The sequence below is a fragment of the Tauraco erythrolophus genome, chromosome 10, assembly GCF_009769465.1.
Source record: "Tauraco erythrolophus isolate bTauEry1 chromosome 10, bTauEry1.pri, whole genome shotgun sequence".
NCBI lineage: Eukaryota > Metazoa > Chordata > Aves > Musophagiformes > Musophagidae > Tauraco > Tauraco erythrolophus.
In genome coordinates, this window is record NC_141474.1 from 28,459,534 (window position 1) to 28,520,481 (window position 60,948).

General features: G+C 41.1%; 1 protein-coding gene across 2 annotated transcripts; it reads left to right on the forward strand.

The window, feature by feature from the left end:
• The first annotated feature begins 28,724 nt into the window (after window positions 1-28,724).
• RNF11 (ring finger protein 11) lies at window positions 28,725-60,468 on the forward strand. Of its 2 annotated transcripts, none has more exons than XM_086617287.1 (3): window positions 28,725-28,895; window positions 58,469-58,638; window positions 59,245-60,468. In XM_086617287.1, exons 1-3 carry the CDS (start codon window positions 28,773-28,775, stop codon window positions 59,414-59,416), a joined length of 465 nt encoding a protein of 154 aa, XP_086473413.1. In that variant the 5' UTR covers window positions 28,725-28,772; the 3' UTR covers window positions 59,417-60,468. The 2 variants fall into 2 exon arrangements, with proteins under 2 accessions (XP_086473413.1, XP_086473412.1); XM_086617286.1 differs by lacking the exon at window positions 28,725-28,895 and adding an exon at window positions 46,138-46,420.
• The last annotated feature ends 480 nt before the right edge of the window (window positions 60,469-60,948 follow it).

The window sequence follows — 60,948 nt, forward strand, 5'->3', positions numbered from 1 at the left end:
CTCTTGTCATATCTAACTTTTCTGTAAGCTATGTTTCATTCAGCCATTTGTGAATATTTCTGAGTTTATTGGATATATTCACTTATTTTTTAAATGAGATTTGCTGTACCTGAGTTTGATATTCAAGGTCAACATTTTGAATATAATTGTAAATAAAAGCTTCTATTTGGGCTGAATTTAAAATCTCAAATCTTTTCTGTCCCTAAACAAACTTGGGAAACCTTATCTGCCTATTCAGAGAAAATGGATTTCCTTCTATCTCTAAAATTTGATGCTATTTTGCTTGGAATTTTCCTTGAGTTCACATACCTTTATTCTCTCCATTAAAGTTGCTGACGTGTCTGAATTAACAAGTCCCATTATTATATTCATAAATGAGGCAAATTTGGTATCACCTACGAAAACCAAAGCAAAGCTCTGCCACACCATATTTTCATCCACTTTTCAGAAAGGCCGAGATTATCCTGTAGCACTTATAAATACTATACTTTCGTGGTGGGAAGAAATTCTGAATTTTACACTGTTTGCTGGCTATGTACAACAGAAGAATAGACAATACCATCTGAGCTTGAGACAATTAACAGGATGTCTTTAGAATATTTTTATTATGTTAATCTTTTCTTTTGCTTGAGCCAGCATTCCCCTTGAGAGGAAGACAAATTATGCTGAGACAACTTACTATTGCAAATTAATTGTATGGTCTATTTCCCAAGCATTTAATTTAGCCACAGCAACCTGTTTAACTCATCTGAGTTGTCAGAAAGTGACATGAAAGAGAGACCAGGTTCTTTAGAGGTGGCCAGCAATTTTAAAGGGAGGAAGGGAAATGGCTGGCATTATTGCTTTTGTATAAGTAAAGCCTCTTCTAAACAGGGTAAGGAAAAATTGAGTGATTTAGCCTCACCAAAATTCATGCTACTTGAGATCTTTTGGAACTGTCGACTGAAGAGGAACTGTCGACTGGAATAGAAGACTGAGGAAAGAAGTCAGGCTTCATACAGCAAAAGCATATGAAACATAAAAAAAAGAAGCGTAACGTTTTTTACTTCTCCTAAGTCTGAAATTTAAGTTTGGGATAAGAACTGGGACAGATGCACCTGCTCAAACCTGAGCCATGTACTTGTAAGGCACCTGTCTCTACCTGCACGAGTACAGACAAGTCTGTTACAGAAAGGCCAATACATTACGTCCCTGTTGCTTCCAAGCCAGTAAGTCTGAATATAACCTTTTACAGCATGGTTTGAATTTTCTTTTTCAGCTCTGGCATTCTAGGAAGTATTTCCATGTGTGTACCCCTTGTCTGAGTCCACTCTTGGTATGTGGGCCTCTGCAATTAAGCAATCCTGCATCTTTAACCCATTGCCTCCACCTTTCCCAGCCTGCTGCCTTGGTTCTTCTCTCACAGCTGTCTGGATTTCAGCTTTTCAAAGTCCAGTTTGATTCAGTCTGTCAACACAGGAAGTTATATTCAGCATAAAACCTTTTTGGAACCACAAAGGTATAATTTTATAGTCAAATACATCATGTTTTTCTGGGAAAACTTAAAGGCAGTGGATAATAGAGACAGATTAGGATTTGGCATTTTATCAGACTCGCAAGGAATCTCTCCCTGAGTAAACTCTGTTTCACTGGGAATATTTATTGTTCAGGAAGCAACACTTAAAATTTTCCTTTCCATGAAGAATTCTGCAGAATCCTATAGGAGGTGGCTGCGCATCACCCCAAAGAGGACTTCCACTAGACTGACTACTACCTATAACAATGTATCCTTCTTCCACAAAGCTGGCAGGCCTAAGCAAATACTTCTAATAGGGAATTACTCTTTGGGAATAGTACATAGACATTTTAGTTACAGGGAGTAGAAGACTAATAGACATGAATACAAATTTGGAATGGACAAAATACTTACTCTGGTGCATTTTGAAGATGATTAGTTCCCATTCTGTTAGCATGTCCCAGAGATGACTTATTTTCAGATAATTACCTCGCACAATTTTAGATTCCAGAGAAACATGACTCCCAGAAGTTCAGGGATTCCTTTACCAAACTGACCTTGAAGAAAAGATCTGTTTCATTCCGTGCCTAGTCTCTCCCCTTTTCTGTCTGCCCTTATCGCTTTTGAGAAGCCAGTACCACCAGTGACATTCACTCTGCAGGCTCGGTGCTCTTGCCAGCTTGCCTGCCCTGCAGATGGTGGTGGGCAGGAGTGAAGCTCCTTGCAGGGACTGGGCACAAACTTGTTCTAAATGTTACTCAAAAATCCTAATCTGAATCTTGGTACCAGATATCCATTCATTTATTATGAGCAAATACAGCAGACAACTAACGCTGCACTTTTTCTATTATTCAAACCTGCTGCTAACAATGAAGAAGATGATGTCATTCCCTGGATGTGGCAAAGGACTAATATTATATGCAGTAAAAACAATTAGTCAACAGTTTCTATGCCCTTGAGGTCAAAGCATTCAACAGTTTTGAAAGTAGACTGTTCTTTTTGTGCACAGAGCTTGTGGTTGTATATCAATACAAAATGTGTAAAATCAAGACAGAATTTAAAAAGAAAACACATTTTTTGAGTTTCAGTCAGAGTGTTTTAAACTCAAGCTAAAAGTCCAATTGAAATATCTTATAACATAAACTAACTGATACAAATTTTCCCCAGATATGTTAAGTATAACATTGCAAAACTTTTTTTTTCTAGTCAAAAATACATTATTTATGTTAAGTTATCATTTGTCCAATCTTGAGAGTCACTTGGCAATCACAATTCCCAGTAAGGTTAGCAAGAACTGTGAGTATTAATGTGGCAACTAAATAATATGAAATGTTCTGGAGATATTTTGTAATGGTCTGAAAGATAAGAAAGACCTTTTACATGGAAACATGTTTTGAGAGACAATAGAAAGCAAGGAGTCTAACAACCAACGTTTCCCAGATTTTCTGGAATACAGGGACTATTGCCCAAGCCCTGCCCATCTTCAACCACAGCTGCATCTAGCTCAGGCTAGTGCAAAAAATGTCGAGTGCTGGTACAGATCCTTTCTTCAGAGAATCTAAAATCATTATGGAGGATTATTATCTTCCTCATACACAACGAAACTGAAGCACAGAGAAGTGGCAGCTCAAGGTCATTTAAAAGTCAGGAGAGTTTGGAAAAGAACCCAGATTTCTCAATCCCCGTCCAGCACTCTGCCCACTGGGCTTCACTGCCTCGCTGAGTATCTGCTTGATACAGCTGCTTTTTGAAACTAGATGTAATTGAACAACTTTAAGAAGTTTTCAGTTCATCATATTGTTGTCTATAATAATTTTATTTTGTGGAAAGATAGACCTGCCTAATTAGATCAGGCTGCTGACACACGATCAAGTGCAAGGGAATCCCAGGCCAGCTGCAGTCTCCGTTGCTGTTGTCCTTGCAGACCAAAGTCAGAGACAGGAGAGCAAACTGGATTTATATCTAGATGGGCTTCTATGTAGGAAGAAATAACATTTTCCCTGTGTTGATGCTAGCTGACAGTGTTTTGGATTAAAATGAGCCCTAGTGTGGAATAAATAATACTCAACATCCTGACAATTAATTGAAATTAAACCTTAGACTCTGAATCCCAAGGAATTTCTTCTGGCACAGTGACAAAGTGCTAGACAAAGTTTTCTCAGTTTATACTGACCACTTTATTGTGTCTCCTAAAACAACTGCAAATGGGTTCAGACTGAACTCATGTAGCAGATCCCAGGCCCAAGTGATTACTTACCCAAAATACAGAAGAGCACATCTGGCAGCTAGCTGGTCAGCACCCTGACAGCTTTATTAAAGAAGCAAATGCAAGAGGCATGGCTCAAGCCGATCTCTAAACTCTGTGTCTTCTGATGCTTAAGAAACTCTTATCTTTTAGATATTTAAACCAAATATTTAAGCCCCAAAGATATCGCAGGGCTTAACTTTTGTTTTAGAGTTATGTCATACTGCTGAAGCAAGATGAGGAAACTTCTGAGTTATCCAACAGTCACAAGGGCTCCGGGGCTCTGTGTGGTTCCTTGCAAGTGACAGAACTCACAGGATTTTAATGACAAGAACTCGTTAGAGCACTTCAACTGAAACATATACATTTCCACTGAAAATTTAGTGACAACTTGCTCTTATGAACTCAAACAAACTCAGACAGATTTGAGACAAGGCAAAACAAAGAGACTAAAGTAACTTACAGAATTTCCTCTGGATATCTCGAGCTAATTACAGATGGTACGGCATGCAGAGTCTGGCATTTTCATTTCCATTGTAACTGATCCTCCATAGTCATGATTAAGGAAGGACACAATGATTTTGATGTCATGTAAAAGAGTGATGAAATACATTTCCCATGTGAAATAGACAGACATTAGAATCTCTTTTTGAAGTTGTGAGATATTTTGCAGCAACATCTGTCTGTAGTACAGAAAGATTCACGCATGCTGCGGCCGTGTTAGGTGTGCTGTTCAACAGAATACGTATGTTTGTTCCTTTCCTGTGACTCACACAAATACAAATATATTTAATTATATTACAGGTAAGGTTATTATCGATCTATTTAATAAGTAGACTTACAAAGAAAAAATAAACATAGGGGCTCACATCTTAGTGTGTTCCAAGAAGGGATCTTTACCTGACCTTTGCTTTTAAAGCCCTAATCCCAGCAACAAGCTTTGAAAACTTGCATAACAGTTCCCTAAGTACTATTGAAGCTGCTCCTTTGTTAAACAGGGTATTACAAGTTTAAACTAGGAACAGAGATTCCTATTGAGGAAAATACTGAAGATTGCATTTAAAATTAAACATATTTTCATATTATCTTGTAAATCAAAGCTAAGCAGGTGACACTTCCAAAATAATATTATAATAAGCCCCCTTCAAAAGTAAAAGATATTAATACTAACTTAGAGGCATCAGCCATCTTATTATTTCAAAATTTTCCTCATATGAGATCTGACAAAACTAAAGTTCTGTTCAGTGTTAGTTTGACTGTCAGTACAAAAATTTCAGACCAGTAGCATGTATAAATTCATAAAGACAAATGTATTCTTAATGTTAAATAATATAGATAGAAAACAATATAAAGCCTTTCATGAAATCATGAAGCAAATCATAAGGCTTTGGGCTATTTTGTGTATGTGTTTATCAGATCACCATTAGATCCATTAGTAGGTCAATCCTTTATTATATGTTGCAGTGTCTGTTTAAACCTCACTCGTAACTATGATTTCAACAAACCAATTTGCACAGTATAGCATAATATTATTGATCTGCAACAGTGTGACAAGCTCCAGGATTATGAACAGGAAAAGGATCAAATAGCATCAACTCTTAATTCTGATTTCACCCTGCAATACAATTGACATCATGGTGCAGTATGGATACAGATTTAGCTGTGGCGCCGGGATTTGTATTTTTGGATGTATTAATTTGTTTCACAGTTCTATGGTTACTTTTCTCATATATTAATACAGGCAAGAATGTTTCATAATATTGAAAAGAAAACCCTGTTTAGCTGGAAGGCCCTTTGAGAGAACATCATATGCTCTCCTCTAATTATTCTGTAAAGTTAAATCTTTGTCTTATTTTCTCTTCCCTGGTAATTTTCTATTGTTGGGAGGAACAAGAGAGAAACTTTATACCAATTTTAATCTATTTTCCCTGGTGAAACAAAGTAAGAAACAGGCATAGCCTGCATAATACACTAACTATGTTTTGTCAGTTAGCATTGTCTGTGGAGAAGAGGTTGGCATACAAAATCTGATGGATATTCCCTCCCTCTTCTGGACAGACCCATACCCCCTTCCAGGAGGGAACTTGGGAGACCCCTGACTTGATCAGTACTTTTCCTAAGTGCACAAGTAGGTCTGAAGCCCACATTTTTAAGAGAAATGTTGAAAGAGGCTAAGAGAGGGCCCTCAATGTACACCATTTCCAGCTGCAGAGCTGAGGATGAACCCAAATCCCACATCCCATAGCAGCAGCAGGAATGGATGCCTCTTTCCAAGTCAAGGTTGGAGCCAATCCGTTCCTGAACTGCAAGACAGGGCTGGGGGTGTTGGATGGAGAACAGGCCTGTTCCTGAATCCTAATATTAGACAAGCAGGCATAGAGGGACTTCAGGACAATGGGTATGGTCAGTAGGCTTTCTTATCGAGGTGAAGAAATAGGGCAAGATTTTAGATAGGAAAATTTTCTTGTAGAATATATAGTCTGCCCTACCAGTTAGATGAAATTATTACCCACTCACAGGATTCTACATAGCTAGAATGGTTATTACTCATTCTCCTTGATAGAAACCTAGTACTGTGGTTTTGGTGACACGCTGAAAATTTATTTTGTTCTTTCTTGTGTTTTCAGATAGAAATCTACTGTCTCCTTCCTGATCTTGGATTAGAGTCCACCCTGAAAAAAACATTTTTAATGTGATGAAGAATAAAAGTTTCTGTGGATTTATTTGTAAATGCTGGTTATGGGCCCCCATAATGAACCAGCTTTTTTCCTAAAAGTCTTGCTAAGCACTAATAAGGAAATTTCCTATTTACTCTTGCAAATGCCGTATTATGTATGAGTTTTTCAACTAGAATAAAATATTACCTTTTAAACAGGAGTGGATGTTATCACTTCAAATGTGCTTATATGTATTTCCTGTGCTTAGATATAGCCTAGCAATAACAATACCACAATTACCAGAATGTATAATCTATAATGTAGTCCTGTGTAAATCAACACATAGCCGAACGAGTTGCACACATCCTGCAGGATACCACTGCCATTCTAAATTATTTCCGGTTAACACTGTGCATCTGCAGGATGATTTCTGAGCCGTGCTCAGACTGACTCTTAACTTAGAATAGTGGAAGTTACCTCCTTCTAATATTTAATGGAATCTAAATACATAGATTTAGGTACAGACATAGAGCTAAAGTGTATTTTGTTCATGATTGCCTAAAAGGGAAACCAGAAAATCAGACTTAGAGGAATAAACAGTTTTGATGTTTTAAAAATACTTACGCGATTTCAACAAGAATGCAAAATCATTATGAATATTGCAAGGGCAAATGTTCAGGATTTCAGTTTGGTTGTTAAATTACTAAAATAATGCATACCTGGGTTTTACATACAGTGGAGACTTAAACGTATGACCTCAGATGCTCTGTCATTCCCTTTAGAATAGAGCATCATTTCTTCTCTATGTAAAAAATCTGAAAAATACACATTTTTGAAAGCAATTTTATGAAGTTAGAGAAAAAGCAAAGTCCAAACTAAACCAGATATATGTCACTTTAATTGCAACACACATTGCAGTCATACATTCAGAATAATCTTTCAGTAACACTCTGACCGAATGTCACTCTCGTGATTCAGTTAGTCCAAACCAACTAACTGGACTGACTGACTCAGAAATTAAATCTAGTTGATGTGTTCAGTGACTTTGTACTTTTAGTTAGTTCCTTGATTCTGACTTTTCCAAAAAGATGTTCAATATAAAGTTTCAAAATACAGAAAATCACTTTAAAATATAATTTTAAAATATGATCCTTTTTGAAAAAAAAAAAAAAAGAGGTGGCAGTTTCGTTATTTGTCAATTTTTAGAATTGTACTCGATAAGCCTCTAACTCTCATTCTGCTTTATGGCTGGGGGACAGACCACATTTCATGGGTGTATATATAATTTCCACTGAGTCTCTTACAAGCCATCAGAATTCTAGTATGTTTTAATATAATAATATAGCAATTCAGAGAAAATATATTATGCAAATCCTGTTATTTTTCTCTTTCTGATACAAGTCGACCATACCAAAAAGAGATCCTATCAGGAAGTGACAATCATTGCAGTGCTTGTTTGAAAGGCATTTTAAATTATCCCTTTTTCTTGCTGCTCTTGATACAGAATAATGTAATGAATAAACGACTCAAACTTGGTCTATCCATTGCAAAAGCTCATAGATAATATTTATTGTGTTAGTATGCATACTTGCATTGCAGATGTCATTGAGGGGAGCAGGGCAGGGGTGCAAGCAGCAACCATGGCTACATGGCCAATGGGAGCTGAAGAACTGAACACATACAGGCTGAGAGGAATGATCAAGCCCAACTGCACTTCAGCTCTTCTGGGGCATGCAAGTCTGCCAGAAAACAGTGTAGCCATTCAGATCCACACAAAGAAATTTTTCCTGTAAGTTTTATTGTCTTCTCTATACTAGGTGGTTAATTCATGCACTCATTTTACATTCCTTGTGATTACCTTTTACTTTCTCTAGTCTGATTGTGTGTAGAAAGATGCTCAGAAACTTGATCACCTGTACTAAACACAGTTTGGGATGGCTGCCTTTTTATTCTTGATTGAAGAAAAAAAGACTACTTCTCAATTTTACCTGTAAATAATAATTCAGCTGCTCTAACACCAGGTCCCTCTGTTAGCACCTCATACCCCTTTGGAATTAATAGTGAAATGCATATTATCATATGACAGGGTAACGGTGAGCCTGGCTATCCCTGGCTGTAGAAAAATAACTCCAAAAATTAGGCTACGATGTACCACAGCCACACTAGGGCGACTGCATGGAAGTCGACTTAGCTGGTATCCGAGGATGAGCTATTCTGCTTGTCCGGATTCAGGCTGACTCCGGGAGTACTGCTGAAGCGATCTAAACGTACGCCCTGGGCTCTCCATGAGAAGACACATCCGTGGGTCATGGTGTTTGCATTGGTAACCCTGCTAGCTCATACACAGCTCTGCTAGTCTCAGTCTCTATGGATCCAGCTCGTCATTCTTCATCAGCCTGTCTACTTAACCCTGAGCTGCCTCTTCATTTTTGCACATCACTTTGGACAGTCACAGGTGTGTGGGTGATGCTCCTGCTCAGACAGCAGACAGACCCAGCTCGGCTTTTACGAGTGATTTAAAAAAAAAAGCTTGCAAACCTGTGATGTCATTAGAAATGCAGATGAAATGCTTATAAAATAATTATCAATTCTTTAATGATACAGACACTTTTGTCAGTTATAAAAAGCAGGTAGAATTATCATATTATATTCGTCTTATTCATGGCTAACTTTTTAGCTGTGGCACCACCTTGTGGACATTAGCACGTGGAATGAAAAGTTGACTAGTGGCAACAAAAGCAACTAAACCAGAGCAGGCATTTTGGAAAAAACCAACTATATTCACACACGATTTGCTAAAGCAGAGTAAAATAACTAAATTAAAAAACTGATTCCTAAAAATCCACTTATGAAAAAAAAATAATAAATATTGTCATCAGTGTACTCGGTTGACTGCAGTTTTTACCAATTCTTCTGAGCATCAGCCAAGAAGAGTGGTAGCCTTCAAAACTATTTTTGTTCCTTCTTGATTGATTAACTAGCAGCATCTGAACCTCAGTTCTGCTGTTGCTGTGCAAACAGACATGACTTGTGCAAGTATCCCAAGCAGTAAGTCTTGCAAAATCAGAACCATAACACTGAACACATGGAGAAAACCTTAGGTCCTACTCCATAAATGTAAACTCAACAGTGGGCTTAGAGTCCAAGTTAAACCACAATAATCTCTGACAGAGATGAACTGACGGAGTTTTTAAATGCCTGCTGAAAAACAAAACAAAACAAAAATAAATTTAAATTCCACTCTGTTGGCCATTAGATTCCCAGAACAACCTTTCACAGTTGAGATAACAGGGTGTTACTGCTATGAGTATTCTATCAGGCAAATCAGTAAAGCACAGAGGAGTCAGAATTCTAAACAGAAGATCTCCAGGCTGTGTGCAGCATTTATCCATCCTCTGTGTGCCTATCTGAGTGAGCTTGGGAAGCACAATATTGAACATTGAATTGCATTTTCTATTTCTATCTTTTCAAAAAGTAACTGCATATGGCTTGCTATTTACACTAGCATAAAGTGAAGGTTGAGGAGAAAATGAAGACTTGGACCAAGTTTCTCCCCTCTTGGACTGTCAGTGGCATGCACTGAACTCTGTCTGGGGATCTTAAATGCATAAACCTTGCTGGGCACGAACAGCTTCTGTCTCGCTGGCATAGTATCAAGGCACAGACCCCTCATTTCACGTCTCTTCCTCAAATATGAACCTCTGCAGCCCAAACACTGCAGGCCCTTCGACTAATACTGACCATACCACAGTCCTTCCCCAAACTCTCCTTAGTAGTACATGGAAGTTCACCCACCAGAGCATTTCCATTTCTAGTTTAACTCTTTCACAAATATGTAACCATTAAAGCAAGGCATGGAAGCTCTACAGCCTTCAGCTGATAAAGCTTCTTTTAAGTAGCTGTCTCAGTTGCTTTTTGTTTGTTTGTTAGACAGTACATCTTTTTAAATGAAGTTTGCAAAAATTTCTTTCTTCTCACCTCTTCTGGATTTTTGTGCATTCACAAATTCTTCCCAATTAATCATTATAGTGATAAGAATAACCAGTAAATCAAGTTTTTGGTTGGCAGCCTCAGAGGTTGCTCCACAACTGCCCACTGCCCTTGTGCCGTTTCTAACTGAAACAGTGTTACAGCAAACATCAGAGTTCACTAAATTGAAAGGAAATGAGTAAATACAGGTAGTTAACAAACTTGCATGGGGATGCTTGCTTGATATCTAAGGTAACTCTTAGAAGAAGTGGTCTAGCATTTGAGAAAACCAAACCACTCTGGGAAGAAAGCAAGGACAGAAAATCTCAAACTAGCTAAAATGATAGGCTGAGCACTGTCAGCCAGGGAAATAAACTCACCTCCAATGGAGTTTGCAGATCTTACCCAGGAGCTGTGGCTTACTGGGTTTTGGTGACACGTTACTCACATGGATTCCACAACCTATATCCTTCTCTATTCTTAACATTATGTATCTTTAGTAAAGGAGGTAAATAATCATTGCTGCCACCCACTGCTGCATGGTTTCGGAAGAAGAGGGATGAGGAGTATAGCTAAGGCATTGGCACGGCCTCTGAAGACACTGTTGGTTGAAAATAATCCGATTCACAGGTATCGCACCAAAAAAAGAAACCTAGATGGCAACAAAATTCAGAGTTAAATCTACTATTTGTTAAATAACAACTTTTTATAATAGTGTTCATTGTCAGAGAAGTTACCAGCTGAAAAATGAAGACCAGAGTGGATTACAGGAATGAGTTAAAATAGCTAAAGCAACCTCCAAGGTAGTCCATTCCATAATAATGTCACTCTGTAACAGATTATCAGGAAAGATTAGAATATACATTAATACAGGTTTTTAGATAGTTTATTAAAATGTCATATGATGCAATTAAATATATTGTTTGGTATAAAGTTGGAAAATCATCCTTAGTTAACATAGCTAAACATACCCAGAGAAGGTCAGGCCAAAAGAACTCTGGAATTAATGAAAGAAAGTTTGAGCAGAAAATAACAAGGAAACATTTCCATTAATGACTTAAAATAACATGATGTCATACCTGTTTGCATTCCTGGGCCATCTGAAACAGAATAGTCTGAACGCAGTGAATGCTGTTACATACAATAATGTTATTTTCACATTAAGATCTTTAACTTTCTTGCTTATGTAGGTATTCTGAACCATTTACGCTTCATTCTAGAACAGACACTACTCTTGTCGGAACTGATGTTTTTCCTTTGGGAACAGCAGTATTGTATCTGTTTTATGAAATAACATAGAGTAAAAAGTCATTTTTTCCTTTAATATCTCACAAAATTAAAAATATATTCTAAAACATGACAATGACAATACAATTGTTAGAATGTGGATATTTTTAGAATTGTTTCTTAGAAACCCAATTTTATTTTGTTTATTCTTTAATAAACTAAATTTTGTTTATGCTTCTTCACCTCAAAAAGATGAAGCAGTTTATTACTGGTAGAATGTTTTCCTTTAGTATCTTCATACAGTGATTTTACTTGTACTCAGTAATTCCCTAGTATAAGCGCACAGTTTGGAAAAAATATAGGGCTTCTAAATTCTTAGTGATTATTCTTAGCAGATTATTAAAATTATTTTCAATTTAATTTTATTATTTGTTTCTGAAAAAATAAGGCATTTGCTACCTCTTATTCATACTGAGTGCAGAGATTCTCCTTCTCCTTAGGCACTATCAATGCAATTCTGTTCCCCATTGCAATCAGTTGCACTAGTGCAGCCTAATTAATGGCCCTGGATGTATTTGGATGGAAGTTTTCATCCAGAAAATTGCAGTAGTAGTTACCATAAACCTGGAGTGAGTGACACAGAAGAGACTGTGCCAAGGCAATTCTTATATTGAACTCAGTTTATAAAAATATCTTATATTTCATCTTCTTGAGCAGGTGAAAATGTTATTTTGTGTCCCTTACATTCAGTTGATTTGCTTTTAGAGAAGAAGCTCATAAGCTGTGTGGTAAAAATAACCTTACATTTCCACAACGGTATTTTCTCCAGAGACTTGAAGCTCCCTTGAATGTTTTAATTATCTCTTTCCTGAAAGTCAGTGAAGTAGCATGGCACTATATTAAAATAATTTTCTTTGAGTTTCTGCAAGAACCGATTTCTTGCTAAATTAGCATATCAACTGCAAAACCAATTTCCACAGCATCAGTGACCTTATGCCACTTTATGAATCACAAATGCTAGACAGGAACAGTTTCAGAGGGCTGTAAAAGTTCAAAATTATTCAGTATGAATCCACTTATTAAACTGATACATGCAGAAAGCATGCCCCTGAAATTACGGCGCTAATCTGTACAGTTTAAAGTCATATTTCTGCATTTTTAAGTGCCTTACCCACCAACGCAGAACCACAGTGGGTATTAACAGAAAATGAGATGAAACAGGCAAAAAGTTGATCAGGCTGGAGAAAATCCTGAGAGGGAGAGAATGAGTGTGAAAGCAGCCAGCACCTCCAGGGTAAAACTATGGGGTACACAGCCCTTGCGTCGGGGAACAAAGGGAGTTCCTACCACAGGGAGAAGTGGAGAAGGGCACCAAAGTCTAAACATGAAAGTTTCGGGGGGTCCTTTAACAAGAGAAGAATATTGAGGTGACATTCAGCAAGTCTGCAGAAAGGGATGAATAAACCCACCGCCTCTAGACCAAATGCAGAACCTATTTGGTCCTCAGAAACACAAACTGAACAACTCTCTAGCTATCAAAAGACAAGATAATATTATGAAGTTAGTTAATACTTTTTTCAGCGAACAAAGGTTGCATAAGCCTCTATGCTTATTAGACATTAGATTTTATTTCCTGTATTACTGAGAAATGGGTGACTTGGAGCTATGCCAGGCTGGGATAGATATAATAGGCTATAAATTTATAAAAGGAAAACAGCAGAACTGCTGCTAGAGTAATACTCTGCCCACCAAAAACCCCATCCCACGCAGAGACTATTGCAATCAGAGGAGATGCTCTGTAAAAGCATTAAGTCAGGGAAAAGTGATGGCAGAAGACGGTAACTTATGACTAAGTGTATTTGACCTTCATATGTTATTTATGTCTGAAGATTTAATTTTGTGGTTTCAGGATAGGTTCATCCATAGCAAAATCTGAAGTCTTCTAATAATTATCACAGGTGTTATTTATACATTTATGTCTTCGTCTGCCAGACCCAATGTGACTCCACATGTTGATACTAAAGAAACAGGTTATTTACTTATTGTTTCATTTGCTGAAGTGCAAAAAAATAAAATCAAATGCTTTATAATCTATTTATTTCCTAATCCCTTGTGCAACATTCCTCAATTTCTTGTTTTCCAGAGCGCTCTCCCTTTTTCTTAGAGGCAATATGAGAGACAAAAAGTTTTCAAAAGAAGGGAGATCTGGGAATTCTCAACACTGCAAGTTAGTTCCTTGGCATTTTCATGACAAAAACCACAGGTAAGTCTTCCTATCACTATTCAGCTGATCTAAAAAATATATTATCTTTGCCTTTCCATACAACTCTTGTATCTATTAAAATATGAAAGCCATTTCTGAATTTCTTTGTTCTTATTCTGAAGGTGCTGTAAGAATAGTTACAAACTGAGTGCCATAGAATATACAATGTAATTACATATTTTGATTTTGCCTTGCTCAAATTATGATATTCTCAACTCCTTAAGACATAGTCTGTGCCTATTACTGAAGTAATATGTCGAAATATATTGCAATACATTAATATCAGTACCAGTAAGGAAAAAAGTGTGTAACACCAACGAATTCTGCATCATAAAGCACAAGTACTCATTTCTAGAGTAAAGTGTATGGTAAGATCTTCCAGAGCAAGATTAAACTAAAATAAGTGCTCAGGCAGAGAGAGGTTGTTACCATCTGCAGTCCAGGTGAAGTGAGAGATCATTATAGGTATTCAGTGTCATTGATAGTGAGACCCAAGTCACTTCTGTATTTGTATTTTTAAGGCAAATATCATTCTGATGAGACATTCAAAATACTTAGCAGCTCCCATCATGCCTTTTCTGGGGCTCAGCCATCTGGATGTATTTCTAGGGTCACAGACTTTGCTTTCTTTAGGATTCCTACACAGTAAAGTTCCAGCTAAAATGCTGTCAAGACATAAACAAGCTGCTTCAAATATTCACAGCATCACAGAGGTTGGAAGCACCTCTGGAGATCATCCAGTCCAACTCTCAGCTCAAAGCAGAATCACCCAGAGAAGGCTGCTCAGGAACTTGCCCAGTTGGGTTTTGAGTATTTTCAAGGATGCCAACTCCACAACCTCTTTGGGCAACCATACGACAAATGCTCCAGTCTCTTAATCATCTTTATGGCCCTTTCCTGCACTCACTCCAGTATGGCCATGTCCTTCTCGTCATGGGGAGCCCAGAACTGGGCACAGGACTTCAGTGGGAGCACAGAAGAATAATACGGAGAATAGCCACCTCCTTTGACCTCCTGGCAATGCTCTTCCTAAAGCAGCCTAGGATGCTGCTGGCCCTCTTTTCCAGTATATATGTTTGCAGACATAACAGAATTTTAAGGACATGATTAGTTTTATATTTCCAAGGCCTGCTACATATCAGGGAAATACAAGTGATATTATTCTGCTAATACATGTCCTATGTCAGTATCAGCGACTGTATTTAAGCTCTTATTACATGCTTTTCCTAAATAACCGGCACATTAAAAATCATGTTTGGGATGACTATATACTGCCTTTTTAAAACATCTGTGCACAGATTTCTAAAGGTAACACTGAAAACCTTTAACAGAGAAAATCTGGGTATCTTCATAGGAATGACGGCATCTTGGAAAACTGGAATTCTAAAGAATAGGAATTGTCAATTTCATCATGTTGTTAGTGTTGAGATCTAAAGATAGCAGATTAACTACCATTATGTGTAACTCACAGATAACCTTTTGTAGCAGTTAGAAAATTCCAGTTTCCAAAAGAACTCCATACTGTTTCAGGAGCCAAAAATCCACTTCTCCCTTATGTATTCCTGAGAACGTTCCATTTCCTCTGCAGCTGCCACAGTGCAACTGTGGACAATACACTTATGTATCGACAACACACAAATTTTCTGTAGAGAAAGGTCCATGGACTTTCAGTGGGTCCTCAGGCAGACTAAAGCAATGAGATGTTCTATCAGATTTGTTTGTCTTGGCAAGGAAGAGAGCAACCTTGTTCCTGAAAAAAACTACATTAGTTCCTCAACTATAAACAATTCTCATCAGTTCTTCCATCTGCAGTATATGTCTTTGTTTGGCAAACAATTTGCAGTGTTTCTTGTTATACATGTCAAATTGTTTCTGTTCTGCATGAGCTATGATGACTTAAGGGACCAAAGTTTCATGTGGTGGAAGGAGTTTGTTCCCTCTGAATCCAGTGCCCTGGATAATCTTATGGCTCGGGTTGGTCCATGATTTCTTTGCATTTCTCATAGTCTGTGACTGAAGAAAATGAACAATTAGGCAAAGCAAAACTCCTTGCCATTAGCGACATATCAGTACAAGAGCCAAAACGGAGTCTAGCTAATGTCCTTTTACCTTCTGGAATAGTTTAAAGCAGGATGCAAAATATTATTCCAAAAATACACAAAGTCCTTTCCATCCTTTTTCCTATAAAGCTATGCCAAAAGCCCTGGGAAAGCCTTTCAACTCTTCAGCTAACATATTCAAAAGAAAATTGGGAGACTGGCAGAAACCCACAATATAATTAGGACAATGTTGGGATTCAGATTAACATTATGAAAAGCAAACACCTTTCATACCACTCCCAGCTCTCACATATCTGTGCTGAAGTGAGGTTAAAATTCAGATGCTAGGAAGCTGAGTAGCTCTTCCCAGAACAACACTAGATTGGCCCAGGTGGCCACGACCTGCATGATTTTTCATAGACTGACTTTCAAAGTGCCTCAGAGCTGCCTCTTGGTCTCAGAGATGTTGAATATCTTTCTCGGCTTTTTCCAATGCAGACCAGATGTTGTATTGCGATAATTCTCTCATGGGCCTTTTCCATTTTGACTCTCCATCAGCTAGGGATCCAAAGAGACATTACTTGAAAAACAGGAACCATAAAAGAGCCAGGAACTTATAAATTAAAACATAAACATTAATTTGTTTTCCAAGATACAGATGTCTTTTGTCAGTTCAAGCCTTGATCTCTCCAACAGTTGTTCTGTGGAGGCATGCGCTGGAAATTAGCCAATGGGCATTAACTTTTGGTTCTGATTGAACTGGGGAAAATTTGAAACAGAAACACAGAAATAAAAGTTGTGATCGTAATTAATGGCTGATACCATTTAAAAATGTTCACGACAGAAAAAGTGTCTTACCAGAAGAAACTGTAGAATTATTGAACCTTTTGGACAAGGCTCAGAAGAGTTTCAAGGTGTCTTGTGTTCAAGGTGTTTCTTGGTGATGGCACGGGCTTTTCCTTCTCCTTACCTCCTGATCTGTTTATGGACAGGGACCAGGACCTGTCTCTGGGGAAGTGGATCCTACGGTGGGGACTAATGCAATTAAGGCAATGTGGCTCCACCACAGCTCCAGAGAAATGGACAGGGCTGGAAGAGGAAGAGACACAAGGCAGACACAGTACAGGTGCAGAGCAGTGGAACAGGCTGATACCACAGACATGAAAATGTAAGTAACAAACTGTATACTTTAAATAACTATTCTGGTAAAATACTACAGTAACATCAATATTGTTCTTTAATAGTTTCTACAGCACTATATCCTATATATATCCTATATCACTTTTGTCTTGGCAATTAACTTCTGCAAGGATATAGTGCTGTAGAAAGGGATGTATATAGTTGGATATATATACTATATTGTCTGGTCAATAAAACATGAACTTTGTACAAGGATTTGCTCTGGTGAGTTTATAAAGAGGTAGAGCAAAAGCTTTCGTCCTTTGATTAAAAAGAAGATTCTGCTCGAAGCGTAAGCCACCTAGCTCCAAACCCTACACCACTGAAAATGAAACATAAAGTACTATGCTAAAATTACATACCAAAGTTGGAATGCAAACGTCATTATGGAGACACAGATTTAAGAGAACACTTTCATATACTATGAACACATGTTCTCAGAGTTCCACTGCATATATTTAATTTTGTAATAACGTAACACATCAAGCCTTGTTTTCAAATGTCCATTGAAAATCTCTTTTTTAATGCTAAATCACTTGATATATCAGTATTATTACATCTCTTAACGTTTTTATATCAATAAAAATTTAATATGCAAAGATTAAAAATAGTAGAAAGGCTAGAGGCAACCAAAGAAAACATTTACAAAAATGCACGTAATAAAGAGATGAGGATGAAGACTGACTTTCCTTTTTAACATGACCTACATATGCACTAATTTTTTATCTTTAAAAAGTAGCAATTCACAAGTCACACCTCTTCATTCCCTTTCAAATCAATTTTATACACCTACACAACTGTTCTGCCAGTGGAGTACTGCAAGTTTAAACTTAAACTTTGAGTTTCCAATCCTGCTGTATTTTCTTGATAAAATCTATTAACATAATTGATCCATATTACTCTGCAACTTTCAGCAATTAACCCTCTGTTTATGAAACACCGCAACTGAGCATTTTCTTGTATGTATTAGCAGGGGAATGTACAATAGATTACTCTTCAGTGTTTTGATGTCATCACTTTCCTTCCATCTCATACGGGCACATACAAGCAAATCGAATGTAAAAAGTATCACTGAATGCTTGCCCTTGTCTCATACTCCTCCAGAGCCTTCTGCTTTTACCAATACTGGCTTTTTCTAGAGCCTTCCGCTCAGAATAAGGAAATAGTTTGTCCTTTATACCAGGGCTTGTCCTTTCTCTATACTACAATGAATTGATTTGGTGTAGCAGGGATTCTGAGCAATCATTATTCCCTCCCTGGACACCTCTGGAATAAACTCTTGCTTTCCAACACGCTTTTATTACAAGCTTTACATATTCATTTTCTTCTCCGAGACTACAGCTTCTTCTCTAGATTTCACACCATACTAATGTCTGTCTGTACTCCTCTTGTCAAATTGTTCATGCTTCATTATTTAAGTGCAGGGAATTCTAAGTAGCTGTTCCCACTTCATATGCTCTTTCCTTGAGGGGTGAATTAGCATCTGCTGTTCTCCGTCTCTTGAGGGAGAAACACCTTCCACAGAAAGGAGTCACAAAGCTCCTTCATTTCACACTAAAGAATATTTTTACTTTTATTGCACGTGCCAGTTCCAGGAGAATTTGCTCTGAGGTAAAAATTTTAGTCATGTACACTGCTAAAGTCTTCATATTCCCTTCCTTAAGGAGCAGATTGAGATCAAAATTGAGAATATGCATTTTTTCTCAAAGGTTTTGCCCTGGCTCAGACAATTCCTCAAAGATGCCCTTCACCAAAACCCACAGAATTCTATTTCAAAAGAGGCTTTGGATTGCTATGAGAAACAAAAGCAGTCAGTCAGGAACTCATAAGCATCCACAGGTGTTTCTGTGAATTTTTTAATAATATGCTGATAATGTGCATTTATAGTTTTGTCTGTAATTTATTAATTTTTTAGATCTATTTATGTTACCAATGAGTTGTGTTTATGAAATACCCAGACTACAGAAGGATGAAAATCTAAGTCTTTAGATTCAATATGAAGTAAACACTTATTTTAAACTAAACTGTAAAGTGGCAGATGTACAGTCACTTTCACAGGTAATTTTAAGTATTAAAATAAATTGTACCTGATATGTCTTTAAAGTGAAGATTTCATCCAGATTCCTCTTGATAAGAACTAGGAAATTCTTTCCTGGCTTTTTGATGTCCAGATCACAAACTTTTGTCTCTTTTTTAATCACTGTGCTTAGTCAGACATCCACCTATACGAATAGCAACCTCTGTTCTCCTCCCAACACAGGGGCTGGTGTGGCACCCTATTCACATGCCATATTCCTTTTTACTCTTGTCATCCCTTCCAAGCAAGCCACTCCAACCAAATTTTCGCTGGGTACACTACCTTCACAGAAAAAAAAAGTGGTTACATTTTCAGTTAGAGATGTAGGATGTCATTTGAAGACTAGATTAGATTTAAGCACATCCCCGTCTCCTGATTAAAATTCCCACAGATCTGACTTGCAAATTCAGTGAATATCAGCTCTCTTCCACTATTGCCACTCAAAATGCCTACTGGGATAATTCTAAAATCTTAAAATAAATATCATATTCTTATATTCATTATGTTTGTTTCTCAAGAGGTTGTTGTGTTGCTCAAGACGTTCTTTTTGCATGGAGTATAGCTGTCAAATGCCAACCTAAGAAGCAAAAAATGGAGCTACAGATGTTTTAGTGTGGAGGCATTTCTGCCAAAGTTTCCCTAGACATCACTACACTTCCTGGCTACCTTATTATAGCCTTTATTATTAAATGGAAAACTATCATACAGTTTCCTAATTTATTCATACAGAAGAAATAGAGAATTATCATATAGTAACCCAATTTCTTCAGAGTGACAAAAAGATATTCTAATTATATATTATTCTACATAATAGAATACATTCTACTAACGTCATACTGAAATTTGAAAATAGCTTTTATCACAGGCTTGTTTTCATGCTCTTTTTACCTTCTTAACACTCCTCCTACCAAGTATGCTGGCTCATTGAGTCTGGAGTTGTTTCCCTCTTCCAGAACTTTGTGCTGAAACCAAGTATCTCCTCAAGGATATTTCCAAAGTTTCCAGATTCAGTTTTCGTGCATGCTTTGCTATTCTTTCTGTCTTAATAATTTTTTCAAAGAATGTCCTTCTGCCCTAATATGATTTTGCCACCCAAAGACTCATTTATACTATACAAACGCTACACAAAACTATTCTGGGAATTCAAGGCAGGATCCAGGCTTGTTAGTGGTTTAGCTGATTCAGACTTAAAACTGAGCTCTGGGGACAACGTCCTTGTTTCTGTCTCTGTTTATCACCTCTCTGTAATGCATTATTTCTTACCTGTGGAAATAGTCTTCAAAAAGCAGATATTGATTTCTACACATGAATGAACTCTCCATATCGTCCAGCAATATGAAGACTCTCCAGTTCATTGCAAAGACTACCAAAATATCTCCAGATTTTCCAGCTATTTCAAATATATTTCAAAGTTGTGCTGAAGTAGTCATTGATTGGTTGTCCACAAGATGGGGCTTCTTCAACAGAGATCTTTGTATCCAAATTTAATATTCTGATGCAAAAGCTATGAATGGCATCACAATTGACAGGAACACTTTTAGCCCATACTTTCAAATTCTGGCACAGGAACAGCCCTCACAAAAACAACCCCACTTCCCATTTCTCGCATAAAATCAATAATCTCTCAGGAAATCAAAACAGCAGAAAGTGATTTTACCTTGTCCTTAGCCCTTGCACTGGGCTGGTGTACAGCTTATGACTCAGAGGCTGCGTGCCATTACAACCATCCCGCATCTCGCAGAGGTTTTTAAGTTCATCTACTTTTACACGAGCTTTTGTGGAAAAGCATGCAATCCAAACACCAAGTGAACTGTATGTTGTTTTGAGACAATTCCTAAGCCTAATATATGAATTTCTAAAGCAGTTTGCAAGTCCACTGTTAAGATGTTCCTGTCAAGATGATAACACCTCCAAAAAAAGTTAGAGAAAGTAGCTTCATAGAGTCTGTAATTTCTATAAACTCAACTGAAAGAGGGAAAAGTTTCCTGTTACAAACCTAGCTGTAGGCATGTACTTCAAAATAAATGAAAAGAAAAATAGTTTATTCTTACACAAAAATTTTGAAACGTTTTTTCAAAAAAAATAGGAATAGACTTACAATATCTTTTGCTGACTTGTTTCAGTTTGCGGGAAGTGTTTGCTTAATCAGTATGTGACTAGTTCTGCTAAAAAAAAGGCCTCTTTTCTCTTTTGTCAGGTAAGTAAGCTTAAACAATAGAGATTTCCATGTCTTATAGGAATCTTCACACAACCAAAATCAGGACAGACTAACTGGGATTGTACAACTACTTTCTTGTATCCTTCCTTCTGGCACTAGAGAAATCAGGAAGACTTAATTTATGATCATTCTTGTTTTCTGCATGATGTAGTTGTTTTCTAGAAATTTTTGCAGGAAGCACAGTATTCCATCAGACAACAGAAGTGATTGTGCATGCAAAGGCAAATACTGGTACAAACTTCCAGCCTGCTCGCCCTTGAAGAAGGGGGTGCACACACATGGATTATCCAAAAAGTAAAACTGACTCTTAAGAAGAGGAAACACTTCTGGTCAGATGGTAAAGTTAATTTTCCAAAGACTAACTCCTCCTTCAGTGCCAGAGGCAGCCATTCACAATCACCTAATACTTTTTGTAACAAAACTCCAGTGGTTCATCGTCACATTTTTTCTGTTCAGTCTCCAGCTAACTTGTCTTCTGCAATTCACCTAGCTAAGCTGTCACAAACGAGAGCTTCAACGGGAAGTGCAAAACAGTACCCTTCAGAATAATCATACGGGGAAGCATAAAATAAGAAAATCTGAGTAGGCAGGAATTACCCAGAGAAGGATAGTGAGTTGCATTGCACTATAAACTGGTCAATGATGTACTATGAAAAAGGAAACACACTAAGTTTGATAAATGGCATCTTTGCACGTACTAAGTAATATTCTCTTTACTCAACACTGAGGCTTTAACTGGAGTACTTTGTCCAGCTTACTGAAAAAGTGGATCAAAGAAATAGTCTGCAGGACAGTGAAATGAATGGGAGATTTACAAATCATGATCCATCAAGGAAAGACTGAAACAAAGCAGCATGTTAACAGTCTTCAGACATCTAAAATCACTGCAAAAATGCAGGCAGGACATGCAATAAAGAGTTTGACTTGTAGCAATCTTAGATTCAGAAAAAATTTTGAAATTGCAAGGGATTAGAACACAGTACGCACAGATGCCATTCAGTATCCAGAAAGTTTCAATAGTTTTGTCAAGAAATGAGAAAGACATAGGTGATCTTGGACTAGGACAGAGTTGTATGTCAGAAGATCACACTCCATAGGTTCTCATGAATCTTTCCATGCGTCATTTTATCACTTTGTTACTGCAGAAGACCTATAGCTACCTACAGGAAGAAAACAGAGATTTTAGGCTACAGGAAAAATGGTGAAAATCAGAAAAACAGGAAGACTTAGGAAAAGGTGAACAAGGGCTGCTCTAAGTAGTGCAGCAGAAAGCATATTCAACTTGAACAAATGATACACGCCCCAATTCTCTTTCAACAAGGAACCAGCATTTTGGATCCTGCCTTACTGTTGCAGTGAACTGAAGGCTCTGTGAAGAACAAAAAATCTCCAAGATGAAAGTCAAATTCAAATGAAACAATATCATGTTCAACTTCATATCCTTCATTAGTTGAGGTAATTTTGGCTTCTGGACCTGCTACTCCAAACATCTATCTTATCCCCACATCTTGGGCAGAATATCCCTGAACCCACAGTGATGGTATCTGATGACTAACACACTGGCCACTGGAGAACTCTGGATGGAGCTCACTCCTTGCAAATTCAGGAAGTATTTACACACAGTAAAAAGTGAAGAAAGACCAATCCTTCAATTCAAATTTAAAATTAAATAAAAATTATTTAAATTAAATTTAAATGTAAAAGAGTAGTTAAAACACAGATTTCCAGTTTTTGAGTGCCCACTACTTGTTGAACGCCAGCCCAGTCCCCAAGAGTCCCAAAGCCTGTCATGGGGATGTGTCAGCAAGTCACACTCCCACTCAAACACAATAGTTATCCTGCAGTAACTGTGATTCCTTAATATCCTGCTACTGGGAACTTCACCACACATTCTACTTACCCAATTTTTTACCCACTGCAGTGTTTTCTTACTGGCATTTTCTGGATGCCATTTCATATCCATTTCATATTGGATAAAAGGAAGAATGAGAATTAAAATAACACAGCAGTAATGCATCTGTTGGAAATCACTCGAGAGAAACGAAACAATATAAACCATGCTGGAACCTTTTAGGGTTATCTGTATATAATCTACCGCAGCTAAAACCATTCCTGAGTCATTTGACCCAATCTGCCTTTCAAAGCCTCCAGTAAGCAAGATTCCCAGGTTACCACTTCCAGTGCTAAACTACTTTTGCAGCTTGAAATAATTTCCTAATGTCAACCTTAAATCTCCTACTTCAAGGCCGTTATCTCTTGCCCTAGATCCACTGAACATAAAGAAAAATTTATTCCATCTCTCTGCAGAGAAACTTTTTACACTTTTGAAGATCATTACCGCTTTTCCCAACACTGTCCTTTTCTTTAGACTAAACAACCCCAATTCTTTCAGTTTCTCCTCTTAGATCACGTTTTCTAGGTCTCTCATCATTTTGAAGTTGAGACTGTGGCTATACATGGTACACTGAGAAAAGGGAAAACTGACTCCTACACAAAATTCACCATGAAGCTGGGTGACAGAAGGTTTATTTGAAGAGGTTACTTTGGTATGATGACTGTCTGCTTTGTTGTTTGTTTTTTTAATGCCAAAATACATGTCCTTTTTCTTCTCTATGACATACAGTGTAGGTGCCCCAGTGCACAGAGTAGGTGGGCATTACATTCCTGGGTGATAAAACATTTTGGATGTGGGAAAACCAGTTATTACGGAAGGCAATTTATTTATGCCAATAATGGAAAACATATCATTACCAAGATGGTATCTTTGAGACAAATTGATATAAGTGGTATTTGTGATACCAGGATAATTTAAGCAGAAGTTTAAGTAATTTTTAGAAACATGAGCAAAATGTTGCATCGCAAAGTGCATTTCAGGGAAATATATTAATTCCATAATTGCTTTCTAGTGCTGTGTTCACTCTCTCTTGGAAAACAATACACAATTGTAATATATACTGAGAAATGTCTATGGTTCAGCTAAAATCAACAGAAGTAAAAATAATCACATGCATTTTAGAAGGTGCTACATTCTTTATAACCAGATAAATTACCTCAGTCATTCTCATAATCAGATTCACATATATAATAGAAGCATGTAATTTACTGACATTCTCCAGAGGTATACAAGGCTTTTTTTTTTTTTCCAGAAAAAGCAAAATTGAAAATTGTAATGTGTCTTATTCACCAACATTACCTGAGTAAACAGCACTATCGCTGAACCTACAGGTACCATGGAATTGAAAGATTGTACTCAGAAGTTAACTGGGCTTCTGTGTATGAATTGAGAAAACAATCTTATCCAGAAGAACGATAAGACGTAATAAGAGATGATAAGTGCTGGGAAAACAAGCCTGAAGGAAGAAAAGGAAGTGAAAAAACTTTTCCATGCTGAGGACAGAAAAGGTCTTTCAAAAACTTTTGTTGAGCGTGACACATTAAACATACCCAAAACGTTGTCCAATAATAACATAACCACGGATTGTGTAAAATTAAGTCATCAAAGGGTCTTTTATCTATGAATTAGGCAATTTGTTATGTCAATTTTGCAGAGAAGCTATTAAAAAGAAAGACTTCTCACATTCTCAGTAGTTTTTAGATTTTTAACTCAAAAGAAAGGGATTTTTCAGTAAGATCGCTTATCATCTCTGGTTAGCTCATACAAGCCTTAAGAATACAGCATTATGTAACTTGTCCCCCTCATATCAAAAACCTCTAAAATAAAACATAAACATTCAATTGTTTGCATCCTTTAAAACTGTTTTTCATTAATTTCCATTTTGTTTTTAAAAATACATTTCACTTAGAAGATGGCAGCTGCCCAAAAACGATCAGAACAGACCTGTGTAGGACACTGTTGTATTGAGACTTACCAGAACATCAATCCTGTACACTTGACAAATTTCAGACTACCTCATTTCCATTCTGACAACAGATTATAGCCAACTGTTTAAATGTTTACAGGTAAATAAAAGTTTTGTGGACTTAGGATGCCAGTTATGTATTGGTATTAGTCTGGCAGAAGTTTTTGCATCTGCATTCATCTTTTCTACCAGTAGTATCTATGCAGCCCTAAACCATGACATGGCTCTTTCTTCCATCTATAGGATCATTTTAAGGCTCTAGAAAATCCAGTCTCATAATTACTTGTTCCTCAAACTAAGTGGGAGAAGTAACTGAAGCCACAGGTTAAATTGTCCTATGGTTCTGCTACAACAGGGAAAATCACATTGTCTCAGAAAAAAAGGACTGTATAAAACCTATTTGGGAGCCTCCAAATCTGTATGGAACAAGGACCTTCTACAGCATGAACAGCTCACAAATGGGGGCCTGTTTTGTTTTGGTCTATACTCCATTTGGTCCATAGCCACTTCCATCACTCTGCATGTGCAAGGATCACCCCTGTGCCTCTTTCCACAAAAGCAGATCCTTCTAAGCAGCCTCTGTACTTACAAACAGTATCTACAGAAAGCAGGTACGGTGAAGCCTGTCAGGTCTGTTCAATTTTCTGTAACTTAGTATTAAGAAATGGTGAAAACAGCTCACGTGCTGTCTAGAAAAGACTCCCATCAAATGGTTAATGAGCAATAAGGACAACCAACCTTTAGCTGCTTTCTTGTCCCCAAGCTGCAAAAGATCTGGTAGCAAAAGGAGTAGCCTCATAGTCACACCACAGCATACACAGGGATATTAAAAGACATTTGTGCATTCACGAACACAAGCATTTTTCCATTCTGCATCTCCTGGACTGCTGTACAACTTTTGAGCTGATGGTGCAGAGCTGTTATTAACCACTCACCTGACATAAACGGAGCGCATGGCCTAGAAAAACAAGTAGCTTAAACCACCCCTACTTCGAAGAACCCAGTAATGACTGTTAGTAGCTCTTTCTCTTTCAGAGATCTCATGGGTGCAGAGACTGTCGTGTTGCAAAGCCAAACGTGAACCGCTGCTTCCCCTTTGGTCTCTGTGAGTCCACCACAAAAAGTAGATCTCTTCTGGCATTTGGTAAGTCTTTATATTTTAAACAGAGGCCAGATTTGGAGCACCCTGTACCTACTAATGGGAAAGCTTTAACTGGGTTTAGAAGTTATTCCTTTTGGAGATCTGACTCAAGGTAAATAAAGGCAACATCTATATGGTGGGACCCCAGAGTATGTCCCAGCAGTGTCCTGACTGCGTATTATCAGGATGAGACCAGAGCCCCACATTTGCATGCTGGTTTCCAAAGAAAGGAAATCTTGGCACGCCAGCCAGCAGGGAGGCACCACATGTGCCCACAGGACCTCCACACTGTACAGGATCAGGATTGCAAGGCACAGCATGGGACACACCGGTGAGCTACATAGAGCTACACCGATGATGCAGGCTGAGAATAAACCATGAAATGACAGCTCAATAAGGAAATCTTTCGTGTTGCCAGTAATCTTGTTCCTGATGTTGTCACTGCACAACTGAAAATATCAGTAACAGAGCTGGAGTCTCACCAGCAGGTTCTCACAGCAGAACAGCTCTGACATTGCCTTAACCTTGAAATCACGACTGGGTGAGGCAGTGGTTCGCTGGATCCTCTCCAACAACTGCTTGCCTAATTCTCCTACTAAACCAAATCAAACATACTCATAAGATAAACATCCAAACGACCAAGTCATGTACAGCAGTCATTATTACTTACAGCAGCCCATTGCAAAGCCTCTCCGTCACACGCAACGCTCACAATTCCTGAACCATTTTTATTCTCAGTTCCTTAGAAAAGCCTAAACTGTGTTTGAACCCCACAAATGCCAGCAATAACTTTTCTATTGCTACAGATTTTACATTGGGGCTGTTTAGGTTATTCATTGATAAGCAGCAAAACAAAACCCTTAACAGTAATAAAATGAAATCTTCAAGAACGAACTCGCATGGATGAGGAGCAAAAAGTCTGTTCCCAGACTAAGAGGTCCACCACAGGACCTCTCAAATGCTGAAGTAAAGGTTGTAGAGCCAAATACATCTCACTCTGGGCAACTGGTTTGTCCAAGATACTTTGGCCTAAGATGGAAGCTCTAGTGCAAACCAGGACTGACATGGATCAGCAGAGAACTTGGTGGTAAAAAGTAGCCATGCTGTACTGCTTTAATGACCGTGCTTTCTACTGTAACAAAAGCGAATTTTTAAATGTATTCCATGGTCTGAATCTGAAAGCCTGGGAAGGGAACTGTCCCAGATGACAAAACTGGAGAGAACTCTTAAAGCATCATCCTGTAAAGGAAAAAAAGTGTCCTTCCTCTCTGTGTGGGTCTGTGCTAGCACGCAAACGCAGTGAAAGAGAAGCATTCACCCTCTTGAAATATGCATTTATCTGTACTTATATTCAAGCGTGAAGACATTTTTTATGAAGGAAAAAAAGGAGCTAAATGCACGGTTTAACTTGGTATCTGCTTAACACATAAAAAGCCTGAAGGCTACCTCGGGAGACACAGAAGTGATACAAAAAGTGCCCGTAGCTTTTTTTTGCTCCACATTCGGGGTTCATCGCCCTGCCCCTACAACTACAACCCTCGCCCACTCGAGTAACGCCAGCGCTAACACCAGAGGAACCCCCTTTCCCCCGTGACACACAGCCCGCGGGCGAACCCCACGCCGGGGCAGAATCCTCGGCCTCACGCAAACCTCCGCCGGCCAGGCGGGGTGGTGCGGGGGGCGCCAGCAGCCGCCCCGGAGGGGCTGGAACCCCGGTGCCAGCGGCCGGTCGCCGCCGCCCGCCCCTCCGCCGGTCCGGAGCAGCTCTTCCGCCCCAGCCGCGCCGCCATGCCCGGAAAACAAACAAACACAACGCGCTCCCGGGGGTGGAGCAAAGCGGCACCCACCATTTTGGGGGCCGGGGGGAGCCCGGCGCGCCGCAGGCGGCGGCAGCCGGACGGGGTCCCCTCCTGCCCACCTTCGCCTCGTCCCTCCGCGGGCGGGCAGGGCTGCCCCCGCCGCGGGGCCGGCGCCGGGCGCGGCGGAGCGGGGCCCTGCGGCGGCTAACCTGGCCCGGCGGGGAGGAGGGAGAGGAGGAGCCAGGGCGGCCCGTGCGACAAAGCCCAGTGCGCAGGGAGCTGGTGACCGGGAAGCAGATCAGCGGCGGGCTGCCGCGGGGCGGGCGGACCCCACCGGAGCGCGCTGCCCCACGCCGCCCCCCCGGGGGGTGGGAGGCCGGTCCTGCCGCCCCCCCCGGCGCGGGGGTCGGGGCGGCTGCGGAGCGAAGCGGGAGGCGGCCGGGCTGCTGCTAAGCCGCTTAGGGCCGGGGCTGGCATGAGCCTCCTCGGCGGGGCGGCTGCGGGCTGCGCGCTGCGGCGGGGAGGCTGAGGGCGCCGCGCCGCCGCCGGCGGGGGCTGGCGGTCCGTCTGTGAGGAGGAGTCGGCGGCGGAGCGGCGGGGAAGATGGGGAACTGCCTCAAGTCCCCCACCTCGGATGACATCTCGCTGCTCCACGAGTCCCAGTCGGACAGAGCCAGCTACGGGGACGGGGCTGAGCCGGATCAGGAGCCGCCGCCGCCATATCAGGTAGGGGAGGGGGCGGGGAGCGCTTCGGCGGAGAGCGGAGGCTGGAGGGGGACGGGAGGGAGCGGGGCGGGCAGCGGCGGGGCCCTGGGGAAGGGGCTGAGGAGAGGGCCGCGGGGGGCAGCCGCCAGGCCGCTCGCCCTGAGGGCCGGGCCGGAGGCCGCCGCTGACCACCCCCCCGCCCGCCGCCGCCGCTCCTGCGCTGGACGGCCGCCCGAACCTCTCCCTTTCCGTACCGGGAGGGGAGCCGCTTTGTCTCTTCCAGTCTCACGGCTCGGGCCTCTCGGCAACCGGGAGGCGAGGTTCCGGCAGCGGTTGCCCGGTGGGGAGCGTCGGGCGGGCCGGGCCCTGCTGGGGCGGGCGGATGAGGGGATCGGTGCCGTTGCCGGGCGGGGGGCGGCCGCCGGGTCCCGGAGGAGGATGAGGAGGATGAGGAGGAGGAGGGCAGGCGCTGGCCGTCCGGCCGGTGCCGCGTCCTTTGTTGCTGCCTGCGGTGACATCACCGTCTGGCGTTGCGCTGCTCGGGTGACGCTCCGGGACGGGGACCGCGGGCGCGTGCACTGCCCGGGCTTTGTCCGGGCGCGTCCACCATCGCCCCCGGCTCCGCTCCCCTATTTTTAGCAGCGTCTGATCCCCAGTAAGTAACTTCCCCGGCGCAGCGGATCCGATTTCCCTCGGTCGTGCGGGGCACCAGCAGGGAAGTGTTTCCCATTGTTGGGATTTTTCTGTCTCTGAGAGGATCTGTTCATTTACGTCTTGATGACGAATCGAGGTGGGGGGAAAGGCCGGGTGTTGTCTTTTATCGCGTTCCTCGCAGCGGAGGATAACGCTGATGGAGAGCGGTGATGGCGTTGATAGGAAAGCCCTGCGCTTGGCCGCGGCTCGGAGCGATGGCCGCGGGAAGGGGAAGCTGAACTTGGGGTTGCACTTGTCTGCTCCGTGGGATCTCCGTCCCCATGTACAGAAATGCATATTGCCCTAAACAAGCCACCTACAGTAAACAGTTGTACAGCACTAAAAAATGGGGGGGGGGATAAAAAAAACCTTTCCCAGTGGTATGACTGCACATTTTATTCAAGTTTTAAAAGTATTTTCCTATCTGAAGTGATGGGATATGTCCCAGAGAAACCTCTAGAAATGCCAGTTGAGACACAAATTCTGGAGGGTGACTTGAGAACTCTCTGTTTTCTAGGATGGGAGTCATTCAGTAGTTGTAGACCTTGACATATAATTAAAAAAATTGCAGGAAGTATTTAGCCGGGCCGACACGTGAGGTACAAATGCTTTAATAAGTTCAAGAATTACAGCCCTGATAGGAAGCCCCTTAAGTGTTGAAGAGAAGCCCCATACCAGCAGCCCTTGCTGGTGCAGTGAAGCAGCACTGGTAAGGCTTGGCCATGTGTAGCTGTTCATTTTGTTTGGGTGCAAAAGCTTAATATTAGAATAAGTTTCCTGAAGTAGGGATTTTTTTTTTCTGACTTCTAAACTGTGTCTGCTGAAGTCCAATAAATAGCAAGTGCTTCTTGGCAGAGTAAGCTTTTAAAGGTTGTGTTGTTCTAAGTTAAGCCCGAATTGTCCATGCGGTTCAGGAATGCATTGTATTTTTGTCAAATCAAAATATAAAGTTTGACTGTCTGTGCTATTGCATTTACTTCTGTGATTTCTAGGAAGGCTTGTGAAGGTTTTTTTTTTTCCCCCCCTTCGAAAACAACCTGTTAGCTCTTGCGAGAGTCACTAATCAAGTACACCCGTAGTGCAGGCCTTCTTATGTGGATCTCAGTGTGGATAGGTACTTTTCCACTGTCACTGCTTTTTTACATTATTTTTTCTTGATGAAGCACTTCTTGTTTTCTCAGTCAACCATCCACACTTATAAACAGCAGACAGTAAAATTAATGAACTTACAGATGTCTGTTACTGAGTAAGTGTATTCATAGCAAAACTTCCCTCGCTTGAATAAAGCTGTGTAGCATTGGTTGGTGTGCCCACAGGCGCTTGGCTGTCTTGAATGTCGCTGGCTGTTCTGAATGCCCCTCCACTGATCCTAGAAATTCCTAAAGTTTCACCTTAAGGTAGCATTTTGTGTCTCGTATAGGTAAAATTCAAAGCTACTCTTTCCACAGATTTTGAACCACAATGGTTGGTGTTTTTTGTTTGTGTGTTTTTTTTTTTTTTTTTTTAAAAAGGCCTTACCTACAATATTGTGCAGCATTTCATGTGCTTTGAGGTTGAGGGCATTTACAATTTTGAATTGTTTTGGGTTTAGAAGATGCACAAGACAGACTCCAAAGGTGAAGAATTCTTTATACTTTGTTATTGCTGTTGTGCTTAGGTCATTCTCTCATTTTAACTTTCAAGTGACAGCTTGGATTCACTGTTACAAATGGGAATTTAGGAGTTTTGTCCTTGTGTGTGATAATTACTTCTTTCATGGTATCTTAACTAGAATTAGAGTGTATGTGAGTTTGAAAACTAGTTTGGGTCAAATAGCAGTGTGTGCAAGAAACTAGGAGATGAACAATTTAAGTTCTAAGCACTAAGGAATTTCAGCTGTAAAATAGACGTATTTTAAACGAAAATAAAATCTGATATGTTTGCAGCAATGATGTGTCAACTTCCTGAATAGATCTTGCAAGTTATGCAAAGTAGGAGAAGGAAGCTTGTTGGGTGAAGATACACAGTTGTAGAAAATGACTTCATGTCTCTTGTCAAAATAATATAGAAGTTAGTTACATTTAAAATACTCTTTTGTCTTCTGACAGGATTGTGCCATGGGCATCCATATGGGAATATCGTTAAGCCATAATTTTTATTTAGCTATTTATTTCTAACTGCAAAATGTGTCCCCAGTAGTCGTTTCAGTGTTGCATGCCAAATTTCTTTTATCAGTGAGTTCTTTTGAACCGTCTGTGTGAAATTCCTGCTTCCAAAAATGAAATTGAAAATTGGATTGGCAGTATAGACACATGGAGTAACGGGAACTATAACTTTCATGCAGAGGCTGTGCATATACCTGTCTCTTCTCTCAGTTTCTGTGGCAGTACGTGTTATAAGCTACAGCAGAAAGGCTTCAGAGAGGAAGCACCTTTTTAAACAGGTACCTGAGTTAGTGAGAAAGTCGTCCATTAAAGCATCAGACATTTTCCGGTGCATCAAGCTTAACAGCTAGCATGGGAAATAATTAAAACACACCAAAAAAAATAGTGTGTTTGGTGGGGGGAGAGGAAGTGATTTCAAGAGTGGACCAACATTTTCATAGACAGATGCTAATTTTGGGTGCCTCCATTTTAGAACCCTGAGATTACAACTGTTTTTCTAAGTGCTAAGCACATGCAACTCCATTTTTAACCAGTGAATCTATGATTAAGAAGGAGTTAGCTTTGGTTTTGTTTTTTCTCAAGTCCTCAAAATTGAGTATGCTTTCAAGTTTGTTTTCCTTTTCTGTGTATGACTTCTTCACCATCTGTTGGCAATATGCCTTCTGCTGTTTTTCTGTACAAGTTCACTGTTTTTTCTAGTTTCTCTTACTTCTAGTAGTTCTTCTCAGAGACTTTATTTTGCAGAACAGATGTGCCCCTCTTCTTAATTTGTCTCCTATTTCTGTTCTCAAATAGTTCCTTAATAGTCGCAAGAAGTAATTTTCCAGTTTATTAAACTTTGAAATTTTACACAGTGAAGTACAGAATACTTTACATCTTTTCTCCCTGACTTTCTAAAAAATACTACTGTGGACAAAATACACTGCAGTTTCTAAAAAAGGTGTATACGGCTTGCTAATTTAATAAGCTGAAAGCATGACAAATAAGCACAAGTTCTTGGTATTGATACTGAAATCATAAAAGCATGCTTGATATGCTGATGTGGCAGATAAAGGGGTAAAATTTTTTGTTAGTCTACCTGAAGAGACCCAAAGTGTGCCCTGGTACTCGGAACCACCCTATGTTGTCTTACAGGCCCAGATAAAATGTGTCAGTGGATCGAGGGGATTTTTTTTTTTAAGGGATTAATTTAAAACCGTATGACCTGGATGCTCCTTCGATTAGGCTGTAGGCACAAAATGAGATGAGAAAACACAAACATGAGCTTAACCCAATGTCGTGCTCCCACAATCTTCCAAAAGCTGTTGGGGACGGCAGGTTTTGAAAGTGCAATTTAGGATGTCTCATGGCTTCTCTTAAATTGAGGTTGTTGCAATAGCTGCCTTGGGCCTCCTCTGTTAACTGAGCGTCACCTGTACGCATGGTACCCTTGTCCCCATCCAGCTGTCGTGTCGTGCTTCATTCCTACATCCCTAGTAAGTCACTCACTGGGATCCCCTCAGTCTCAGCGCAGCGCAGTGGGTGCAGCCCTGGAGTGTTGCTTATCCAAGATGCTGAAGAAGTCTCCAGTTTGAACAGTCGGAAAATTTTCTTGAAATTGTCCACTGCTTTTCTGTGTGAAACTTGCTCCTGTGGGTGCATGCGTTGAATGTATTTTGCTCAACAGAGAAACAAAGCTTTTATTATGCTCTTATCATGACTAAAGTAATATATTACATTGGTGTTCTGATGTCTTTTCGAAGGCATGGTGATTTATATAGTTAAAAATTGCAAACCAAATTAATTCTGATTTAGGAGTCGCACCCATTTATAGAAACATCCATACAAAATTCTCTTGGGCTGTGAATGAGATGATATATCATTTGTGATTGCGTGTATTGTTCAAGAAGGGAGACTATGGTAGTATAACGTGTTGTGATTTAACATTGAGTGGTTGTACAAAGCTAGAACTGCTGGTATATGTTGGAACAGCATAAGAGGAGGAAAGATGTGATGGGAAAACATTACATACAGAAAGCTATCCGTGGAAAAAAAGCAAACCAACTAGTAAGTTTACTTTCATGTGAGAGAGAGGAGTATATTTAAAAAATGCCTTTAAAAATGCAGGTCTTGCCCGTTTCTCTGCTTGTCATCCACATCTCGGTGATGACGTATGTGAATTACAGTTGCGTTTGTGGACGTGAACTGAAATACCGCTCCAGTCCACAGTTCCTCAGTCTGGTGGAAACTTCAAAGGGCTTCAAACAAGCGTGTCTCTTTGTTGGTGTGTTGCTGGCTGTTGCCTTCTGGCAGTGGTGCCCTAGGTGGAGATCAGCTTCAAGAGAGAAACTGATGGAGGAGCTGAAGCTGAGTGTTTGCTGCATGGATATGAAATGGTAGAGTAAGCTGGTGATGTTTTCTGTTTATGTCTTTTCAAGAGTATGGTTGCTTACGCTACCTTATACAACTCATTCTCAGAAATGAACAAGTGCTGTAGTAATATTCTGGAATAATATCTGTAACTATGAAAGACCAAGCACAAAGTGATAAAGTCACTCCTGATAAATAGTTATGATACATTTTAGACAGCTGCGTTCAGAAGATCTGTAAGCCCTCCATGTCTTATGGTGTGGTTCAGGTAAATTACTTCTATGTGCAAAGCAATAATAAACCTTTTTTTTTTTAACATCTTTATAAGGATATACAGTTAATTTATCCAGACAGTAATGAAATACATGTGTTATGAACTTCATTTTAATTGCATTCAGGATTATTTGCTTAGTGAACAATATGCCATAACACTTCTTACTCCTTCCACATCTGAAGAACTTAGCAGGTTGTCTAGAGGATTGTATTGCTGGTAATCAGTGCTAGATGGAAAGTTTCCGGAGGGTGCTAAATCTAACTTTCTTTCTAGATAACAGTTAGAAAAAAACTGTGCACCTGTATTTCCTGTCTTAATGCATAGTGGTTTCAGCGTAGCCTGCCAGGCTGGCTGATTGGTGCTGTCTTCCATTTTGCTAGTGAAAAAAAACGAGGGGGTAGGAGGAGAAGACAGAGGAAGGCAAACCTGGAAATAAAGGATACCAGATGGTATCACAGAATTAGGTAACTTTACTCTTGAAAATACCCATTCATAAACTGTTTTTAATGAGTATTTTGATGAATATTGACTGAATATTGTAATTCTTTGCCTGCTTAAAGTAGATTTTTAACTCAAATTGGTTATAAATATGTGTTAGACATGGCTAGAGGAAATGGGAGGTGTATGCTGATGTTTGAGTTCTCTGTGTTATTAGCTTTCTATTATGAAAATTCAAATCGGTTTCTAGACTCACTGTTGTTGAGTCGGCCATTGGTAAAGATCTGTTGCTGACCGTTCTGGCCAGAAGAGTTGTCAAGAGGAATTTGGAAAAGAAGACAATGTGTTTATGATTGCATTTGATGGAGTACTGCTTACTATTTTACATCAATTTCTGCAAGAGATGTCTTACGTGGTATCGAGATGCTGTACAAGGTCCATCCCTGTCTTCCCATGTCCTTGTTGATCACTTCAACAGAGGAAAGAAGCTTGGTTCAGAGAACGCTTCTGCAGACCCCGGTAATGGTTGCAGTCAACCTGGTTCTGGAACGTAAGATAAAGAAACTAAAAATAGCACCACTTGCTTGTGATAGACTTGTGTCTTCCAGTCTTTGTGCTCGTCCTTGTTATTGCCTCCCCGTAGTCACACAAAGGAAAACGTATTTATATTTTGAAGAGGGCAATGGTCTGTGGAATAGACTAAAGCAGATCGGCCATGACTTTTCTATGAGCTAATGAAACAGTTCGTAAGAGACCAAAGAATTACAAAATGAGCAGGTTCTTAGGGATGTTGTGGCTGAATAAAACCTCTTCAGGGGAAGAAGCTGAAGAGCTTTGACTCTAAAAGGCAATGCAAGCCTCACTGTTGATTTAGACTGCAAGAAAAATTTGCCTTGATGTTGTGAAGGTCTCAGAAGCGAAGACGTGTCTTGCTTCCTGAAGGCAGGATGTGTTTTTGTAAAAGACGCTATCTTGTCGTTCTGCCAGCCTCTTGGGGGGCAGCCGCAGCAGCGACCTGTCCCAGCAGAGCTAGAGTCATGTGTAGCGTCTTGCTGCGTAAAACCACACTGTAGACTTCAACCAAGAAATTCCCTCACCCCCAAAACTAAGAAAACCAAACCAAAATCCATAAAAAAAAAATAAAAATCACTCTAGCAGCCCTAGCATAAGCCATCATCATTCTTAGTTCAGTCTTCTGTTTAGTTTGTAACTTTTCGCATGTCACTTAATTGGTCTGTGCTTTAGTTTCCTCACTGTAAAACGAGGAGTAAAGGAGCAATAAAGTTTATCTTTAGTGCAGGCATGCTTATTAATTTAACTCGTATTCGTAAAGTGTTCCATGATAATTTGATTTTAATAAAATTATATTCCTCCATTATAAAATGAAGCTCTGCAGCAATTTATGACAAACCTGCTGCTTTATCAGAAGATCTGCTTAAAGCAATAGATAAGTCTCCTAAAATCTGTTTTGAAATCTGATAATTCAGCGTTCATTTGGCAACCTGTGTTCCAGATGCTCGATTGGTAGGAATGAAGAGGCCGTGGAGATGGTAATAAGAAATCTTCTGTAATCAGGATGATGAATCTTTGTTATGCTGGGAAATTGTGCATTCTTTCAGGCAAGCCAACCCAAACAAGCAATACCACCCTCCCCAAAATCTAGGACCACCATGTGTTTAGGGAAGCTCTTACGTTTCCTGTATGTACCACTGGTTCATTTCTGTGATCAGCAGCTGTTGCTGGTCATGCATCTGGACTTCAGTTTCCGAACCACGGAAAATAAACTAGTTTTATGTTTTGAAGAGATAATGATCTGTGGAACGGGCTAAAGCAAATCAACTGTGACTTTCCTATGAACTAATGAAACAATTTCCAAGAGACCAACGAGTTATAGAGTGGTTGTTTTATTTACCAGTCCTTCATAGGAATCTGCCGGCCGCTCTGTTTCTCATCAGTGAAGAAGAAAGTCAGAATGCTTGTGGCATAAAAGCTGCTGGGCCGCGATCCACGCGCAGTGACACGGACAAACAGCAGATGCGTGCAGCAACTGGAGGAGGAGATAAAAGAACAGTCCTTTCAACCGCAGTTGCGTCAGCCAAATCACAACCAGCTGGTTTATTGCATCGGGCATTTCTGCTGATCCACCAGAACGCTTACGCATGCTCTCTGCTTCGCGCACGTGCGCGCACGCATACCATCGTATCAAAGGCTGGGCTGATTTCTGAGCCTTCTCATCCTGCCTCTGTTTTTAGCTGCTGGTTTAGTTTAGGGATGATGCAGACCTGAGGTGCCTGGGGGAGGACTGAAACTGTGGGAGGAATAAGAGAAACTGTGACTCAGGAAATTCAGTTCCTCCCTTAGCCCCAGCATGCAGCGATGAATGTGCAGACTATTATGCCTGTAGTACCGAAACCTGTTTCCCTTGATTGTACTTTTTGGTCACTGGAGAGGCCTCTGTGTCTTCTCGTCTGTTTTTTTCCTCACTTGGAGCAATTTGTGTTTCTGGAGGCATAGTTCAGAAGTGGTCCTTGTATGTAGTTCACCGAACACCAAGGCCAAACGCCCATGCAGGGACAATCTCATCCTCAATTAAAGACAAATCTCAGCTGGCTGACAATGCTGAGTTTTGCAGAGCTTGGGATTGTAGCTAGCCCAAGTGCCATTAGAGTTTGGACTGCTAAGAGAGGTCCTAGAAGCATCAAGAAAACACCTGGTTTATGACTAATAAAATTAAATGAAGCCACGTGAATATCCAGTGGTAAGCAAAAAATCATTCCGTCAGGACTGGTTTGGACAAAAGCAAGGAATCTGCTATCCTGCAGGCACAATTAAAACCATTACATTTACCAAATACTGCCAGTTTCTAATCTTTGTCATGGCAAAACTGCTTTAAAAGAAAAACGTCAGAGTAGAATATAACCGAGAAATATATCTGTAACGTAGCTATATATACTTGGACAGTAGTTGTGCAGAGGCTGTAAAGTTTCCCTGTAGTCTTCTCCACAATCACTCTGTATGGCTCTCCTGATGATTGGTGTACAAGCTCTAGCCAGAGGGAAATGGAGCAATATTTATCTGACTTTATTTATTCCCATAAGATGCATCTTGGTAGTGGGGGATACAAATCTCTTATGACTCAGTGTGTGAAGGTTGCAGAATTGGATGAGGCTGCGTGCTCGTGTCCTTTCTGTTTCAGAGCTGCGGGAGACTTATCTAAGAGATCAAAGTGCATCAGATTCCATTATTTCGGTATCTATGGGACAGTATAATGCATGACTACTCTGGGACGATGCCCGTGTCTGACTCTGATTCATCATTGTAATTAAACCCAGATGCAGAGTTTGTTCTGTGCACTGAACGTTAATCACAGCATTTAATTAACATGGTTGTCGAAATCTGTAATTCGGACATAGTATAATTTTGCACTATAGATTAAGACCAGTATTTATTTTGCCTGAATAAATTAATTTTATTTAAAGCTCAGAAAGAGAAGGGATTGCTCTCAGGTTTTGAGCAAACAGGTGTGAGCACTGCTCGGCTACAGATCTACCAAACTGCTGAACTGGTTTGGTCTGTACTGTTGCTTAACAGAAAGCAGTTAACTGCTGTATTCAGTGGAAACTGTATAAAAAGCTCAGATCAGCAAACTAATGCTCTAACTAAACAGATTTAGTTAAGGCACTGAAATTAATATTTTAACACCTGTAGACTTTATGTTATACTCTATAATAGTACTTGCTTAATTGCCATTGCCAGTTTCTGATGTTTTGGGATTTCTCTTGTTTATTTTCTGTTAAGGTATTATGACTTGTATTGCAGTTGCATCCATATATCTTCAATTTAGCTTATGAACTATGACTTAGTCATTGCTTCAGTGTCTGCTTCACAGAGTTCTGTAAGGTTATATTTATGTATTTGGAGACCTTGAGGCAGTTGCAGGTTGTCCAGTGGAGAGTAGCATCCTTGAAAGTATATTGCCCTCCTTTGAAGGAAACAGTATGACTTTTAAAATTCAAGCGAAAATACTTAATTTAAATTAACTTTTAATTCTTTTCTAGGTTAGTGCTTTCTTATGTCTTAGTTCCTGGGTCTCTGAGGCTCTATGCACTGTTTTTGCAGTGCTCACAAGAGCTGATAAAATCCATTCTGTAGTCACTAAACTGAGAATACAGGTCTATACCTCTACTTGACAATTTTTAGGGATCTACAAATTGGAAACTAGTAAGAAGCACTGCACAGGTGGTGTTACTCAAAGGTCAGTTGTGAGCCAAGAAAACTCTGCTTGCCCTGATAGAGGCATACCCCTTTAGCTAATGGCATCCACGTGATGCTGCAGTGGCGGTGATGGCCGGGTACCCACCAGCAGCTGGACTGAGTGAGATGGTGGCCTTTGGCCCAAACCTGAGCGAGATGCTCCGTTATTGTCCCACTCCGCCCTCGATTGGATGAGGTGGTGTGATAATCCATTGGAATGGATTCATATGGTAACTCATTTGGAGCTCGGCCGAGTTGTATATAATCCTTCCAACCAGCCATCTACAAGAACCAAGAATGAGGTGCAAGGAGGAACTTTACCTTATGTCTGAGTTTAGACAAACTCTGGAATTTCTGAGAATTGAAGTCATATTTATTTTACTGTGTGGCTAAACTACTGAAAGTATGTTTACCAAAGGATGCCTATTCCTTTTGTAAATATAGTGAGTTTCTTGATTTACAGAAGATGGAGTCAGGTATTCAGAGGCACAATGTTTAATGACTAATTAGTTTTATTTTTAAAAATCCTTTAGTAAAGAAAAAAATACCATGCACACAAAATTTCATGCTCCAAGTAATCTTTATTTTCCTCTATAAACTGTATTCTTGTTCAATTAGTAACCTGTTTTTTCCTACCTCCCAAAAGAAGCAAGATGACCTAGATGTGGAGCTTCCTGGGGAGAAGTTCACTTCACCCTATATATAGCTCCTCCTGAAGCATCTTTGTGTAGCTGTCACCTACTCTGAGCTGATAAACTGAGAAAAGAGCTGTAGTTTTAGGCTGAGGTAGGAAAGGAAAGTGTTTTATCTTTCCTTTTTTTTTTTGGGAAGATCTGTTAAATACATCTTACACACATGCCACTGTCTGGATTCCAGCATGGTGAAGACCAGACTTCCAGACTCCCAGCTGCAACTTAAAGAACTTCATGTCTCTGCTCCTCCTCAATGTGCTGCAGCTGAATAATGACCAATTACCTCTTGGTTAATGAGTGAATTGGTTCGCACCTTTGTGCTGGCAGGAGTTTCTGCTGTGGACTCTGAGCGTGATATCCTGGGGTCAATGTGTTCTTCGCTCTGGTCGGATCACGCAAACGGAGATTCCTCCAAGAAGCACCGCTGGCGCGGTGGTATTTTTATTGGAAAGCAAAAACTGGGAAAACAGTAGTAACAACGTAACAGATGCTACCGAACAGGCTGTTGGTGTTGAGGGATGAGACAAATGTTTCCACCTCAGGGTAACGAGTCAAACAGGGAAGAGTCCTGTAGGCTGAGGGGGGATTTGTCCATCCGTTTGTCAGCGTAAGGTGTTTTTTAAAGTATAGGAGGGTTTATCTGAGTTGGTGCATCTGCAGCTTTTGACCGACGCCGAAGCAGAGCCTGGGGGGCTGTCTCTGTGTTCAGCGGGCCACGAGCCGAAACCGGGGCAAAAATGTGTTGTGCCTCGTGATCCACGTTGTGTGCGCCCGCGTTTCTGGTGCGAGGAGGTCTGGTCCAACCATCTGCTGCTGCCAAAAGGGATCGGTGTGCTTTTCCGTCCTGTTTTCCGCTTGCAGCCATGTGCTCTGCAGTTGCTTCGTGGTGGCTTTGGTGCTTCTCTGATCCCTCAGGGAGTCAGCTCGTACCCTTCAAGTGTCTGAAATGGGTTCTCTTGCTCTTGTTTTCCTTCTGTCAAGTTAGTGAACTGAACTGACTTCCTGGTGGAGATAGGATTCATCTCCACTCTCTGCCATCTATGTATTGCATTTTACTTTGTGGTGTCCCTGGAATGGTATAGAAGTGTTGGGTGTTAGATGTGTGCTATTACCAGCAAGTGTTACAGGAGTTTTGTTTTCTCTGTATTGCAATTAAGGATGTGCTCGGACTTAACTGCATACCAGAGCATGCACAGAATGAATATCTGATATTGGTTTGGGCATTGAGTGCATTTGGGAATGGTCTGTACATGAAATGCAGTCTATCGGTGCCATTTCTAACCTCAGTGGGGTGGTGATTTCAGTTGGAGGGATTTTGCTGCTTCAGGACAGATCTCTGATGTAGACAAAGCCTTAATTCTGGTTTTCTTAAATGTGATCTTTCTGATTCAAACCAAACAGCCAAAAAACCCAAAACCAAAGCCAACAAAACATAATAAAAGAATATAAATCTGTCTACCACAACCACCGTTAAAGACGCTTGAATGCTTTTCCTCACCCTTTTAGTTTTTTAAAGAAGCTTCGTTAATGTTACCTAACAGTTGATGAGGATATTTGGTGAGTACGGGAACGGGGGAAGACTTTCACAGCCTGTTCGTGTTGTGCAGCAGACTGTGATATCCCTTGGGACACAACTGACTACAGTAACATCATTCATCTGCGTTGCGGGGTGCCGCGCTGCCTCTTTCCTCGCACAGACCTTCCAGTTATGACTCCGTGGATGGTTTCCAAAGTCTGAACATAACTTGGCAAGCCTTGTTGCTGCTGTTAGGAGTTTCATTACCTTTGTGCATATGTATGCGAGGACTGCCAGAGTATGTGGCTTTTGAGACAACAGGGAGATTGTTTTATTGTTTAGAATTAATATATAAGTATGCAAGAGCAGGAGCTAAGCTGGTCACCTCAATTTGGCTGTCCTGCTTTACGTATTGTGACTTCTTATTCTCGTTTGGTGTCCCTCAGCAGAGGCCGCTAGTTTCCTCTTGAAGCCAGTCTTGTTTAAAGCAAATTGAGGGACAAAACCCTGTTTCAAGAAATAAACTTGAGAAGCAAATCTTGCTGCTTCTTCATGTGTCCACTTATGCACCATTGCCAACCCTTGTCATTTCTGTGGTAATGCCATGCTCTTACAAAGGTCGTTACCTTGTTCCAGCAACATAGTGCCTGTGTATCAACATAGTGCCGTGTTCCCATGCATGCTTGTTCACTGATGACCTTACGTTTTGCTTGCCACAGGCCAAATCCTTGCCAGTGGTGCAGCTGCCTGGTGCTACTCAAGCAGCACAAGTGGGTTTGTAAAGCTGGAGGTTCCAGAGTGTGCTAAAACTTCCAATGAGCATACGGTGGGCAGAATAAGCTTTATAAAGGTCTTTTTTTTTTTTTTTTCCCCAGCCCTGCCTGCACTCCTGCTTCTACCTGTAGATTGTGCTGCAGAAAACAGGGTTTGGCCAAGAACCTGTGTGCTTCTGTTGTAGGTGTTTCCCACCAGTGGGGCTATCGAAAACTCAGTGGAGATCAGACCAGAATTGCTAATGGAAAATGATTTTGTCAAAAAATTTCTTTTTGCACTTTTAAAGCTTTTGTTTTGTTTTAAACTTCCAGGTGGACGTGATGGTGTCTGTAGATACTTGATAGCTTCAACAAAACAAGGCTCAGGTTTAATGAGTGTTATCTTCTGTGTTTTATTTAAATTAGCTTTGAGTTAAATATGACAAGCATTATTGTTAGTTGTTACACTGCATCATAGATTATATTAATTTGGATAGTAGCCCTGTTTGGAGATTGCATATTAACAAGTGTGTGAATTGGACTGTTTTCTGCTGTCTGTGAACAAGGGGATATATGGATAGTTAAACATATGCTCAGTGATGTTATTTTCTGCAGATAATGTATGATTTTTGCAAGATGCTGGTCAAGCTTTGCCCTGCTATTCCTATTGGGAGCCTCTCTTGATCAACCGAGAACTAAGGCTCAAGAAGCTATTTCACAATTCAAGATTATTTATGACAAATTTACACCTGTTATTCTTCTACTGTACAGATCTTTAGTTTTTTTTTCTGATGTTTGTTCTCCTGTTTTCTTTAGAGATCAGACCTATATCTTTTTCAGCCTTTGTTTTTCTAGGCTAACGCGTCTATTTTAATTTTGATTGTTAGTGATGATATTCAAGCAACTTAGTTTTCCTGAAAAACAAAATCTGTCTCATCTATAGTCAGTAAAACTAAGTCAAAAACAAAACACAAAACCTAAACAACAACAAAAACCAAAACAAAAAAGAAAAAAGATCAAAACAGGGCATATTTTAAGTGATTGTGGGATTATTGATTGACGACTCGGTATTTTGCAGTTAATTTTGTCATGGTGACTGATGATGGAAGTGAGAAACAATATTTACTTTAAATCTGCAGAACATGCAGCTCAGAAGTCCAAGGGGCAAGCACCTTTTCATGCACTGCTAGCCATTATCCGCTGTCATTGGGGTAAACCGTTCTATAAGGTGCTGAACATCTCACCAGGAACACAGTGTTATGTGGAATGATACAAAAAAATTAGGACCGGGCCCGTAAGTTGTTTCAAGGCTGATTTCTGTACAAAGCTTCAGCAGAGCAAAGAAATTTTCTTTAACCTGATCTGCCAGCCTGAAATTGCTCCGTAGGGTACTTGCTGTATGGCTTTCGGCAGATCTCATTTGACGAACGTCAGACTTGTTTTTTGCCAAAGCCCATTGAGAAAGTCATGCCCAGCCCTTTTCTGCCCCCAAGGAAGCATCTAGAGCTGCCCATCTCCCAGAAGAATCAGTTTATTTCTGCTTCTACTGTCTGATTCAAAACAACAAATGAAAGAACAAAAAAATTGTTTGCTGCAGCAATTTCTACTCGTGTCTTTACTGCAGTGGAGATCCGTCTATGGGAAAGGAGGTATCCCAAATCAAGAGAGGAGTTCAGACTTACCTTGTTACCTTGCCTGTTTGGTTCAGAGATTACTCAGCAAATCTTTGAGTGTCCCCAGGGAAGCGCTTTCCTTGACTTCACTGAACTGCAGCGGTGCCTAAGGAGACAAAGTGAGTTTGGTCCTGTAGGTCCTTGGACTTGGAGGAGCCGCAGTAAATGCTGTCTGCTTGCCAGGCTGCGCTGCTGCACCTGCTGCCTCCGAGATGCATTTGAGGGCTGTCCTTCCAGGGACCGTATGGTGAGCTGAAAAGTCTAGAAGGGTAACTAAAATATTTCTGTAGTGACAGAGTGATTGTATTTCTGCTTATAGAGTTAAAATCTGAGCAAGCAGCTGCTTCCCTTGGAGCCTGTCTGGCTACTCTAGTCACACCCTAGTGACTCCCGAGGTAACAAGGTGTGTTCTAGGCTAAATGTCACAAATTAAGCCTAAAAAACTCTCAGGGTTTTCTTGATAGCTGTTCTGCTGTGTCTGTGTGTGGCTTTTTGTTTTTTTTGTTGTTTGTTTGTTTGGTTTTTTTTTTACACGATAATATACCAAATATCTCCAGATTTACTGCCTGAAAGCTCAGTGTTGCTCCACTCCAGTGTTTTATTGTGACTGCAGTTTGCCTCTATGTGTATGAACGGGTGAAACTTAATTTAGTGATCGTGTGGGTTTTATCAGCATGTGGTTATTCCACACTAAACTTTAATGCAGGAGAGTACGACAAGTAGAAGGATTTCTTTATATATTCAGAAAGCCTGAAAGAGTATAGGTGGCATAATGTTAATGACATTAGGCTTTTGTCTCTGACTTTGAGGGGCATCAAAAGCAGCACGTACCTCACCTATGATAGAGTTACGCTTCGGTGCAGGGTCTGAGCTGTTTCCTTGTACCCATGTGTCTAAACCAGAGTATTTGAAATTCACAAGTAACGTTCTTGGGAAATTAGTGTTTTTAAATTTGCGCAGATAACCTTTGTATTTCCATGTTATTTTCTCAACTCCAGCCCTAAAACTGCATCCTGTCTATCACTGTTTTAGGTGTTGGAGTTTCTGGTGTGCTTCACACAACATGAAAGATCCCTCATTGCGTATGGGTGAGCTAAGGCTGGACCAGGCTTTGCAGCTGCTCTCGTACGGGTGTGTCGGGGTGAAACAGGGCTTTGTCTTCCAACCAGTCAGTCCATATTCAGAAAAATGACCTCTCTGTTTTTCTGTCCCTCCTCTCAAACAGTTTTCTGTTCTTCTGAGATTTTGTAGCAGCCTGAGCCTTAATTCAGGCAAGTACTTAAGTAGTCGCTCAAGTGCCGTGTCCCTGGTAGTGTCTGAAATACTAAAGTGTGCTGCATTTGTGAGACATTTGTAGATCTTGTAGAAACCTCACGTTTTTCTTCAGAAAGCCAATTTCAATGCAAACTGAGCTCTTGCTACCATCCACCAGAGTGGGTGTAAGCAGGGGAATGGCCTGATGGAATAGCGGGTTTTTTTCATCCCATCGGGGCTGAACAAGGTGAGCCGGGAGCCGAGGCGGCTGCAGAGGCACGGCCAGGCTCTGCGCTCCCGTCTCCTCGCCTCGGCCTTGCAGAGCCTTGGACCCGCTTCATTTCCCCCTTCAAACTACCTACTCTGAAAGCACCTGGGCTGAAATGAACACAAGTACTTTTTGGTGTAAAACCAGCACAGGCAAGATCCAAAGAAGAGTAAAAAAATATAACAGACTGAAAATGCTGATGAGGCAGGTGGTTGCTTATACAGTTTGTGATGGATGTTGTACCTTACTCATCTGTGAAGCTGAACGTTTGCAGCTTTTCCTGGTTGCACCAGCAACTGGCTGTATGTTTCATACGTAACAGTAAAACGAACCTGTGTTTTCTGGTGACAAATTAAAGAAATGCTCAGATGCTCATTGAATTGTCTCTATGCATTTAAAACTTTAAGTAGGAAAAACACGTTCTGGAAATATTTCACTTGCGTAACCAACTCCTGAGAGCTATTTATGATTTTTCTACCTGTTCTTGGCACAGGCCTTTTTTCTGTTAGAAGAGGTTTGACAGTTACATGAGATCACACTTGGATTTGTGCCCTGAGAGCTAAAAACGCAGAGTCACTGCTTGCGAGGACAAGGCTTTGCTGGAAAAAATAGAAACGTTGGCCTTGTGTTCACTGTTAATACTGCATCAAAAAGCAGAGCTTCATCAAGCTTTAGTGTGCCTTAGTGTTCGTACAGTCGTTCCTTGCTTTTAGATAGAGCACTGCTTTAAAAAAAATGGACAAACCAACAGATTTAGTAATAATAGTTTAATACCAGAGACATTCCTTTAAGATTAATAAATGACTGGCTGAGATGAGCCGATAGGCTGAATTGGTGCCTCTGGCTGTTTACAGCTGCTGCTCATTAACTCAAAGTTGAAATAATTAATGTTATTATCAAATGACGCTAAACAAATAGCCAAATCGCATTTTTGTGTGTGTTTGTTCCCAATGAAGTGGAAGATGGCAGCGAGTGTGTGTCTGGGAGAGGTGACAGTGTCCGCAGCACCCTGGGCTGCACCGAAATACCGTCTGTCCAGCCCTGCAGTTCAGGGTGCTGTCAGCACCCCCTGATTCTAACCCCATTTCCAGCTTCAAAATGTGGAAGAAATCACAGAAATCTCCCATTGTTTGCCCAGGATCTGGCGGAAGGGAGGAGCCCTTGGCTGGGTGGACGGTGGGAATGTCCTCACCATGCCGGCAGGCCGGTGACACCCGGGACAGCTGCACACAGAGACAGGTACTGCGTTGGAGGTGCCCTAATGTATGGCAGGTGTATGGGAGGCTTCATCTGTCTGTGGCTTTCTAGCAGGCTGATGCAGAAACACACTTAAGAAAAGCTGTGGTTAAGCTGTTGCAAAATGCAGCATTGATTATATCCTTTAATTGGCCTCAGGAAGCCTCCTGGCTGCCCCTGCACGGTCCGGTCCCCCGCTGCACTGCATATGCTGAGGCTTCATGTCACACGCCTGGATCTTGGGGGCATCTGCTCTGTGATAGAAATTCAGATGGCATTAAGACAATAAAAAGGCCTGTGGATCCGAGTGTACCATCGAACTGCCGAGGTGCGGCAACTTCCTGCTTGAGCAAGCATTTGTAATTGAGGATGGCTTTGTTAAAAAGGCAACTGAAATATTTCAAATTGAGGACAAAGTTATGATCTAGTGAAGTGTAACAGAGACTCCTGAGTTTTGGAACAAACCCTGCTGTCATAGGCTGCTTTGCTGACATGGTCTCAAGGCAGGTGCCCCATGCCAGCAGTCTCTGCTGCAGGTTTTCTTGCTCTGTGGTTATGCAGATCCAGCTCATCACCAGCCCCATCTGCTTTTTGAAGCTCTTCTGCAATAGCATGTGGACCGTTACCACTTTTCTCCCCTAAGACTTTAGTAGAGCAATCTATTTTCTCTCCTTTCTCTATGGTTTGGCAGAGGTTTGCACTGTGTTAAGTCCCTGTTTGCTGTGAGGCCTGATGGAAAATTCTTCATCAGGTTTCTGCTTGGTTTACCTTGCTGGGGGGAGCCCATTGCTAGCCCACCTTCCTAGGCTAGCACAGCTTGGCTGCGGTGCTCTGCCTCAGCAGCTGTTCTTCACCTGCTTCTGATGAAGGGGAAGGTCCCTGTCAAGGTTTGCAGAAGCCCTCTCCTGTGTTGCCTTTTCTGTATACTTTGGTTGGGTAACAGACTGTATCTCAAAGAACTACTATGTCCTCTTTCAAACCTCTTTTTTTTTTTTTTTTTTTTAATCTTGCTTACAACTGTCAAGATAATGCCATATGCTGAGCCTGGAGATGAGATCATTCACCACTTGATTTCAGTGATCCTTTCATGTCCTACTCACTCTATACTTTTTCTAAAAGACATTCCTGGTTCTGCGTAATATTTCTCAGCTATATGTTATTATTTTCTTACTAGTTCAAACTAGCACATCTAAATATGCATATACACATCTTCTGTTTACACATGGAAGGACAGCCTATATTTATACTTTAGCAGTACTCCTCTGATGGATTGCTTGTGTCTTCAGCTTATGTGCATTTCCATGTGTATTCCCTGTTCTGGCCCTTTGTCCCCAGCCTATCCTCTTGGCTAATTAGAGCTGATTTTCTGTAATTTTGCTACCTTGTTCCTGAAGTACTTAGAACTGCAGTTTTGTTCTTAGAATTGCCTTCAAGCTGCCCTAGTTCTTGCCAAAAGATACATTTTGTCACTCTATTTTTCAAGTGTTTGGAGTCAGGATTTCACCGTTGGCTTAAGTTTCTGACAGGGGCACTCCTCCATTTTCCTCTTGGCCGCTTGTTCTTGACTTTTTCAGTAGCTGTATATCAACATGAGCTGGCAGTGTGCACTCACAGCCCAGAAAGCCAACCGTGTCCTGAGCTGCATCCAAAGCAGCGTGGCCAGCAGGTCGAGGGAGGGGATTCTGCCCCTCTGCTCCGCTCTCGTGAGACCCCATCTGCAGTACTGGATCCTTAGCACAGGAAAGACACGGAGCTGTTGGAGCTGGGCCACAAAGAAGATCTGAGGGCTGGAGCTCCTCTCCTATGAAGACAGGCTCAGAGAGTTGGGGCCGTTCAGCCTGGAGAAGAGAAAGCTCTGGGGAGACCTTCTAGCAGCCTTCCAATACTGAAAGGGGCTACAGGAAAGCTGGAGAGAGACTTTTTACAAAGACATGTAGTGATAGGACAGGGGGCAATGGCTTTAAACTGAAAGAGGGGAGATTTAGATTAGATAGAAGGAGGAAGCTCTTCACTCTGAGGGTCATGAAACACTGGAACAGGTTGCCCAGAGAAGTTGTGGATACACCATCCCTGGAATGGTTCAAGGCCAGGTTGGATGAGGCGTTGAGCAACCTGATCTAGTGGAAGGTGTCCCTGCCCATGGCAGGGGGAGTGGAAATAGGTGATCTTTAAGGTCCCTTCCAACCCAGACCATTCTTGGGCGACTGCACAGTTGATGGTAATGACTTGTTTGCTTTTCATGAGGTGAAGAGTCAGTCGGAGCAGTGTCCTTAGAGCCAGTGCAAGGCAATGGGAGGATCTGTGGTTCAGCAGCAGCTGTTTTAGACCAGCTGGAGTCAGCTGCACCCTAATCCCTACGTTCCCTGAAGTGGCACCAGGAGGTAAGCAGGGGCTGCACGTGCTTAGCTTAGCTGTGCTGAGTCGGTGGGCTCCGCAGCTGGTTCAAAGCGTCGTGCATGCTGGTGCTTAGCGTGTTACGGTGCCCACCTGAAGTCATCTATATGCCTATACTCTGTAGGGTGTACATGGTCATCTGTAGATAGATAGATACGGTAATCGGTATCAAGCCCTTCATATAAGGGACTTACATGAACTTGTCTGAGCCATGCAGTGCTCTGGGGGTTACAGGATGGTCGATTTGGCCCAAGCTCAAGTCTCAAGAGGCAGGAGCGCATGTGAGCTTAAGCTTTTCTGTCTGCTGTACCCAGGGCTGAATCAAAGCCTCTGAGTGAGCAGTTTGGGTGGATGTGCATAGGGGAACGGTGTCTGGGACAAGTCATACGTGTCCAAGATCATGGGACAAGCGGGGCAGGGTGCAAGCAAGCCTGTCTGCTGCACTGCATACAGCATAGCGAGAGTCTGGGCTGCCTGCAGGCTTTATGTGTTACCCAAGATAATCAATACGAGTGTTTTTAGCTGTTAGCCCTTTGATTTATACTATAAACAAGTTGCACTGATTGATGTTTACCCTTTCCAGAAAGTAAATACGTGTGTGAAGGAAGTGTGAATGATTCTCCTATTTTTACGTGGACTGTTAGCATTCTGTCAGCTTTTCCATCATAGCTCCAGAGTGCTTCCCCCGTTTCTCGAACTTGAATGCAGCCTCTGAAAAACACTTTAACTGGATTCATTTGTTTGGGGTGTTCTTTTTTATTTTTCCTTCCCACTAGCCAGCAGTTCCACAGCAGTAAGTGAATGGGGCACAGTAGGTTCACCCTGTACCCTTCAGCAGAGGAGACAGTCTGAGAGATTTATTTGTTTTCAGCCTATTGCTATGGGACCACTTTCTTCTTCCCAAAACTTCAGGTTTTTATTTGTTGTCAAATCTGCTCCTTATTTCTCCAGGAACTGTCTTGCTTGAACCATAAGTGCTGTGTTTAACACAGCCATAGCACTGTGATAACTGCCTGTGCTTGCCAGGCATAAGAAAGGGTTTCTGCAGAGATAACCACATGGTGTAAGTAGGAGAGAACATGTCCCAGTAGTGCGGATGTTGTGGTTTGCTTATGGGGTAGGATGACCCACATACATCTGCCCTTCTTCTACCACCAGCTGCAGAAATGACTGCTGGCCCCTTCTGCTAGATGTTCTCCTTACCCAGCTGCTTTGCTTTGTAGTCCTTGGGTGTACAAGTCTCAGGAGGCTGTGTTTTGTGCCGGAGTGTCCTTAATTTAATGTTAGGAGCAACTGTTCTTTCCTGGCTTTGCTCACTGCAGCAACTTGACAGAAAAGCATGATTTTTTTGTAAATTGTTTATGGATCTTTTCCCTCCCTATATTAAAAAACCCCTATTACAATAAACATGCTAGGAGCCATAATAAGAGCACTTCATTATCTCTCAGAAGTTGTAGCCTGATGCTGTAAGTGGAGCTGTCAGTGGGACTGTCTGGAGAGATGGAGTCAGTTCTCTGGTGAGCAATTTTATGGTCTGGGATGTGTTGGTGTATATGTTATCTACTTTCCTGAAGAAATTCACACTCTGGTGTTTGATGGGATCACTGGAGAAAGGAACAAGGACAGCTAAAACTGATATGAAGCTGGCGAACAAGAATTCAGTTAGTGGAACCGTACCCAAGGATATGGCCCTGGAGTCAGAGAAACCTGCTGTGCAGCCTGGAAATGTAAAAACTGTCTGGTTGTGTCAGGAGATTGTGCTTCCAGGGCTTAATTACTGCTTTTTAATTAATGCTTTTCCCTTACAAGTCCTTCTTGCTAATTTTTTGTATTTAGGCTTGCATTGGTGGTTAATCAAATTTCAGAGCAGGTGACTACAGAGCGGCAGGTGATTTCCATCTGCCAGGTGAGGCTGGGTTTGCACTGGCCAAGCTGAAAAGGGCACCATCAACTATTTATCTTGGCTGTAGGTAGCCTTCTTGGGTTTTGTGTGGCAGCACGAGTGAGAAGCTTGAAAACAACGTCCCTTTCTCTAACAGCCCTTGTCACTGTCTAGGAAAGCAGCAGGCAGGATGCATCTCGTTTGTCCCTCCTCTCCCTCTGCCCCAGCCCTATTTTCGGTAGCAAAGCTGAGCTCAGGGACAGGCGATATTTTAAGAATCAGCAGCCAGGAATCACTCTCTTTCATGCTTATCTTTTCCAACTCTTCAGATACAATTATTTCTCAGTAATTTGAGAGGAATAGTTGTGGAAAATGCAAAGGACAACTTTACAGTTTTAGTAATAGCTTAAATGAGGCTCTTCCAGCACTGCAGAACCACCATGGCTTTCACCAAAACCCACCTCCCTCTGAAGTGCTACATGATTCAAACCAGGTGTTGTTTCTTAATTGGTGTTAGCCCCTGGAGAAACGCCGTGCAGATTCTGTAGGTTCCTCTTCTCTGTTGCAGACCATTTCCTTAGTCTGGTGTTACATTAATTACTGGCCGTGTCTACAATGCCCAATTTCTACAACGCCAAAATTCTTATTAATCTTCCCTTAAGAGCACCCTGGTGAGAAGCGTGTGCGAACCTCACTCAGCACATCCCAGGTGCAGGAGGACCCTTGCTGGGTTTTGGAGCGTTGCTCTCCTACTCTCGCTGTGGACCAGTAAGAAGCTAGTGCACATGTTAACTTGAATGATAATTGTGATACTAATAAAACTTGAAAGGAAAAACAGATGTGAGTTTTTTTTGTTGTGGGTTTGGCTTTTTTTTTGTCCTTTGGTGTTGTCAGACTTAGCAAGGAATATATCAAACAAAAGAAAGTAAAAGTAAAGTGGTTTTGTTTAAAATGGTTACGAACAGTTAAAGTAAGCTCTCCAGCAAGCTGTGTTAGCAGAACAATCCTTTAATAAATTTAAAAATGAAGTATGTATTTATTTACCTTGAAGTTCCAGATGAATCAAATACACATTCAAAATTTAAATTGTGTGATTAGTCTCTTTAGGGAGGAATGTGGGAATCCTGAGAAATGCAAGGACTAGGAATCTTGTTTTAAATGTGAGCATATATTTGATAGAGCAATGCAGTGAATCTGTTTTGAAATGAATTTGTTGGGATTGAACTACTTGGATCATCACACTTCTCACATAAACAAAGGGAATCAGTCTTTGTTTGGCATGCTTGAAAATTTGGTAAAAGATCAGTTACAGTTTTGCTTAATACGGTGTTAATTTAATGTTTAATCTATTTTCTGATTAATTACTGTTAAATGAGTGGAGTCTGCTAGGCAGACCCATGCTTTAGGTGCCAGCTTGTGCCAGAATGGCTCCTCTTGTGCATGTATGGCTGATCTGGTTGTCTGTCCCAGGTGTCTCCAAGTGGGAGAGGGGAGAGGAGGGGATTTTTCTTTCAAAAGAACTTTTTAGCATAAGTGTTCAGTGATCACAGTTATTTATGTAATAGATATAAAAGATTGGGTAACGATTTCATTACATGGTATTTTATAGCAACTGGTATTCAGCTTTATAAATGAACTGTTCTCTTCTGTATGGCCGAAAAAGGTTTTTATAGTTGGCAGGCTGCTTGTAATATTCTAAGGATTATTAAAGTAAGCTGTAGTTGTCATATAATGCACAGTATAATGGTGAGTGCTTTTGCAGTAATATGTCTTGGGGGAGGATATTATTTCAGAATGTGTATTCATGGCTGGATGGAGTTTGAGTCTTTTCTCCTAGATCAGAATGGCATTCGCAGAAGAGGTCCCTGGACCATCATTCCAGTGAGTTTCTTATGAATAATAAAGTAGCGAGAAGAGAAAATTCCATAAAACTCAGCGGAGATTTTTGCAAAAAATAAAACAAAAACAAACCGAAAAGCAAGATTTTTTTTCTTCACACCTCCTGACTTTACATCTATAAAATGAAGTTGTTCTTGTCTAGATTAGTTAGTTAGGCTTCCTGCTAAGCATCTCACCTTAGAGGTGAGAAAACTGGGAAGCAGCAAGGCTGAAAGATTTGTATGGTGACAGGGAAGGTTGTAATAGGCAGCGAGGCTGCCAGAGCTGCAGAAGGGCCAGGCCGCTTTCCAGATCAGCGTTTGAGGGCTGGTGAGCAGTAAAGCGTACGTGGCCCTGATGCAGCTGTATGTGAACAAACGCAGCTGCTTTGAGCCATGTTTCAAGGCAGACATTTGCATATCGAAGGAATTTCAAAAAAGAGCTGTGGGAATGGCTGGGGAAATTCAAATTGAGCTGTTATACTTGCGTTAATTAATTAGGCAGCAACTGGAAGGAGCATAAGCACTATACCTACTGGTGTTTCAAAAAAATCTAAGAAGGACTTAAAATAAATGTAGCTAGGAAGACGTTTGTCTCCTTTGTTGGACTGAATTAACAGATAGACTGTTGATCTGGTGTTAAAATGCAAATAAATATCCCAGGGTGGCATGCACTGAGAGCACTGGATTAGATGAGGAAGAAAATTGAGAGATGGAAACGGAGCAAAGCACCCAGTAGTGAAAAGCAAGTGGCTGTAGAAAGGATCTCAGGGATAGCAGTGAAGCTTTAACCTCTGGAACTATTAGATGTTATGAATTATTCATCTCACCTTTGACCTTCCTGAAAGGATAATTTGTGCATGTTGGTGCAATTATTAAAAACAACAAACAAACAAAAGCCCTGAAAACATACTGCTGATATGTGGCATAGAGGGATCTTAAAATAATCTTTATCCAGGGATTAAGAGTTTCTGATCTACCACTGACCTGTTTTCAGAGTATTACAAATTCATTGCACTTGCAAAAGCAAGATGAAAATGCTGTAAAACAAGAGAAAAGCAGATTTACAGCAGCATAAGTAACCAAGGTAAGTTGTATTGATGAGAAACCTTCTTTTTCTAGGCGAGAACCCAAAATGTGCTTGGGAATCTGCATGCAGAAACAGCGTCTGGGCCTTTTAAGCCTTACGTGAAAATGTTTATTTTCCTTAGAAGTGAAAAATGCAGACCTCCAGATGCCTTCTGTGATTTCCCCTCCTTAGCCCCCCAGAAGAGTAGCAGTCAGGGTGAGATGGAGACACAAACCCTGCTCTAGTCCTCGAGTCTAAATTAATGCTGTTATTCCTTCCTAGTGTTTATTCAGCCCTTAAATAATTTCTGTGCACATAAAGCCAGGAAAGCTTGTGCTGACGCCACCCGCTTTGTGAACAAGAAAAAAGTTGTGTATCTCCAGGACTGTGGCCACCTGAGATGTTTCATCATTACTAAATTCGTATGGGGAAAAAAACCCAATTGATTAAAACAAATGAAGTGTCAGAAAGTAATTTTTATTCCATTGCCTGACACTAATGTATTGTTTTGATTATTTGTTTTGGCCTTTTTTAGTTTTTTTTCACGGAGGAATAGAGTCAACATGAAATTTTATCTTAGTTTGAAATGCCTGACATCTTTATCCAATGATAAATAACACGGACTTTGGTGAGAAGTTCAGTATTTCGTAATTTTGTCTGCAAAAACATTTTCCATGGTAGATAAGGGAAAAGTGAGACATGAGCAATAAATTCCTGCTCGTCTTTAGAGAAAAATAATAATTACTTGGGTAATACGATCTTTTTTATATAAATACATGTCAGGGGCCTCTAGCCACAAATGTAGACTCAAGTCTCAAATCCTCACGTTTTTACCCTTGAATATCCACGCTGGATTGAGCGGGACCTTGCCTTAACATGGGTTGATAAAGTAGCCAGTATAAACTGTGAAAGATTTACAGAGGGGTGATAAACCCGCGCAGGCAGGGCTGCACTCCGTCCTTACAGGCGGCTTGAAGTTATTGTCAGATGAGCTTAACTTCCAAAAAAAACACTACAGAGATTTGGTAGTGGAGAAACCAGAGGATGCAGCTGCCCATGCGGCGGTGTGCAGGGCCAGCCTGTGTGCGTGCTGGCGGGGCTGCTGGGGGCTGGAGGAGCCCAGCTTGACTGATGGGTGGTGGTCAGGGTCTAGCAGAGGGAGCGTTCATGCAGTCTGCTCCATCTCTTGCTTTGACCTGTCTGGGGAAACTGGATATCACATCAATGAGCTGAGTAAGAAATCTGAGCTCTCATATTCTCATGAATAAATAGTTTAAAATATTTTCCGAATTGTACAAGTATGAACGTGCCTTTTCTTTTTATCTGTTGAGAAGAGAGGGTTGGTTTGAAAAGGCTATTGTTGGTGTACCCAATAATTTGACTCTCCACAACATGTGCAGCTGTGTTCTTCCATTCTGCTGCTATGTTTGTATCCAGTGGACTGCTAGCTCGTTTGGGCAGGCTTTTAATAGTAATTGGGAGGCGAGACTGAAGTGCCACCAGACAGTGTGTCGAGGAAGCGCACCGAATCACGGGTACTGAGTGGTCACTCGTTTTTATTTACGGTAGCACAATTTATGCATTTTTCACTACAGCTTGGCAGCCGTACCAACCCCAATTTTTCACATTCACAAGTATGAAGATGTCATGGTGAAAGGCAGCACCGTTTTCACTCAGAGTTGCTTGTCTGACAAGAGATTTTTGTCTAGTATGTGAAGTTGTAGATGCTCACAGCTGGCAACTATAAATTCCGGCCTTAATTGGTTATGTCAGACACGTAGCGCAGGGTGGTGGCTCTGTGGGGAGGGAACCTGAGACGGGACACCAAACGGAGGATTGTTGCCATACAGCGCTGGTGGTCAGGAAGGCCTTTGTGTGTTTGGAGTGGGAAGAGGGGTCCCGGTTCTCCAGGTCTCTGCAGGGAAGACGACGCTCACGGGAGGGGTGCGCTGCAAAAATGCAGAAATGGGTTCCCCAAGTACATCATCCCTCAGTGGTTGCTCACAGCGAGCACCTGTAGGAGATGAGAACAAGGGAATGAGGTTTCATTCTTGTTTGGCCTGCTACAGGCTTAAAAGTTAATTTACTGTCCACAACTTAACCGAAGCAGCCGTCGGTTGGATAGCGTGACCTATTTCTCTTGTCCAAATGTGATAGTTTTAACTCACAACAGATTACTTAACTGTAGTTTCCTTTTGCTGTATAACTTGTGCTGAGATGATAAGATCATCTTCTGCTACAGGCATTTCCTATCAGTTGTCACTGCTACTTTCAGGTATTTTGAGAGTTTATTGGATCTCTGTTTCTCCTCCTGTTTTTGCCTTTCCTCTTATTTCTGCATTATGACTTGCAGCCATGGTTTTGCCAAGGAGGGCTGTACTGAATACAGTAGCCTCCTCTCTCTCCTTCTGCCCTTATTAGCACCAACCTGCGCTGTGCGTGCGGTTAGTTATGCTGCTGCTCTTTCTCTCTAAGGCAGAAAGGAGGGTGCCTCTCCCTCCAAATGCAAAGTGTTCTGTACGGCTTTCTAACAAGTCAAGGAGCTAGCAGTAATGTCTTCTGCTAGCGATTTAATAATCTGTCCAAAGAGGTATAGCAAAGCCTTGGAAGAAAAAAAAGTTACTGATAGTTTGTGGTGTTCAGTTCTTGAAACATCAAACCAGGACCGGGCTCTGCCTTGAGGTGCTGTGATCAGTGCAGAGGGTCTGCCACATTTGGAAGGGGAAAAAATGCTTTATTTTACTGGCATGAAAAGTTACAGAGCCGCTCGACAAATACTGTTGTCTCTGACAGGTCATCCCTAGCTTCAGCTGGTGCTTTTCCCTATCCAAACAATGATTAGAGAATACTTTAGATGATTTAAACCATTAAAAGGCAGCTGATCTAAAAGAAATCTGTGATTCTGTGAGATACAGTTTAGAGTAGTCAGGAAATCAATCATACTTAGAACCACTGGCATTTTGTCTTTTGAACATTCTTGTAACTCCTCTTGAGTTCTACTAGGAAATCAGAGGGGTAAATCCTAAGGTGGCAAAATTAAGAGAAGACTCTGAATTTTACCCCACAGCTGAATTGCAGGTGGTAGACACTGTGTTAAAAGAAGAACTGCCAGGCAGACTTGTATTTTTGATCAACATTTCTCGTAAACAAGGACTTCTGCTGCTGGGCACCCCCAGCACCAGCTGGCGAGAGGCTGCGCGCTCCTCGGGCTGCTTTCTCCCAGCCTTCCAGGAGTTCTGTCTGTCTTTCCACTTGCCGTACTTCCTAGCAGCGAAAGAGGAATCGATTTATTGAGTTCGACAAGCGCAGTATTACGTGCGTTAAACCCCGTACCAGGACTTTGCCGGGTGTTGGTGTCAGCTGAACGCTGCACTAGACCGTTGCTGTAGCGGGGCAAAAGGCAAAGAGGGAATGGGAGAGGGAAGGCAGCTGTGTTCCTGCTGCTGGAAGTACCTGGAGATACCCACAGAAGTCCCTGCTCTGTAAGGACATGAACGTTTCAGAAGGTTTTGGCAACCTGGTGTAGTGGAGGATTTCCCTGCCCATGGCAGGGAGGTTGGAACTAGATGATCTTTAAGGTCCCTTCCAACCCTAACCATTCTATGATTCTATGAAGGTGGTTGCTCCGTCACAGACGGTGAAAGCCGGTGTGGGCTCCGTGCCAGTGAGGAGCGAGCAGGAGTTTGGTGGTGGGCGCCTGGTCGGGGTGATGGGTGCTGCACCGGCGCTGCCTGCGCCGCAGCTGCACGCACCCCTTTTGCAGCAATGTCCTCTGAAACAGCAGCATTTGCATTTTCCACATGAGAATCGATGCTATTGTGTCTCTGATGCGCCAGGTTTATTGTCAGAACACATCTGTAAGTTGATTTTTTTTCTGCTGTTTAAGAAGTACAGTTAAAACAGGCCCATTGCAAGAAATCATCCCCCTATTAAGAGCAGATTTATGGCTACCGGCCGTTGCTGTCCTAATAGTATCTCCTGTTCAAAATCAGTATTTACAGCCAAAAAAGTGCTTTAAAAGCAAGTAAAATGTGTTAATGTAAATGTTAGTGAAAATCATTCATATTCAAAAGAAGCTTCTGAGAACGTGGCAGAGGATGGACTGTGTAATACCTACATGTTGCCTATTTTTTGTGTGGGAAATAGGTACTTTAAACACAACAGCAGTTGAAGTCCAGCTTGGGAGAATTTGTAAAATCATATTAATGCGTGAGAACATATGTAAAACTTGGATGGATTACTTAACTATTCTTTTTATTGTCCAGGTGACATTTTTTTAAACCTACAAGAATTAAACCTACAGTTCTGGATTGGAGCTTGTGTGGCCTAGAACAGTTCATGTAAATTTTAGTTATTACCAAACCAATAAAACCTTTCTCTCTAAAACTCTCAATAGCCACTGTCCTCATCTTTGCAAATAATTCTTCCTAAATGTAAAAAACCCTATTTTTGTTGCAAATACTGGGGACTATTACTCAGCCCTTACATTGTTCAATTCAGTATCCTTGCAGTTCACCAGATGCCTGGAAGGTTTCTCTGCCTGCTGTCATGTAGAGTCTGTTGTACGTGTATTTCATGTATGAACTTTTCCTGGAGATAAAAAGCTTTTGCAGAGAACAACCACGAGCAGCTCCTTGCTCAAGATACTGGGCTCAGTTCTTTATCCCATTCTCAATATAAGTATAAACTGCAAAATTGCAAAGTAGGAATGAGAGATCGTGCAAACGTTTGTAGGAGTAAGAGGGAAAAAAAAAATACATTGCCTGTACTGTGCTAAGAAATACGAGGAAAGCCTGTGGGTTTTTTTAATGGAAATTTTTTAATTTTAGGAGCAGGTTCCTGTTCCTGTTTATCACCCGACTCCTAGCCAGACGCGGCTAGCAACACAGCTGACAGAAGAGGAACAAATCAGAATAGCGCAGAGGATAGGCCTTATTCAGCATCTACCTAAAGGAGTCTATGATCCTGGAAGAGACGGCTCCGAGAAGAAGATCAGAGAGTAAGTTACAGAAACCTAACTCAACTAACGTGGCTGTGGCATTGGTTTATGGTATTGCCCTGGGAAACCTGATCTTGGCCTCCTGGTTTTGCCTTGTTTTCAGGGACTGTACTTTAATGTAGCTTTCTGAAAAAATGAGCATGCAGAAGGCTTGCTCGTTTATCCTCGCTTGTTTTCCTGTTACAGGTGAAACTTACTATCCTGACCCATGTAATTCATGCCCTTATAAGCTGGGGTTTTTGTTCTTCCTCTTTGTCCTCTCTTCACAGGGGAATAATTTCATGTTACTTCCTCACCTTCATGGCTCCCTTTTACCATTTCTAATTTTGTACACGTTGCTGAGCTGCCCCCACCATGCCTACAGAAAGACTTCCTGCCCTCGCTCACATTGGAACCATGGGCACATACTACAAACGAAACACCAAAAAAATCCAGTGCTTGGTGGAGCCAGCACTGGCAGAGCTAAAAAGCTCCTCACAGTATCTACAAGTCCTGAAAGCTTGTTTGACTCAAACATATCCAGGAGTAGATATTACGCTACTTTTCATTTCCAGTGTGGTAACAGCAGCTTAAGTATTTTTATGATTTATTTTTTTTTCCCCCCAGATGTGTCATTTGTATGATGGACTTTGTTTATGGGGACCCTATCCGATTTCTGCCGTGCATGCACATTTACCACCTGGACTGTATAGATGACTGGTTGATGAGATCCTTTACCTGTCCATCCTGCATGGAGCCAGTGGATGCAGCACTGCTTTCATCATATGAGACTAACTGAGCCAGGGTTTCTCCACTGAACCTTCAAGGAGACCATCCACTTTAATGGGTTTGATCCTTTTGTCATTCAGCCCAAAGAGCCAGGAATTAGGAATTAAGATCGTGCACAAAGTATACATTTCCTAATAAATAAATAAAAAAATATTCCTGAATGGCTGCAAATATTGGAAAAAACATAGTATTTTAGAGACTATAGAAAAAGTAGGTTGTTATTTTTAATGTAAAGCCTTGACCCACCATTGTCTTTTAATGTTTGTTCTTACACCTATATATAGGAATTGTGTAAAGTGTTACAGCAACTGTAAATGTTTAAACTGCGTGTATCCAATTTTATTAGCAGCAAGGTAAGAGTATTTTTTTTCCTAAATAAAGTAACCAGTTTTGTTCTGATTCTTTTCACAAGTCCTGGCATTTGGGTCAAGGCTTTATTGAAATCTACATTTTATAACACTGGCACAAAGAAATAGTTTTAAGCTTGTTTGCACAGTTCTTTTTCTTTTTTTTTCTTTTTTCTTTTTTCTCCATTGGAGATGGAATTCATTGCCTTAGGTCTTTTTAATAGTGTATTGTTATTGTTGGGCTGGCTCTATGCTTGAAAACCAGTTTATTTATAACCTGTTAAAAGTGCTATATTTTGTTTGCAGTTAGGAATATGCAGACTTCAAAGTGATCTCCTAGCTTGTAAGCAAACCGAGATGCATTATCCCTTTTCTACAAGCGATGCAGAATATGAAGATATGAAACAAGTCCTACAGTGAAACTCTGGTTTCATGGGTTTTATAACTTGCTTTGGTTATGGTGAAACAACATTTCTTTAAACTTTGTCACCTTTAACTTGATCAGGTTAAAAGTGGGCCAGATGGACAATAAATTGTTAAGCTACCACGACTGAAAAAAAAATATTTGGAACTAATGTAGTGTTAGCATTGATCACTTATTCTACTTTTTTCTCCCTACAAACGGTTGTCTCTGGTCATAGCAAATGGATACTGCATCTCTCGTTCTTGTAGTTCTTAGGTTATCAGAAGTTAAGAATAAACATACTGTATCTCAGTCTCCTGTATTAAATGTATCTGTTAAGCCCTGCTGGCTGACACATCAGTCCACCAAGCAGATATGAAGTCAGTTACGAGAAAAATATATTTTGTTCTACACAGAAATGCAAAATTTATATAAACACAGACTGTCATACTAGCAGTTGAGGGGGAAAACAGGACTGCTATAGCCAGAATGACACAATTAGCAGCAAACAGTATGTGCTAGTTAAGAGATGGCGTAGCAAAGATTGTAGCTGTAAAGACCTTTTATCCACCCTCCCCCTTTTTTTTTTTCCTCCTTAACTACTCTACTATGACTTAACACGTTCAACGCAATGCTGATACATTGAGAAGTCTGGCAAAATGAGATGCAATCTCAAGTTAACCACAACAAATCAGGGAACGTTCTTGATTGTTTTCCTTATATAGTTTGAGTACTTGATACAAGAGGTTGTGTTTAAAGACTCAAGTACTTTGAAGACTTAGTGTATTTACA

Coding starts and splice junctions, on each gene's coding strand:
- RNF11 (XM_086617286.1), top strand. CDS start 46,280: ATGTGGAAGAAATCACAGAAATCTCCCATTGTTTGCCCAGGATCTGGC. Junction 46,421..58,468: donor ACAGCTGCACACAGAGACAG/GTACTGCGTTGG, acceptor TTTTAATTTTAG/GAGCAGGTTCCTGTTCCTGT. Junction 58,639..59,244: donor TCCGAGAAGAAGATCAGAGA/GTAAGTTACAGA, acceptor TTTTCCCCCCAG/ATGTGTCATTTGTATGATGG.